This window comes from Hippoglossus hippoglossus, chromosome 9, assembly GCF_009819705.1.
Source record: "Hippoglossus hippoglossus isolate fHipHip1 chromosome 9, fHipHip1.pri, whole genome shotgun sequence".
In the NCBI taxonomy this organism is placed as follows: Eukaryota; Metazoa; Chordata; class Actinopteri; order Pleuronectiformes; family Pleuronectidae; genus Hippoglossus; species Hippoglossus hippoglossus.
Genome location: NC_047159.1, coordinates 4,647,904 through 4,708,851, shown reverse-complemented (window position 1 = coordinate 4,708,851; position 60,948 = coordinate 4,647,904). Strand labels below are relative to the sequence as shown.

The window sequence follows — 60,948 nt, the reverse complement described above, 5'->3', positions numbered from 1 at the left end:
CTCCAGGAAAGAATCCCCCCCGGAGCCTGTGTTTCTGAACTGAATGACTGATTGAAGTTCATCCATCAGATGCAGTGCATTGCAGCGTGAGGATGTGTAAAAACTTCATGGGCTACAAGCCAGGCTGTAAAAAGAGAACTGTGTGTTTAACAGCTCAACTTCTCATTATGCCATGTTGAAAGCACATGAAAAGCAGAAGTAGTATTTCTCCGTCTCGCTCGTGTGGGCTGCTGGGTCTTATTATTCTCTGGGCTCGCGGCGAGAATATCAGAACTTCTGTTTAAGATGACATTATTCACAACCCACCCCTTTTCCTCAGTCAACATTAAAATGTAGGTGAAATGTGATTTGATGTCAGTCATGAATAATAATAATACGCTTGTACTTTTAGAGACTGTACTTTAACTTTCAGCATGAGAAGTAGACGGCGGCTCGTGGCTTTTAAAGATGACTTTTTTTGGCAAATTGTGAATTTGCATAAATGTTTTTGTTTCACACAAGTTTTTTGCTCTTCTTTGCCGCTGCAAAGTGTCGTTTTGCACTGATTCTCTGACTTTCTGCCTTTTTTAACATTTGTATTACAGATGTGATTTATTTTTTAAATGGGTTAAAACGAAAGAAATATAGTTTAAAGGTTCAGTGTGTAAGATTTAGATAAAATTATCTTTTGGCAGAAATTCAATATAAAATAATCCTAGTGATGTTTTCACTGGTGTGTTTCATCTAGATTGTGAGAATTGTTGTTTTCTTTATCCTAGAATGACCTTTTATATTTAAATACTTTATATTTATATCAGAGTGGGTCCTCTCTACGGAGGCAGCCATGTTTTTTACAGTAGCCCAGACTGGACAATCTAAACACCTTTTGAGTTTTAATGACTGAAGGCTACCACAGGTTCTCTGTCATGTTTGGAAGGAGAGGTTGAGGTGAGGGGTATTCAGCTGCAATATGCAACTTCACCACTAGATGTCACTAAATTATATACACTGAACCTTTAAATCAGCACCAGCATTACTAATATTATTACAACCGTACAGTACATCGACCACACATCACATTTTCACCACAAAGCGATGGATCCTCTATCCAGCTTCCATTTAGAAACAATGCACTCAGTGCAGAAAGTGAGATCAAGGGGTGATCTGGCTGTAGAGCCCACACGGGACAAGCAGGAGACGGAGAACAATGGTTGAGAGGGAGGTCTGTGAAAGTGAAATAGTTTTTCCAGACAGATTTGCAAACGGCTGGAGCAGCTTGTAAGCAGCTTTCAATAAGACAGAATCAAAACCAGCAGTGGCGTTTACCATTTCCCGCGTTAGAGCGACACGCGGTTTCTATGGATGAACGGGTTCAACTCGCTGCTCATATGGCGCAGAATCGTGTGTTTTTCCCTGAAGGAAGCAAACCGTCCCTGTTGGCCAGCCTCATTTTATGTGCAGGGCTCCTGCTGCAGCCCACAGTGTGTCTCCGAGCAGTGTGGGTATTAGCAGTGAGTTAGTGGAGGGAGGTGGGGGAGCCGGGCAGGCGAGGCTATAACCATGATCTTCACCGTGAGTGGTAATGAGTGCGAAGGTAATCCTCGCCTGGGACCACGCGCCAACCAACAAATTCACATCCTCGCACGCGGCCATGCAGCGAAATGCCACCAAGACACCTGACGCACATCTCTAACCCCCCCCTCCGCACTCTGCCTCTGTCTTATCAGTCCAGGTACCAAGCATACAGGGAAATCAGAGGCACACCATCTTGTCCCCGGGAGCCCGATTTGTGGCCCCTCAAAGGCTGTTATGATGATTCCCCCCCATTCGTCTGCCTCCTCTTCCCTTTCCGATCAGCTTTATTCTTTTATCACACACACGATCAGATAGATAGTCATGCTCTGGAACCCCTGGAACCTCCGGCGCAGTGATGGGGGGGCCGCGGAACTAGGACCTCGCTAATTCAACCACCCCAATCAGCTGCGGGGTTGTTCGCCGAAGCCATCCTCTGAAAGAGAAGACGAGGGAGACAAGAGGAAGAGTGGGAGAGAGAGAGAGAGAGGAAAGATGAGTGCTGGAGGTGTGTGTGTTTGTGTGTGTGTAGAGCAGAGAGAGAGGAAGTTCGGGAGTAAGGGGGGAAGTTTTAAGAAGCATGTGTGTGTGTGTGTGTGTGTGTGTGTGTGTGTGTAGAGGAGACACAGTGGTTACTTCCGCAGATGAAAGGAAGGAAAAGCGAATCTCTCTCCCATGTGTCATAAGTCCGTCCCTTTGAATGAGAGTTAAATCCATCAAGTCAAAGTGGAAGAGCTCCCCCCCCCCCCCCCTCACGCCAACACCATCCTACCCCACCCCAGCCCAACCCATCCCACGCCGCCCGCCACCCACCCACCCCCCCTCTTGCTTATATTCCCTCTCTCTCACTTTCCTATCCCTTTCTGATCTGATTGATTCGGTCCAGCGAGAGAGAGAGAGAGAGTAGAAACAATCTGCCACCCACAGATCATGTCATCACGGAAAGACGACAAGGACACGTGTGTTGGAGCTGCACGGCCCGCATGACCCTTCATGGTTATTTGAGGCATGTGTGTGTGTGTGTGTGTGTGTGTGTGCATTCACGAGCACGACAGCAGTCCTCCTGCTATACGCTTATGAATAAAGATGATATTAATCCTTAAAACATGAAGGAGGGGATTACTGTGTTTACTACGGTGCACGTCTGTGGGAACGGAGAGCTCTCACCCAGTGACGGTGGCATGTTTGGTCTTCAAGAAGCTCTGTGAGACGGCAGAAGAGAGAGAACAGAGGACGAGAGTGTCTCTCTGTGTGTGTGCATGCTGGCAGCGTGTGGGTGTGAGCCCTGCCATATGTTCTTTAGGTAATTTATGGAAAATAAAGAGACATTTCGGGTATTACGGTTCTATTTTTAGCGCCCGACAGTCTCGACTCGTTGCCCGTGTGTGTCTCCGTGTGTTTAAATCTGCCCCAGCAACATGCCAATATTTCCTCTGTCTTATAGTGATGAGGATTTCTTTTTTGGAGAAGACAGAGTCTATAGGAAAGAAAAGAGGGAAAAAAAATAATTAAGAGAAGCCGAAGCGACCAATCTCCCAAAATAGGTCGGGTTGAAAGCGCGATGAATTTTCATACAGGCTTTTAAAAGGGGCTTTTTAGGGACTGAGGATTGTGGAGGAGAAGATGCTGCTGAGGATCTCACACACACACACACACACACACACACACACACACACACACACACATATATATATATATACACAACTGGGTTGAGGTTCATAGAAGGGCCATAAAGACTAACACTGCCCCCTGGTGTTTGCCACTGGGACAACATGTTTTTTTTTTCTGTCCTCCATCCATACACTCACCTCCAGAGCTTTTGGAGAGGCAGGAACATGTGGGTTCAGTTTCCTCATATAGGCATCGTGATCACGGCTTCAGAGAGGGTGTGGGTGTCCGAAACGAGACACGAGAACGGATGAGGTGTCCGTTCTCCCCCCCACCTAACTTTCTAAACGCCCTCTTTTCTGTAGCCCTTTAAAAAGTCAGAGCCTACACAAACACAAGGGAGAGGGGGGGGGGAGAAATAAGTGAAGACGTAAGCTCCCTTATCCAGAAAAAGAGCGGTGCTGCTGCACGTTCAGCCTGAGGTTGTGTAAGAACAGGGAGGCGTTCTCTGACTCATCATCCCCAAATAAAAACCAGCATTTATTCATATCCTGTTCGGAGGGGGGGGGGGGGATCAAATAAGTTACTATACCGCTGACACAGCTCACCTCCAGTTGCTCTTCTCTTCAACCTGTCAGTCTGTGATATATCAGTCCATGATTCCATGAACCCATTTGATTCATCTTCTCATTCGTTGTGTTCTGCAGCTCAATCCTTTGTATAATACTGAATTACTGTTTTTTTTAAAACTCTATCGAACACGAATCCAATTAAATATTTATGTTTGGAGGAAATGAGGAAAAATGTGGGAAGAAAGAGCTAATGACTAAAATATTTGCTTTATTATCTGTGATGTGCAATCAATGTGTTTTGTTAATGATTTTCAGCTAATTTAACAGCAGCGACAATCAATTTGTCTTAATTTACCGAAGCTTCTCTGTGTGAAACATTGAAGAAACTGTAACCTCACTCAAATTAACACATGAAACAAAGATGCCACGTTTCCATCTGTTTTTTAAACATTGTTTTTCACCGTTTGACTTGTTTCTCTTTCATCATCTCGTTGCCCCCTGTTCCTCTGTAACAGTTTAATGGCACCAAACTGGAGAATCACTATTATTTGAGACTTTGCTCTTTGCATTGATAACCACAGACGAGCTGTTCTGGTTTCCGGTTTCACGTCACACAACTTTAATGTTCTTGTTCACTCTCATTGCATAATCTTCTGCCGCAGCTGTTGTTTTCAGCAAAAGAAAAAGAACGGTTACAGCAGGTTTTTTAAAAAGGCCGGATGGCTTCTGGTTTCCTTTTTCCGTGTTTGTGTTTTGAGTGGAGCATCATTCGTCTGGTGTGATGAAAGAAACCAGTCAGACTTGTTCTTTGTCTGGATATCCGCTGTCTACACTGGAAGAACCAAACATGTTGGCTGTCCCCCCCCCCCAGAGGCTAATTACTCAGATTGGCCCTGAGATTGGTTATTTGAGTTTTGGATTTCTGCATGTGAAGAGTTTTGATATTGTTTTGTAGACATGGACAAATGCTGGTGCTTTATAAACCTAATTATCTTCTTTGCTCAGGTTTTGACCCTTTTCTTTGAAAAAATAGCAGAATGGAGGAAAGCATCTCTAATGGTCTGAAAAGCAGGAGGAATAAAACAAAAACAATGTGCACGATATCTGTGAGGTAGTCAGATATTTGATTTCGTTTCTCCGTGATATCAGTGAACCAACGCTTTGAAGACGCAGATACTGCAGGAAGCTCAAATACATCCCGACGAGTTAGAGAAAGGGATGAAAGGGTGTAGTACGGAAGTGAGGCAGACCAATTACGTTCAGTTTAACATGGTTCCCTGTGGCTTGGCTCCGTTTCCTTCCCAAAAGTACCTGAGTATCACCTGCAGCAAAACCCAAACACCAGTCTGGTCGATCAGTGTTCGCCCGCTCGCCGCAGAGCAGCAGCGGAGAGAAAGCTCCAGCGTGGCTGCTCTGCTTTCATCTCAGCATCACTGGTTGGGTAGATGTTCCTCCTACTGTTCCGGCATGACAATTAGATCCATAAACCGAGGAGCACCATGCTGCTAGCAGGCTACTTTTTATACACATTGCACAGACATATCCGATAACACATGCGAGGAGCTGGACAGACGCCACGGGAGCACATGCTGGCATTACTAAACAAACAAAAGCTCACACACTGCTTGTGTTTATGAGCAACTTATGTAATTCATGTAAAAATTTGTATTTGGTTTGACAAATTACAGTTGTTGTAACTAGTGTTTGCTTCAGGGGGAGGTCCTGACAAACATGTAATATCCTCAACTAACAGGACTATGACAAAACGTGTAAACTCTGTGCTCACATTCAATATCGGTGGCTGCACCAAGCAATCATCATGTTTAACTCCAAAGCTTTTACTCTTCTTCCTTTCTGAGATCAGAGAAATGCGTTGGTAATTACAAATGAGCTTCTGTTAAAGTACGGTTAATAAATTAAAACTAGAGGGGCCCAACAGTCCCTTTATGAAACCACATCTATATTCACAAGATCAGGTTTTTAATTTGGAATTGAACAAACACATCATTTTGTGTTCATTTTCTTTTGTGGTAATCCGTCCAGTACCTTTTTCCCCTAATCCTGCAAACAGACAAATAAACAAATGCAAATGAAAACCCAACTCAGCGCAGCTCACAACTTTCCGTTCTTCACTCTACTTCCTGCATTAGCTCTTTACATTGTTTAAATCGATGAAAGCATTTATATTGTATCATAATTGCTTTTCGTGCCCATTCTTCATCCTCAATCCTCGTTCTTTCAAATTTCTAGTCTAGTCTACTTCATCTAATCTAAAAAAAAACTTTTGCAAAACAAATAAATGTCTGACTTACTTGCAGATTAAAAAGTCTGATGAACTGTTATTACTATTATGATTATGTTGTGAGATCGTGCTCTAAACTTAATATGTAGCTATAAAAAACAAACCTCACAATGTGGCGACAGTGTCTTTTCATCTGAGACAAATCTGGAGGATGCATCACACAGAAGCAGAAGCCTGCCCTCCTCTACCTGATCTCTGTTCTCCAATAAGATTTATCTCTTACCCTTATCCCGGCTTCAATGTGTGTGTACAATATATCCACAGACATATGAAGGCAGAATTGAATTCAGTATATATACGCATGCAGGGGGGGGGGGGGGGGGGGGGAAATAAACACTCAGCCAAGTGTGCACACAATAACATGGTTTTCTTCCTCCGGCATCAAGTAGCCAATCCATCCTGTGATGGGGAATTGTTCTTTTTCTTATTAAAAGAACAGGTGGCCGTGAGATAGCAGTCTCATTTCTCACTGCTGCTGCTGCTGCTGCTGCTGCTGCACTCCATGAGTCCAAACTAATGATCAAAACATTGAGCCGCTTCAAATCATCTCTCACCCCAGACTGATAGATATGGGAAGTGATGGGAGGACGAGTGTGTGTCTGTGTGTGTGTGTGTGTGTGTCTGACAGGGTGTGTTTTTGTTATGAAATTTTGACTGTGCATACAGGTCTCCTCATCTAACGTCTGTTTATTTGCATTTGTGGTTATGCATGTGTGTCTCCATATGTTTGTTTAAGTGTGTGTGTGTGTGTGTGTGTGTGTGTGTGTGTGTGTGTGTGTGTGTGTGTGTGTGTGTGTGTGCAGGCGAAGGTGGGGAATATAAGCCGTCAGGGTGAGTATCAGAACAAGATTGTTTAGCCAGGAGATATCACGAATCGCTTGCTCTGCTACTTTCTTGTGGCCGTTCTCTAAGCAGTTTCTCTCTTCAACACACAAACACACACACACACACAGAGAGAAACCTCTCGTCTCTTCTTTTTTTTTTTCTTCCTATCCAGTCGTGGCACATTTGTGCTGCACCGCGCTTATCGCTTTCAAAGGGAAAAAAGAATGAATCTCAAAGAGACGAGATGAAAGCAGTTTCACGATCTATAATACATGGCTGCCATTCACTGGCACAGAACAAAAGGTTTGCGTGTTGGAGGGAACAGCAGACCGCGAGGAATCCAGTCGTCCACCTTAACTGGTGCCTGTGCAGGAGAGCACTGGGAGGCCGCTGGGCACTGTGCTGGTAATTCTTCCTGGACAGCTTCAAATGAGAGGGTTAAAAACAGGAACCAGTCAGTGACGACAGGATGACCGCAGGGAGGAAATCCTCATTTCAGCAACGTGTGACACGTGTGATATGTTGTTTGAATCTTTTTCAGCCAACCCTGTCACAAAACCTGTGATAAGTGACGTCGCTCATCCACTCGAGAGCGTTGGCAGCTGATTTCGGTGATTTGTGTTTGATAGCGTGGGGATGACACCCATAAAGGCGCCACCGTGTCACACTCTGCTGCGTTAAATAAAAGTGTTATTCGTCCTGCTCACTTGACAATTAGCAGAACGGAAAAAAAAAAAACACAAAGTTTCAAATCTCTTCCCTCCATCCTGCCCTCCCTCCGCTTTTCACTATTTGTGCCACTTTCAGCGACACTATTAGGACAGATGAGATTAGTCATCGCCCGTCCCATCTGTTGTGTTTACGACTCATTTGTTTACTCAGTGGTTCACATCGGAGCTCACAGCGGCCGGGGGGGGATTCCTTCAGTGCAGGGCTGCGTCCGGGCTCCGAGGTCATCTTAGCTAAACCGTTCATTTCCTTTTCTCACTAAGTGGACGATGATGAACAACACAGATTCCCTTCATTTGTCCCTGTAATGAATGGAAACAAGCCATATGACAGCGCCTGCAGGAGAATCGCAGACCGAATGCACGTTTCGACTAAGCTGCTGGGTCACGCGCGGTTGGCATGTTCTCCACATGCGACACGTTGAGCAGGACTAACAAGTTTGCTTCTGTTTGCCGAGTGCAGGGGAAGTAGCTGCGAACGTGGACACGGCTTGACAGGACAGGTGGGGATGTGAAGCACGGCTGCAACGCTTTCACATTATGTAGATGAGCAGGGCAGACACAGCTGGAGACATTCACAGTCAAATAAAACCGCTGAAATGCAAAGTTGTCCACTCTTTGGTTTTTAATGTATGCCAGAGAGGTAATTTGCAAAAATATTATTTATGATCTCTCCATCCATCCATGCATCTGTGGTTTTTGTACCAGCTTGTGCTAATTCTGGTTACTCCCACAATTTGTCATATTCTCGTATTTTGTCATGAGAGATAAACTTTCCAAACCAAAACAAGTTGTGGAACCTGAAAATAACCTGAACAATGCGATTCAGATTTCAGGTTCTTCATGTGCAAAAACATGCAGCGGAAACTTCTTCAGCCTCAGGCTACAGCTAAATTAGTCCTGATCCCGTCTCCACGCTCGAGTGTTTGAGCTCGTCTACATGAACAAAGAATATCAGAGACGTGATGTAAATGCTCCTGAATAGATTTTAATTATTTGACTCTCCTGCAGCAGACATACATTATTGGGCCTAAAAGAAAATCAATAATTAAATGAGGGTGGTTATTATATTATATTATATTTTTCGTAGACTAAGACGTTAACATTTGTCGACCTTGTATCAACCACAGACATTCGGGCATCAACCCATTAAAAACACACATTGACTAAGTGGTGTAAGTGATCAGGGAACGGAAAATATAATCCTGGACTCTTGTCAAGTGTTGCCAATTAGTTTACTGAGGAGATTTCAGTGTCTTGCACAAAGTTCACAACCCTTTCTCCTTATTAGACATCAGAGCCCAGTGAGCCTCAGATGTTATGAAATATTGACAGGTCTTTCTTTTTCAATGATGCTGATATGAGCTAAACTGTGCTTGTCACGTTGACTGGCCGTGTAGAGAAGATGTTGCAACATCAGGAAACGCAGTCGACTGTCTGTTGTTGTCCTTTCTGCATTTTCAGCCTTTCTACAATGTTTTCAAGTTGTTTTTACACATGAAACAAGTAATTTAAACCAACATCACTGCAGAAAACACCTTCTGATGATGGATACAAATAAAGTAGCTAACTGTATTTCCCTGTTGGGGTGAAGAGGCTTGTAGAAGTACTGATGGACGTGGGGTAACATGGAAAAACATGGAAAATCTTATGAATTGGTCCTCTACTGTACAGTGCAACATTATTTTTCTTACCTTTCCCAGCTCTCCCGGAGTGAGATATAGTTTTAGCATCATCTCATATTGTGGTTATGATTCCCGCCGTTCATTTAAAAGTACCCAGGCCTAGTTTTTCAGTTTTCTTTTTTACACCACGGGCCACTAATCTCTCAATTTGCTATCAAAAGATAAAAATACACAACCCTCCTGGCTGGCTCCAAGCCGCCGCACTCCTTATTGTCAGTTTGTCTATACTGGCACTCAAACGTTGGTACGAGATTAAATGGCTGCTGGAATGCAGCCGCGAGCCAATCCGCTCAATGTGCTACAGTGAAAACCAATCTTTTCAAAATTTGGAAAATCTGGAAAAAAACAAACAATGCTCAGTATGTTTGCAAACCAGGGCCTGTCGCACAGCACATGTCGCAGTGTTTGAAAAGCACTGGACCGCCGCTTGGCTGAAATCGCAAAAAGCCAAGGGCACGGGCGAACAAACAACCCGAGACGTCAGACTACGTGGAGCCGACGACAAAGCAGCCCAGAGAAATCCGTTATGTATGCCGTCCATCACATCTCTCCTAATAAAATGTCAACATTCATTCCATAAAGTAAATTTGCCTCGGCTGACTATTACATGCCTGTGTGCTTTAATGTCGGGAGGGGGGGGGGAGTGTTGATAAGTCCCAAAGAATATGCTGAGCCCCTGCTGCTTTTGACTGACTCGTGGAGCTTGTGTAGAATTCTCTTGCACCATAATGTGTCCTCTAAATCATATTTGCCGCTGCAGCTAACTCCAGCACCGTGTAAGAAGGGATTTGATGGCAAACGTATACTCAAAGGCACATCTTGCATCAAAAGTCGACTTCATTCTTAATTAAACTCGGCTCAGCTGTGGCTGCTTTGCCTCGGTAAAACTTAACAGCCACTAAAGTTTCTTCTGAGTAATGATTAATGCATCCAATTTCTGTGATCTGTACTGAGCGAAGCATCATGGGTAATTAAATGATGGTCTGCAGAGCACTGACTGCTCTCATAAAATGACAAGGCCATAATTATCATGGAGCTCGGTTACCCTCTGACTCAAATACTAATTGCGTATCAATAATCAAGCGGAATATGTCACAGAATTAAAACCCAAAACAACCTAAGCAGTAGAAATAGCTCCCAGCTACAGAACTGCAGTCAATAACCTCCGGTCCTTCTTTTTCTTTTATTTATGAGCAATTTCACAGGTCCATAAAGTGAGACATGCAAAACCAACAAATAGAATCGCCTGCTTTAAACATATTTACATTATAAAAGATAAAACTTGCACAGTGCTCATACATCAAAATGCAATAAGGCAGCCCCCTGACTTATACCCCCCCCTCCCCTCCCTTTGCATATTATCCATTTCATTAAAAATAAAACAACCTGCCAGACTCGCAGGCATCTGTATTAAAAACGGGAGCTTCACTCGCTGAATGCTCGGCACGCCGTGTTCCCTCGCAACACCTCAGTGGCCGAGAATATAGCTTCCTCCAGCAAACACAATAACAACAGCATGGCACTCTCAGAAGAAGAAGAAGAAGAAGAGGGATGTGCTGCGAGGAGGCATTTACACTTTCTCATTGATTCGTAGAGAGGCATCATTTTCAAACCGGCAATACAAAATCAGACGCACACAACACAGAGGAACCTCTTCAGAGTAGTGTGGCTGTCCACGAGTGGAGAAAAAAAAAAAACATAATATAGGAGTGGGGATATTGATGTTTCCTTTACTGCCATTTAAATCAAGCCCGTTATTCTTATTATTGTTGTCCCACTCCAAGATAAATAGGGTGATAAAAAGGGTCCTGTTGACATTTTAGAGAGTCCTTTTGGAGCCGTAAAGAAGCAGCTTGATGGAGACCACAGCTCTTTAGACAAAGGGGGGTGAGGAATGCTTGTGGACGCAGAGGCAGATAGTAAAGGGAACATGGACAGTACATATAAGTAGGGAGCAAGGGGTGAAGGTGGGCAACATCAGCGAGGAAAAGACAGGGGGTTGGGGGGGGGGGGTGAGAGAAAAAGGGAGTGACGTGCAGAAACAGTCCATCAACGAGGAAACTCCAGAATTTGGTTTGAACGGGAGCTACACGTCCGGGGAGAGCTGCAGCGAGGGAGAGACAGAACCGACAGCCACAGCAGCAGCTGTCAACCAGAGAAGAGGAAAAATCCAACACGTTAGCACTCTCTCTCCTCTCTGTCTCTTCTCCTGCGTTTTTCAGTACGTCGGTCTGTAGAGAAGCTCCCCAGAGGAAAGTCTGCGCTTCAGCTCCTTCCACAGCAGCCCCCTCTCCTTCTGGACGCCCTTCATGAAGCCTCTGTTCTCCTGGGCTCTCCGAGACAGGTAGGGCATCACCTCACTCACCGGGCCATAGGGGACGTACTTATAGACGGGGAAGCCTGCCTGGCCTGGGAATGAAGTGCATGGGATGGAAGACGAGAGAAAAGAAAAAACAATGGCATAGATGAAGAGGATGAACAGAACTAACGAAACTAAATACTTTTCTGTCCTTCTGCAGAGACTTTTCTTCAACATGTTATATTTGATTAACTTATGTTTAATTTCAGGAAAAACATTATTTCTATGTTGCAGTTGTCTGGGACGAACTTCTAAGGCATCACATCACAGACGTCAGACCAAACACTTTCCGTTTGTAAGGAACCATTTCACAGTGGCGCTACGAGAGACTTGAAATCTCTCAGGGGCTCGCAAGATTCTTCTTGAATTTTTTATGCCGGTTGGAAAACAACCTTTAGTCGCATTGCCACCATCTTCTGTAACTGGAGTGTGGAACACGTCCGGAGAATTTACAGGGAGTAAGTGGGCGTGTTGATTAATATTCTTGCTTATGTGTGGATCTCTCTTCTTGTTATGCTCCTGAATGAAAATGGCTCTATTATATTGTTATTGTTTTGTGTATAGTTTCTCTTTAGATGAGGAAGCTATTGGATTTCTAGAGGTAATTCAGGCCTAGTTTTTGTTTTACTGATTTCATGTTATTAGACACATCCACATTGTTCTACGCTCCTCCACATTTTGATAAGTTAAAGAATAAATCCCCTTAATTTCCACTATTTCTCTGACTGTCAAGACTTTTGCTTGTTTGTGTTATTGTCTCCAGTCCCCCCCCCCAGTCTTCCCGTGGGGGATGTAACAGAATAAATGAAGATAATACAAATCTGCAAATACCAAAGACATTTCCATTGAAGATGTTAAAATGTGATATTTAATTGACTAATTTCACAAACCAGTTTCAGGAAAAAATTTGCATATTGTCTTTGGACAAACTCCTGAGAGCAAATCACAACTGGACGTCGCTTTGATTGGCTTCCCTCACCGAGTGTTTGCTCCAATCCCTCTAATCAGGCCGGTTTACAGACCCCCCCGCTCGCTGCATTTGAATTAGAGGAGCTGCGGTCGTCTGCCAGTCAGGCTCACACACTGCACTTTGTCAAGGTCTACACTCCTTTACTCTGTCTCTTTTTTAGCTTATCCTCAATTACTAGCAAAACTATCAATAAAGTGATAAAATAGAGTGAAAACGCCAAATATGGAAAACTGAATTACACCTTTTAATATAATGGAGATGGACACATAATATACGTGTTCTGTATGATTCCAGTAATTGTTAAGACACAGCACCGTCTGCTCTAACCCTCGAGACAACCACAAAGAAAACACGTGTCTGTTTCCATCAATACTGGTCAAGGTGGTTTTAACACGAGCCTCAGATTGACAGATAACCGACTGCCGCTGCCGTGTCGGCCTTTGACTGACAAACAAAGTGTCGAGAGCCGGCAGCAGCGCCTCGTTACGACAGCTTGTCAATACCGAGGTGTCTCGGCTCACATGTCACGTTGTGGGCAGCGGACTGACTTCTACACGTGCACATCACGCGCTCCTCGTGGCCTCCGGGGGGCGACCTGTGCAACGCGGAGTTTTTACGTCTAATCTGTCAAAGCAACAGAGATCGGCGCGTGTTGTCGTGTGTCGGTCTGGAGGTTTCTCACCCAATGGGAAGCTGATCTGGTCACACATTCCCAGGAGCTGCCCGAAGTACACCTTGTTCTCCGTGGGGACGAGACCCAGCTCGTTCATTCTGAGTGCGGCAGAGAGAGAGAGAGAGAGAGAGATACAAATACACTTTGCTTTATACGGATCCAAAGCTGCGTGAAAGAAGTCAATAGTGTTTTTCGACAGTGTCCTTGGTAAGAATTGAAACTGTACCTGTGAATGGTGTGTTTCACTGTGTCTTCATTATGGGAAGCGACCATTACGTTGGCATTGCGGTTGATTGCAATCTCGTCCAGCACATAATCCAGACACCTCACACAATCACAGACACACAGAGAAGACACGAATAAAAACTGTTGTCTGTGAAGTGAGTTATTTCCTACTACAGGGTGTAAAATCTAAATATATCATAGGACATTGTGTGCATATTATGACTTAGACTATTTTCATGACTCTTCCACACGTATCTTTCTCATTAGCAAGTATGATTTACCTTTCACGCAACTAAACAGCAAAAGTATCTCTAAACAGTGAATATATTTCTCAGGAATTGGAACCAATCCTTTCTGGAAGGACCTCTGCCTTCGTTAATATTCATGCACTTCACCACCATCTGCAAAAATTGGAGTCGCACCTCATGCTGTGCCATATCAGCCCAAAAACCCTGTGTCTGTCCTATGCTGGTGTTTACTAAAAAAAATCTAATGGAACGCTCGGGGAGGTTGGCCGCTCCTCTATTTTGTGAGGAAACATGTTGATCTCCACAGGGTGACGGCTTTGATCTCACATTAATGTGGGAGCGTCAGGAAATGGTTACAACACAGCACCCCCTACAGCTGGATGGTTTCTGCAATTTGCACAAGGACGACTCCATGGGGGGGCTTGCTGACACAGGATGATAGGCCCACAAACTCCAATTGAAGGACCACTTCCTTGAAATGAAATCCCACGTGCTGAGCATTTCAGCAGATTTGTGCCTGTGAGGTGGCCACTGAGAGTCTGTGAACCACATGGGAAACTCGGAGTGGCACAAGTGGGAGGAAGATGTTTTCAGGTTCTGTAAGTAGCCGCAGATTTGGACAGTCGTCAGCACTTAATGGACAGAGAACGAGTCCTGGCTCTTACCTGTGGTACGTTATATTGGTGGACTCATAGTCAGGGTGGATGGGGTCCTCGTAGCCAAACTCCTCGGCCCTCTCTCGCTCCTGGTACATGTAGGCCCCTCGCACAAGCTTGGCAGCAAAATGCCAGCCCTCACGTCGTGACAGTTCCACGTCCATGCTCACGTTGTCATAGGCCTCCTGCGGAACAAACAAGACTCGGTAAAATGGTCCATGTGTTAAATTGTGGACGACGTCATTGTAGTCGCACATTGGCTCAATTGGAGGTTACACAGATTTTCTACTGGGGGAGCTGGCAGGGTAAAGTCAATTTAAAGTGCTGTTTAACTGTTTCAGCGGTTTGCGTTCACACAAACACCTCCACCAAATAACATCTGCAGAAGTTCAGGGATGTGGTGCATGTGTGAGATCTGCTTCTGTCTCCATCTGGGTGACAAACGGCTACTCCACCTCTCTGTCGCTCTCTTAACAGAATCGATGCAGATTGAGTTGTTTCTCTCACTCACGGGCAACACAGGTGACTGTCTTCTACCGAGAGGAGATTAGATTTGTCCTAAAACTCACTAGAGTTTGCCGCTTGGAGTTATTTTGAAAAAAGTCCCTAAAAGAGTCTGAATAAATTGGTAAATCTAGCAACAAATGTGCAACAGCCAATGGAGAAACTCCCAAAAGACCAATGGCCGACCATCACAAACACAATGCAGTTACATCATTTTTTCATCATGTCTCAGGCTACGTATTCAACCTGACTTTGATTAAGAATTACCAACCGAGGAAAAATGAAGGAGCGACAATGTCAGAGGGATTATTGAAAAAAAAACTACTTTCATTATGACTTCAACAGTCAAATATGCTAGAAGAATATTTGTGGTTGTGTTTCTACATAATTGATTCTCATGGGGAAATGAACAATAGATTGTTGTAAAGCAAAGCAGCAGTGTTGTCAAAGTGGGAGCCCCATCGGTGTTATCTCATCATTATAATATGTTGTATTTACTTCACAACAGGTATGTTTGCAGTCATTTTAAATAGAATATGATCAAGTTGTGAAAGGTGTTAATTAAGCACATGAATGAAACTCTACTGTTACTTAAACAGCTTTTCATTTGCAATGTAAATTAACCCAATTTCCACCCAACACGATCCTTGTCCTTTTGCAGTTTCCTCCCCAACTCAGATGTCTCATGCTAATCTGATTATGAACGACTTGTCACAGCATCACAACACTTACAGTTGTTGTGTCTGCGTGTTAAACACTGACAGATCGGAACATCTGCCGCCAGCTGCTGGGTTCTTACCTTCAGGTAGCACTGGTACGTGTTGAAGATGACAGGCTTGTCTCTGTTGTAGATCCTCTGCATCTCTAATGTCACTCTGCTGATGGCTGGCTGGAGATACGTTTGCTCTGCGTCCACCATCAGGCGGACGCCATTCTCCAGGGCGTGCTGGGACATGACAGATCTCAATGATTTGGTGTTAAATCACCTGGCAGTGCTTAAACGTTTTTCCTCTGCCATGAAGGTTATGTTTTCATGCAGGTTGTTTCATTGTACAGAGCTCTAAAAGGCTCAGGTGATATTTTTATATCTGGTGCGCACAAGATAAATAACTTGTTTGAATATGACAAATATCTTGTGGGATCAATCAGGTGTCTTGTTTGTTAAATTTATAAAACTTAAACACAATGGGTGGTTCTGTCTACACACATTGGAACTTTTAAACATTTTCTTGTACAATACAAATAATACAATGCAGCACTGTAGTAGCTGTGGTCCTATTAAAAATACCTCTCTTATATATTACAGGTTTTTATATATTACATATTTGTTCTGACTAAAACATATTTATACATATTAACATGTCCCTGTTATTTTTACTCTACCTGCTTGATTCTTGCTAATTAACAAGAGATGCATTAGTGATAACTTGTGTGTATCTTTATCTGTGATGATCAGGCGTTATCTTATTGTTTACCTCTGCTAAAATGTCCATACGCTGCAGCATCCTCTTCATTTGCTCCTCCTCCTCTGTGGTGAACTTCTCCAGCAGGGGCTCCAGCTCTCCTCGCTGAGGGAACAAACCAGCACGTTGTTCACAGTCAGATGCAAATGAACCAAATATGACACCTATTAGTGCGTCTCACTAAATCCACCCTTCAGCTTCCTGCATTAGAAAGTCAGCAGATAGCTTGAGGGTGACCTGTCCAGATGTTATTGACATGGCAATTAACACGAGGCTTCTTAGCATCACTGCTCCCTGTCATTCTGGTGCTGCTCAAACTTCACATCTGCTCTAAACTGTATTAAATTATAACCACTTCATTTCAGGATTTGAATCTACTGACCTGAACATTCGGGACAACTAGCAGGTCCGATGTCTTTGTCCTGTCATCTATTAGGCTGTTCCAGTCCAGCACGTCAATGGTTCTGTCAGAGCAGAACGATATTAAGGCACCAGTGAGAGATTAAAACATTAGCAGTATCTTGTTGAAAGAAATTCCCCAGTTACTCTACAGCAGCACGTGTCCTTGAATATGGACAAAAAAAATACCTGTATTCAAATTCTAGTTTTCTTACTTTTTCAAGGTCTGAGAACAAACGGAGACGCTGAGTGAAAATCCATCTTTACTGATCTTTACTAAATTTGAATTCAGCTAAAACATCCAGTGGTAATATGATATATTATGAGTGGGGTTTTTTTTGTCTTCAAAAACCAGTATGAAACATGCACTGTAGAAACTAACCATGACAATGAATCAACACGATAATACATGTATTTTCATAGCATGGACATGAATGAATGGTGATTCTTATGTAATATGTATAATTTAAACCACATCCTAACATTATATAATATTAACCAGTATTTATACTTTAAATATGTATTATTTTACAGATATTTGTTCCTGTGATCTTGCTCACCCTGAGGTTTCTTCTTTCCCGTCAGTAAACCAGCCACAGAAATCACCTTTTGCACCTAGTTTGGTCAAAGATTCCTAAAGATATAAAGTACAGCATTTTTACAAAGTGTAAAACTCATCCTGTGTCTCCAGGTGCAAAGAAGGTTTATAACATTGCATGTAATTATTCATTCATCACCAGGTTAAGAGGAAAAGAAAACTGCACCTGAAGTTGGTTGAGCTCCAGCCTTTGATTTAAAGCGTCCACGCCATCTTTCCCCTGCTGCGACGCCAGGAAGCTAAAGAACCGCTGCCATTTCACCAGGACCTCTGAGAGTTGGAGCTTTAAGATTAAAAAATAAAAGTCTTTATTAAAAAGGAAATGGAAGTCAGTCCATCCCACCCCTACAACAAGAGGTGCTGCATTGACCCTTGAATCGCCCCTCAATGCCTACCAGAAACTGAGGTCGTCCCAGAGCAGTCATTTTGATGGCAGAAAAGCCGTCCATCGAATTCCCACCTGCAGTCATTCAAATAGAAATATCACCATGACGGTAAACACAAGATTAAGTACTGCGCTGCATGTAATAAAACGCGGTGGCTTACAGAAGCAGAGCACGTGTGCGTTGGTGGAGGGTGGCAATCTTTCCAAGTTAACGGTGGAAAGTATATGAGCCAGTATAGAGTTACAACTTAACACAATGTGCATAAACAGACGCACACTGTAAAGCTGTGTGTGGTTTCACTCCCCATTTACATACCAGATGCTTTGATGCATTTGATGAAGGTTTCCATATGCCGGTCACATTTGGCCTCAGAGCTGTCGGAATGTGTGCCGGCTGCCGTCACTCCCCCGCGACGCCGCTCCTCCAACTGCTGGTGCTCTTTCTGTTTTTCCTCTCCGTGGTGCTCGCCTGAAGGTGAAAACAAATTTGCATGCCTATTTCTTCTAATTACATCATATACTGTGTCCGCCAATGAGAACAAAAAACGAGGCAGCTTACCTATGCTCTCTTTCTCTGCAGCGGATTCACATGAGCTAAATTAGACGAAGAAATAGAACAGGATTAAATTGGTTAGCGTGCGTTTGTGCGATATTAGAAAGTTGCATCATTATTGCAGCCGAGCATTTTGGGGGTCAGTGTGGGAGCTGGGATTCTTTCTGTGGACACGTTGGACCTTGTGGCAGCGGCGTGCCACAGGCGGACGTTGTGTTTAGTGAACCTAAATAAACACATCAGCCACAACATGAGAAACAAACTGATGGGTGTGTGCTGAACTGGGGGACCGTACAGCGAGGGACGGCTGTGGCGTCACTCCACACTTGACCTATTCACCCCCTCCCCCCCCCCCCCCCCCCGTCATAAGCCACCGGGGAGCTCGTGTAACTAAGCAGATACGGACATCAGAGACGTCAGCGGGCTTCAAAGACGGAAAAACTAAAGGGAGTTATTTTATTTTTATGTATATCATGTCGCTTCTACTGCAGGAAAGTGGATGAAACTGGAGTATATTTTTTACACCGACTGACATTGTACTGTCTAAACACATTTCACACACACTTGTCCTGCACTTTGGATGATTTAATGTTTTAATCTAAAACCGTAGAATGGGAATTAGGCAAAGGACAGAGAATTGATCAATGAAAGATTCGGATGATCAGACCATTCAAATGCAGAATAAGTAACTACAGCCACAAGGGGGGGGGTCTCCATCAAAACAATAGTAAAAGACCTAACTGATGGATTTTCTCTGCTTGATAAAACTGTAAACTAAACATCATTTGCTTTTTGTTCTGTTTGGTCAGAAAAAACAGAAGAGAAGTAAAAGTTGGGCTGTGGGAATTCGTGATGGCCATTTTTCACTGTTTTCTGGCCTAGTTTAGACTAAAAGAATAAATTAAAGGTAAAATCGTGAATATAAAAATAAAACAGAAACCAATCCCAGAGTTTTAAGTACCATTGAACAAATAGGGTTAATAAACTTGTTAGTTCTGGTTGAAGCGTTTGTGTCCAGTGACAAATATGGATTTCATTAAAGCAATTTTTTGCAACACTGCCAATAATTCAATCAACCGAAAGCCTGGCACAAAATATTGGTTATTGGCAGCTTTGTTACAAAAAAACGTCAGAACCAGTCTTCACACGCCTGCATTTATCAAATCCAAAATGTAAAAATTATATATTTTAAGTCTATATATAAGGCCTCTGAATCCGAGGGCTGGCATTGTGAGTGTGTTTATTCTCAACATCAAACCCGGGACCTGCCTCACTTCCTTACATCTTCATTCTGTTACCAGGAACTGACTCGTGTTGTTGTTGCTGTCCTGACAGATCATTGCAGCGCCTGTCAAACCTCGCTGCTGCCTGAGATCAAGCTGTCTTAATGTCCTCCGTCCTCCAGGTTCCGAGGTGTATATATTCGCCAAACAAAATCCTTTCTAGCCTGAGGTCTGATGCCTCTTCTGATGTTTTTTCCGAGCAGGCATGCCCGAGACGACGTAAAGCTGAGGGGTGATATCTTGTTGCTCATAAGAGAAAGTACAAGAAGGGCCGAGAAAGTCACAGCAAAGGGCTTTTCCTGGAAGCTCTGCTGCCTTACAGGACGTGGTTACACCATGAAATGATGATAGAGGATGTTCTGTCTGGTGCAGAGCGACATTACAGTCAAGCCTTTACTCAAGGCAACAGTAGGTAACTTTTACTGAGCAACAGCGCCACCTGCAGCCACGTGTGGTGACTCATTCTGTTGGCCAACACGTCTGAGCGATGAGGTGGTTTTCAAGTTGAAGCAAATCCACCAAACTCTGTGTAGAATTCTTCCTATTTTAAAAGTTTCCCGCTGAAAATTGGAGATAAACTCTGGGTTTTAAGTCTTTTTAACAGATCTACAGTTCAACTTTTCTCTTCAACTTTCTGGACCTGATTCAGAAGCTGCAGTTCCACACTTCTCACAGGAGATCGTACCCACTCCCCAGTTATATGGAGCAAGAACAGACGTTCAGGGTGAGGAGAGGGAACAAAGGAGGAACAATTCTCCCTCCTCCCTAAGTTAGAAACTGATATTTCATGGTGAAAAGGTTGCACAGGGTTGCTTTAACTAACGCCTCACAGCTCTTAGTCTCTTTTAGCCTTTACATAAATGGAGCCGTTGTGTAAGATACAAAAGGTCAAACTTTTCCGGCTGACTCTTACATTCGCGCAAAGTAAATCTGACAAGTGCACTCGTCTTTTTCACATTAATGAAATGAACATCAGATAGATTCACTTGGGAACTTTTACTCCCTTATTTGACTGTGGGGCATCTCCTAAATGGGCCAGAACGTCCAACTTTTATTTTGGACGATGTGATGTCCCAATTACTCAGAGTGCATGAATGCCCACGGCCAAACTGAAGCAACATTACTGCTGCTGCTGCCCAGAGAGGCCGCTCGCTTTAGGTCTGTACTGTTATCCAAGTTTACATCAGCTCACAGGACAGAGCCGCTCTGCCTTTTGCTCCCCCCCATGTGACAGGATTCCTGTCATGTGAGAAATTCTCTCCAGTCCAGTAAAGGGGGTGGGGGGGGTGGGGGCCACGGCTGGGCCAACAAATCGTGATGTAACGACTGTTTACTTTCTGGTAAATCTATTTTTGGCATCACACAGGCGTATTTATACCCTTGATATTTGTAATTTGATCTTAGTTTTGTTATAAGTAAAGAGAAGGTTTCACTTTCTCTCCTGGTGCTGTTAGATTCACTTGAGACACCGACAGCACAGGCTCACAAGCATCTTTAAGCGTTTACTGTAATGTGTGACAATAGCGAAAAACTTCCGTACTCCGCCTCCTCCTGGCTGATGTCCTCCTCGACGCTGTAGTCCAGGACAGAGCCGACGCCGAAGGCCTGGTTCTTCTGGATCAGAGGCCTGATCGACCTGTGGTCCTCGCCGGCCACAAACTGGCCGTAAAACGTCATCTTCATGAACTGGTTGAAGGCTCTCTGGCCCAGAATCTTCTTACCCAGGTCCATTATCTGAACAGAGAGGAGGACATTACAGACAAGCTTATTACTACTTAAAAACACATATAGTTTATCTATGTGAATCATAATGTCCCAGATAAAAAAAGTATGTTTTGAAGCAACAAGTTAATCTGACAATTCTATGGGGACACGAGGAAAAAGGAGCAAGTTGTTCTTTCCCAACCGGAGGAATTCGAAGCATGTTCTTCGCCCCAGGCTGTGAACCACATGTGTGCATGTAAGACTGTACACAGGGACAAAGAATCACAGACTGTAGCTGCAACGAAAAGCAGATTAATACCAGATCAGATTAGTGCTTCGAGCTGGATGTGTCACCATTAGCTGTTGATGTGATCTGTGCAGAAAGAATCCAGTAACAACCTTCAGTGGAAGCGTGTCTGTTTGCACATATGTAATTTGAGAGGTGGGAGCTGTGCTGAGGCACCAACAGTTAGATGTGTAGGTTTCAAAGTGTTGACAGTGTGTGTTTGTGTGTGTGTGTGGGGGGGTTTGTTCACCTTGAACACAACTTTAACTATATCTTAAAAACAAGCTTATCTCTGTATAAACACTGGGTTACCACTGTTAGTGATATATAAGTGAGTCTAATGGAGTATTTCACCTTCAGTGCTAACACCTGCTTGAGTGTTGAGCCCTTCCTCTCTGTGGAAATGTCACTGAGTTCCTTTAACCTTTTTCTATATAATGTTCTGATCAAGTGAACAAGCCTCAGACAAACCGGCTCGGAACCAGCTCATTACCTCTGTGTTCTTATCAACCAGGATGTCATAGGAGCAGAGCTTGAACACCACCAAACTTCTGAGCAGCTCTAATGAGTCTTTGCTCCTATAAGCCTCCCGGGTCAGGTCGAAGTCTACGGAGATCCCATTAGCGGCCCTGGTCCTGGAGCTGCTGGAGGTGGAGCTGCTCGCCTCGTCCCGCCGCTGCTCCGTCCGCTGGGCGCTGGAGCGGCGGAGGCGGATCCGGCTGGAGAGCAGCCACCTGCCGGGGGTGTCCGCCCCGGGGGTCCGCGACAGGAGGACCGGAGCTTTGACACAGAACATCGGCCCAGAGGAGGAGGCAGAGGAGGAGGATGTGAGGTGAAGTCACACAGAGAGTGAAGTGGTGCAGGTTCACAACATGTCAACACACAGACACACACACTGAGGTAGCACTGTGGTTGGTGGAGAGTCCGTGACATAAGAGTTACATCAGCCAATCACAGGCCAACACCCTGCAAAGGGACACGCCCACTTTCTCACGACTCAGGTAGACAGCTGCAGCAGAGGAAACTAACTTACTAACCAGCTAACTAGCTAGCTAACCAATTCAATAACTAACCCATTGTATCATGGCTCAGGTAGACTGAGCTACTAACTAACGTACTAACTAGTTAACTAACTAACTAACTATGGGACCCACTTTCTTATGACTCAGTTAGACTGAGCTGCAGCAGTCATAAATAACTAACTAACTAGTTTGCTAACTCACTAACTAACACACTATAGAGCTAACCAACGACAGTGATGCCATTGACTGGCCCTTATGTCCCCCTGACCTAAATCCAATGGAGCACCTATGGGACGTTATGTCTCGTGTATCTGACGGCACCAGGTTCCTCCACAGACTGTCCAGGAGCTCCCTGGTCCCTGATCCAGATCTGGGACGAGATCCCCCAGGACACCATCCGCTGACTCATCAGGAGCATGTCCAGACACTCACAGGAGAACATACCGGCACACAGGGCAATAACACTGAGTCACAGTATGAGTGGCTGTGAGGAAATATACAAGATTTGGATCAGCCTATTATTTCTACTAGTTTTGACTCATATGCGTGTGTGTGTGTGTGTGTGTGTGTGTGTGTGTGTGTGTGTGTGTGTGTGTAAGTTCCTGCATGTTCTTTACTCTTGTTTAAGACAAACAAGTCCCCTCCTCTGAATAGGAGACAAACTGGTTCATACACTTTGAACACAAACCAGTTCAGTGCTTGGCCTCACATGGAGGCTGCCTGAGCAACAAACCACTCTGAGTACTTTACCCTTCAGCAGAATTCTTAATGCAAATCATCTCATGCTTGAGTAACATCCGTGTTGTCTGAGGACTCTCACTTCACCACTGGGACATTTTAATCCTGAGCAGCAAAAAAACAAGACGTCTCGAACATTTAGAAAATATTATTCATTGCTTGTTTATTAAGTTATTAATAAAGAAACTGTCAAAAACGGGTCTGAGCATTCGCCTGTATTGGATTTTGGCACCGCGTTTGTTGACATATGGATCACAAATGATGTTAAGTTGAATTAAATTACAAACATGTCATAACATTTTGAGTAACTTGACTTTGGGCCTGTCTCCTCGCACAGGCCCCTGGAGAGCCACAAAGCACAGCTGTGGACAGATGTGAAATGCAACACAAGTATTGGACTGACTCGTCATTAATCTAATACAATCAATAAAAACATGACGTTTCTCTCGCTCTCAGAGGCAAAAGGGACCTCGAGGAGGCTTTCTGCAGGAGAGAATCCAGGAGGAGTCATGTGGCAGCACCACTTTGTTCCTCTTAACAGATGGGGGAGCCATTGTTTCACATGTTCGAACACTCCTGCCCCCTCCAACACCCACACTCCAGAGCACACGCACTTTTCTACTTTATTCATTTAACCTACTTTAAATCCATGTAGTTTTTAATTGACTAGTATCCTGGAATACATTTTTAATAGCTTTAATTTAAAGTTCTGAATGATGAAACTCAAAAACTTTAAAAAGTCAATATAAAAGTTAGAATTAGGATCATTTTCTTAATCTAAAACCGTTTATTCCATCTTAATTGCCTCTATTCAGTGTTAAACAGTGATTTTTTGAATGTATATCCAAGGCCATTGAAGACAGACCCTGTTGCACACATGCGTATGTAAATTTGGTGGCGCACACATGGCGCACAAAGCCAAAGATAGAGTAACAAATCAGGAATTTCCCTCCTGCCACTCCTGAGAGCGCACCAGAGGACAAAAGTTACGCGTAAGGCGCTTCTCATCGGGAGAGGAGACGAACGACAGGCAGCTAATTCACTGATTTTTACTTTCTTTTGGTCAAGATTATCATCACCAGTTCACACGTTTCCGGATATTTCTTCCTTTCAGGACATTACATTGTCTGGAAAAGTGTGATTTCTCTGCCTTTATGCGTCTGGATCCATCCGCTTTGCGCGCTGGCTGCTTTTAGAAACTTTGGTGGAATACTTTGCGCGCTGCAGGATGAAGAATGAAGATTTTCCACTTTTGCTTTTGTGACTTTTTTAAATTTTTTTCCCGTGTTTCCAGACACTGAGCTGCTGCTGCTGAGTTTCTCGATGGCGTAGGGGTCGCGGTCGATACTTTTCTTGAAACACCTCGAGGAAAAAGAAAACGGATTTCGCGTTCCCAACATCTGGATCATGTGCGTGGACGTGTTTGAAATACAGTGAAACAAACTCCACCACCATCTCGAGTTTATTCGGAGGAGTAAAGACGGCGTCTAGAAGGATGCTGCTGCTGCGTGTACAATGGAAGTGAAGAACTGTTCTGCTGCTGTTGTTGCGCTGGTTTGTCTCTTCTTTTGCTCCAGTTTCAGCCAAGAGCTCAACCCCAAAGGCAGGAATGTTTGCAAAGCACCGGGGTAAGCATCACTTCACTGCGGGAGAAGAAGTATTCTTTTATTTCCCTGTTGTTGTAAATGTGTTTAAAAGTTTTCCCTCTGACATTTCAGCCTTATTGTCCCTTATTTCAGGATAAAACTTTATTAAAGATATCCACTCAGAGTTGGAGTCACATTTAAAATAAACAGAATCATTTCATTCCTTCCACTTTTCTCATTTAGTTGAAGATAAAGTGTTTTCATACTGCAGTGGTGGCCACATGCCCGAATAACGGTTCTCACTGTAGAGTCAGTAACTTGTTGTGAAATCAATCTCTGACTTTATTCTATAACCACACGTTATATTCTCACAATATAAGTAAGTGTTAGTTACACAGATTTTTTTACTTTGACCTAATTGTTCCTCTATAACATGTTCATTGTGTAGCATGCAGGAGGAGGAGTCCACTGCAGAAAGCAGCTATACAGATGTGTGCATCTGGAACGAGGGGGGGGGGTTTATTGCTCTGTAGGGGGCGCTCTTCTCGAGCTTCACAGTATTCGTGGCACCATTAGATGACACGATGAGGTTTTAGGGAAGTTTTAAAGAAATGTTTTGAGGAACATAATTCTGCAGTTTGGACAAGAAAAGAACCAAAATTTGACATATTTTCATATTCTTAGAAAATTAAGGGCATCATAGAGAATGTGGTGAAGAGATGTGTTTATCTTTTGCAGATTGTATATGTTGTATTTTAATATGTTGTGCGTTTGTACTCCTGCTGTCTTAGCCAGGACTCTGCTGTAAAAGAGATTGGACTTTAAGGGAATTAAGGGAAGATGGATTTTGTTTAACAGCTGATATTTCAGCATAAAGATCAAATATGTGAAAAGTAATTAAATACACTAGGAATCTACATATCTGGACAGGCTCCCCTCAAAGGGTGATGCATCCAAAACGCATTTCTTGATGACCTCTAGGAATAAAACTGAGCCTCTGGTTACTCGTGTAAAAGAAGAAAACATCCAAGTCCACAATTACCGACTGCAGGATCCAAGTTTGTTGCACAGACGGCTATAAATTGTGAAAAGTGTGCTCAGCAAGAAGCAACAAATACTGTCCAGACCTTATTCTCCAATATGCTATAACAGATGTGTGATAAGAAACCATGTGCACATTGAAGTAGCCCTTGTTTCCTGGATCTTAACCTCTTTCACAGACTTTGGGGCAGTTGGGAGTGAAAACCGAAATAAAAAAAGATAATAATATTTCCTGTGCAGCCTCAGTTGTTGGAGGGAAACGGAAAAATAGCTTATCTGGAAAGCAACACGCTAAATTTATGGTCACAATCAAATGCAAAGTCATCCAGAGTTTTTTTTGTACTCTGCTTGGTCACAAATAGTAATTTACCAGAAAAGATACTTCCTATATTTGTTCTTAATGAAGTTTTCAGTGTGGTATTTATAGTACTTTCCTTTCCTCTGCTCTACAAGTTTGACATTTTGCCCTCCTTCTAGTATTTAACATCCATCGCGGTGAACTCTCCACTCTCCCCTCACTTGTTTTTCACATTACGCCCATTATGTCTTATTTTCTCACTTGAATCGAATGAATAGAAGGAAGTAGTTCAGCATTTATCATCACTCCTCAGCGTTTCCAGTGTGTCTTCACATTGCAAAATCAGCTGCTGAATCCAGCTGGAACGGCAATAAAACTACTCGATGATTCCTTCAACACTGATTGTTTTCCAGCTCCTTAAAAAAAATGACTGTGAACAAACAAAGCTGTTCGCCATGTGATGTTTTGAGTAGCGATGCAGAAAAATCTGTTTTTGAATCAGTAGAATCCTTGGAAAACGTGGTACATTCAATGATAAATGGCAAACAGGGGCGCAGCTTTTAAAATAGCTCCGCCAAACAGTGAATGTAATCTTTGTCCTTGGGTGCCGCTGTCATGGATTGGCTGCGTGTCAAAGGGTCAACAAGGGTCAACTCCTTACATTTCACCTGGAGTTTGTCAAAATGCGGAGCAGCTGAGACATTTACAGTTAAATCCAGTGTCATGTTATATAGATAAAGTGGTGAAAGTCAAATGTATTCCCTCATAGGAAGGGAAAGCATGCAGAGGTTAGGCCTGTGATCTCCACCACGCGCCTCTTTTAGAGAACAGCATCGCTCCCCTGCTCGTTGACCGAAAGCAAGCAGCCGTCCTCAAACACTCCAGGGGAGGCTGACGTGTTGCAGGGCCCCCGCAGAGGTCACGGGCGTGGGAGGAAGGGAAGAAGCATCCTTCTTTTCCTGACAGGTCGAAAACGTGGCTGCAAAATACTTTCTATGAATATTCATGTGCCTCTCTTGCCCCCTACGGCTGCGGCTCAGCATCGGGAAAATGATGCAAGCATGTGTTGAGCATATGCGTCATGTGCAAAACACACAGCTTTGCAGAATTTAGCCTGAGCCACATCAACAGAGATCAAGGAAACATGAGTTGGGTGTGGATGGAGCCACGCTCATGTGTTTGTTTTGCTGTTTCTCAGTTTGGTGCTTTATCTTTCCCCTCTCATTTTGAATCTCTTCTCCCCAGGCCGTCTGGAGTGGCGTGCTGCAGTGGATGGGCGCAGCTCGCGGATGAATGCCTGACACGTACGTGCCACACAGGGAGCAAACATTTATCATGACAGCTCAATGTGCAGATCAGTCGACTAACATGGCCTCTTCTTGTTCACCCCAGCACTCTGTGAAGGCAACTTCACCTGCAAGGAAAACGAGGTGTGTGTCAGGCCGAATGAATGCCGCTGTCGTCATGGATACTTTGGAGCTAGCTGTGACACGAGTAAGGGATTGTTTTGTTTTCATGTTTTTTTTAAATCCACATTTCTACCCTTTGCCTCTTGAATATGGTGTTAAAAGTTCAAGTTATTAAAGAGTATCTACTAAACACCAATTTCTAGCTCTTGAACTACAGGATAAGTAGCATTTAGGGTATATATATATATAACCATGGACGATATGACTGCTCTGCAAAAGTGAAAACAAATCATCTCAATCACCACCTGGTCGCTGGCTCATGAACTCATAAATCCTGTCTCCTCCATGTTAGCAGACGGGATGTGGACCAAGTAGTTATTTTCTAGTAAGTTTGGGTTAAGTTAGTTATTTGATGCTATAAAACGCTGAAACATCATGATTGACAGCTGAAACTGACTTGTGATTAGTAGAGTGTGTGTCGGCGAGACAACACAACCGCTGCTCCACCACTACTCTGCAGATTTTGGCTCAAAATGCAACAGGTGGCAGCAATGGCGTGCCGGATATTTTGGCTTCATATCCCGGATAGTGGGAGGAAGTGGAGACATGTTGTTCATCCTCATACACAATCTCATGCCTGTAAACTGGGCTCCAGTGCCACCAGTAGATAATGTTAGTGATCCCTTTTTATCTCATGCCAGCATCAGGCCAAAGTCTTTATTCGTATAATTATTTAGTTAATGACAGAACACATACAAATGTTAAACTGTATCCTGATTACACCACTGTCTTCTTCACAGAGTGCCCTGCCCAGTTCTGGGGCCCTGACTGCAAGGGGAAATGCAACTGCTACCCCAATGGCCAGTGCGATGACTTGACCGGCGCTTGTACCTGCAACCACAACCGTTGGGGACCAAACTGCGAGAATGCGTGCATGTGCCAAAAGGGCAAATGTGATCAAGACACGGGCAAATGCACCTGCCACCCCGGCGTCTGGGGTCCGCAGTGCAACAACAACTGCTACTGCAGCATCAACTCCATCTGTGACGCCATGACAGGCCGCTGCCAGTGCAGCCCGGGCTGGACGGGGAGGAACTGTGCGATCCAGTGTAACTGTAACAATTCACCGTGTGACCAGTTCACGGGACGCTGCCAGTGCCGAGAGAGGCTGTGGGGCCCACGGTGTGAACGATACTGCCAGTGCATCCACGGCAAATGCAATCAGGCCGACGGCTCGTGTACCTGCACGCCAGGATACCGTGGGAAGTTCTGCAGGGAGCCGTGTCCCGCTGGATTCTACGGTCAAAACTGCAGGAACAGGTGGGGGGGAAGAAAACTTGGCCGAGAGCAAATGTACCATTTCAGAAAACACAGGAAACATGCAGTTTTACAGATGCCTAATGTTCAGGTCCCTTGTCTGATGCATGTTACGGTGCGGTTTTGTGGTCTTGATAGGAAATAAGATTTGATATATGTTGCGGCTGATAACCTCTGAAATATCTGGACACGCTACTTAATGGAGCAACTCTAAAGTGAGATTTGGGAGTTGGTATTCACATTATCCCATAATCACCAGCCAACATATAAAAGCAATTCAGGTTAAGTGCTTTACCTTCCATGGTCTCCACACTACACAGCTGCTGTGAACCAAAGAGAACACAGTGAGAGTTCAGTGTTGTTACTCTCTCTCTAGTGCAACCGTTTAAACCAGGCAAATACACATGTCTCTCATCACAGTTTCATTACAGTCGGACGAGATAGGGGGATTTCTTATCTCAAGATAAACGAGAATTGTTTTCGCTGTTTCCTTTGGCCGACCACAGGTGCGGGCACTGCAAGGGCATGCAGCCGTGCAAGGTGACGGAGGGACGCTGCGTCACCTGCGACAGAGGCTGGAATGGGACGCGGTGCGACCAGCTCTGCTCCAAGGGCTTCTTCGGTGAAAGCTGCCAGGAGGTGTGTCCCACCTGCAGAGACGGACACCACTGCGACCCCCATTCTTGGCAAGTGCTCGCACTGTAACCCCGGCTGGATTGGGGACAGGTAAGAAAACACACAGGAGCTTTATCATTTTAAATGTTAAAAGCACAATGGCAGTGCCTTTAACTAGTAGCCACTGTTCCACCCTTTTTGTCACTGTAATAATCTCCATGACTCATACTTGCAATTTTTTGAAATGACTATTTACGACATTCCTTGTTATTTGTCATAGGTGCGAGGTGCGCTGCCCCAACGGCACATATGGCGAGAACTGCGAGACAACTGCAGCACTGTTTTAACGGCATCTGTCATGTTGTCACCGGAGAGTGCCTGTGTGACCCGGGGTTTTATGGCACCTAGTAAGTCATGAGACACCTCATATCCAAAAAAACTCTATTTCTTTGCCCCTGGCAGCACCCGGTGCTCAGTGAAAAGGATTGATGCCTTTCATAATACATTTGTCACACCACGTTTACGTCCTGGGAATGGAGGGAGTGAGCCTGGGTCCTGAGGCATGTTTTTACAGTTACTGATAAAGTGCACTCTTGGAATAGAAAAGTTAAATTCCCTGCAAACTTCCATCATAGAATAAAAAGAACAAAGCACCGGATCCTATCGATCACCTTTTCCTCTCTCTTTCTGTCTGTGTCGTATTTTGCACATCTGTCACTTGGACTGGACATTAAACAGATGTTGTTTTTTCCTGTCTCTTCTCTGTATTCAAGCTGCAATATGACCTGTCAACCTGGCCAGTACGGAGTGAACTGCAAACCAAACCTGCTCTTGCCACAACAAGGACTGTGATCCTGTGTCTGGAGCCTGCTATCTACGTAAGGAAACCCTCATTTGTTTTGCTCTGTGGTTAAGATGTTTTTTACGAACAGCAGAAACTAGTGTTTTTCTAGGTAAATCCCCCTTTTTCCAGACAAAACAATATTTCTCGCTGCACGTACAAAAAAACAGGACAAACCCTTTTTAAAAGTGTTTGTCCAAAAAGCCAGATGCCTCCAGTGGCCGCCTGTGTATTAAATGTCCAATAGTTGGCAGCAACAAACAAGTCTATTCAGGTCAGTGTGTGTAGCAGGAGACTTTACGTAGCGCGGGGCCTTGATAGTGTTTTCCAGACCCAGACCGGTGTCCTTTTTATGGCTGTGTTTGTTGGCCCAGTTCCTGTGCAGCTAGAGAGAGAGGGGAAGAGAGAGAGAGAGGGAGAGAGGGAGAGGAAGGAAGAAGAAAAAAGGGAGAGGGAGTTGGAAGGGAGACAGAGAGTAGAGGTAAAAACAGTGGATGGTTTGGAGATGATGAGTATGAGAGTATGATTGTGCAAAGGTAGCAGCGATTGTGGTCCATGGACCCCCCCCCCCCACAACCAGCAATAACAACACACACGAACCCACACGCCCAACAATCCATCTCCGCCCTATGTGACAGTGCAAAGATCCACGGTCTGCTGCTGCTTATTCGTTAACTGATGGTTCGTGTCTTCTGTCCTTGCGAGCGCCAAATGTTGTCCGCACATGCACCGCAGCACTTATCTTTGGGGTGCATCTCACTCGGGGTAAAAGGAGGGGAGCTAATAAATCATCCGAGCGATGGCGAGGGGTGTGCGGTAATGAGGGGGGGCGAGGGGAGGAGGACGTTGATCGCAGGAAATCGGCATTGAGAGGGTAAGTGCTCTCGTGTCTTGGGGGAGATAAGATTAATCGTGAATTATCCGTGTAGTGAGTTTCAGCCTGTTGAAACCTCATTTCCTCAGAGATGCTTCATGTCAAAAGCAGCCACCGTGAATCAATTACTAACGCAACGCCGTGCTCCGTCTTTATTATCCACGCAAACCAGCGCATTAATAACAATTACATACAGTGAGCTGAGCCCCATATACTCAAGTCATCTGAGTGGAGTTTTTGAGTAAATCATTATAATCTACTACACGCCAAGGTTTTTGTAGCGATGACAGAGAAGGAGATTTGTTGAAACTGGCATGCAGAGCTTCCCTACGCCAGTGTGGCACACCCAGAATTCTCCACATCTCGTCTTTCAGAGCCCAACCAGCGGTATGGGTTGTGATTGCGGCTGGAAACCCTGGTCTCCTTCTTGCTGATTGTCCTGCTCTCCGCTGCTGTGTGCTGCTGCTGCCTGTGTCGACACAAAGACGACCACAAGTGAGTGACAGATATCCTCGCCGCACGAGGTCCACAATGCCGGCTTCCAAGTTCCAAGAGATTTGAATAATGTGTAAAAACTAGACGCTACCTTTTTTTTGCTTTTTCTCACAGCTATGAAGTTGTTAATGAATAAATACATAAAAGTTTGTATTTTAAGTCCTTTTTTATATATTCACGTTTGCAGTGTTAGTAGCAATGTGAGCAGCCTGCGAGCCTCAAAAGAGGCACCGGGCCAGGTCTAATATGGCTCTCTTGAATGATTCATTTGGATTTCCATGGCATCATCCCTTTTTTTCAGTCCTAACCAAGACAACTCTACCAACAGCAAAAAGCCAAGCGGATCCTGTGTGGACGATTCAGCCGAATCAGCACTAAACTCCCCCGTTATTCCACTGAGGCTGACAGAAACTGCCCAAAGTATTCGGTAAGCCCCTGAAGTCTTTTTTTTAACATCCCACCACACTGCTGCCGGAAGCTGCTTCACTCGTGTAATCTTTCTCTTCTCTTGAGCGACACGGTCGGCTGAAGGCAGATCACTGAGTGAGGTTCAGACAGTTTGCATGATGCTTAGCTGTGTTAACACCCGATGCATAATTAACACAGTTGTGACATAACGATGGAGAAGATCGGAGGATATTTAAAACCACGATTTCAGAGGCTTTTAAATGTCTTCAGGCAAACGCAGTAGAGACAATGACAGGGATGAATGGCAAATCAGGGTGAGCTCTTTACTTTGGTGCTACCTTCGTCTGGCTCGTGGATGATGAATAGGGTTGAAAAGTGTATGGTGGCTGCCAGGCGAGTGTGGGGTTTCATTTGAAAGGAATGCACTGGTTTTAGAGCCCCTTATTATTCTTGGCACCCTCAAATGCCATGTGTTCATATTATTACAACCCTAAAACTGGGGCTTTTTTTTTCTTCCCATTTTCTTTGCTCGTTTCCATCATCTTTTTCTCGGGCTGAGGAGGAGGAGGAGGCCGTGTTATTAAAAGAAGGCCAGTGGTTGTCAGAGGGGCCCGGGTGGTGGTGAGTGACGCGCTATCAAAGGCAGCACTGTTTGGGTGGACGCTGCAGCACTGCTGCGCCGTGTGGACGGCTCGTGGTGTGTGACAGATCTGTCTGTGACCCCAGTCGTTTATACAGCAGACGGAGGAGATATGCTGATCTTTTAAACCCCATCACACACAGTTTAACTTATGGCTGGTTTTTCTTCAGGGTTCATCTGTGGCCTTGCTCTTAGCAGACGCTTCATCTCTTTTAATGCTGTACAGTATAAATGATTATTCTTTGTTGTGACACTGCGGTCGCAGGGTAAATGTACAGCAACTATTATATTCTTCTGTAAAATATTTGAACACAGGGAAACATTATTCTCACTGTAAACATAAATGAACCATTTTATACCATTATATCTTTTTCAAAGATATGTTCTGGTCAGTCAGTTGTTATTGGATAGGACAGAAAGGGTCAGAGAGCAAGGGAGACACGGCTGCTGCAGAACTCCAGGTTCTCCGTACATGCAAGTTTTTCAAAGTATATTTAACCTTGGCAGATGTTTGGGATGATATTTAAAACAATAAGGCAATCACAACAGTTGACCAAAACTCAATCTGGAATATTTTCTTAAAATCACTTTGTTGTAAAACACATTCTGTGGTTTTGAATTCACAAATCTGATGATTTACTGCTTTCTGTCTGATTTGTATGATTGTAAACAGAATATCTTTTGGACTGTTGTTCGGACGAAACGTACATTTTGAAGACATCAACTTGGGACTCTTGTACTTCCCAGAGCTTCCTGTAGATTAGAACATCAACACATTGGTCATTTTGTGTGAGCAGCACGTGCCTCCTCAGTATAGTTGATTACTTAAGCTGGAGTCTGCCACCGTTATATATCTTAGCTCTAAATACAACACTCAGACAGAGTTGCCTTTGTCACGATGACAGAGTGGGACATTAATGTATTTGACAAGAGCCGGACCATGTGAAGACCATGTGCCAGATGCATGACGTCATCCAGTTAAAGGCTTTTGCAAAAAGAAAATCAATTTTACGTTTTTGCAGAAATTGATTTTTCAGCTTTTAGTCAGGATTGACAAAAGACTACGTACATGTACCAATCAGATTCAAGATCAATTCCCGGTCACTTATAACAACTGATGCCTGTCTCTCTTCCCTCCCCTGGTTTGTCCTGTGTAAACCTCTGCTCCTCTGCTTTCTGTCGGCCTGCCCACAGAAGCGTGGTCTGCCAACGTTAAGAGAGTCTAAATCTGACTGGAAGCTGCACAGTCCTGCACACACACACATTCCAGAGGGGGCCCAATGGGGCTGGAAACAGGAAGTGGTCAAATTTACCCCAGCCCGTGTCAGAACTGTGATTTATCCACACCAGGGTCACTGGCAACAGATGTGGCAAGAGAATATGAAAATAAAATGAAAAAAAAGGGGGAAGCAAGAAGGACGTCAACTTTCAAATCTTTGTTGGCATAGCTACAGCCTCAGAGAAAGAACTACACGAACACACTGTCACCTATCGTCCCCTTTTGGCCAAAGCAAAAGTGTTTGCGTGTAAGTTCTGCTTTCTGTTGCCTCCACGCCCTACACATTCACGTCTGTTCGGCATTCCTTGCATCCTCTTAGCTTCCCCATGGGCAAGAGCCGAGAGCAGCACCACCTGCTTTATTCATCTTTATTTATCCTGCAAAAAGTTGGCCGGGTTTTGCAAAAGTGTTTGCAGCAAGTCCGATTCACTTTCATCCAGTTCTGCCCAATAAAAGTGGGTGAAAAAATAAGCTTTCTCACACTATAAAGTCCTTTGGATGAACCAAATTAAAAATTGGCCGTAGTTTTAATAGGGTGAACTAATGCTACAGCTATGTATATGTGTAAATAATGATCAGTGAAACTGTTTAGACTTGTTTAGACAATGCAGTCCAGTATTTCTGTCACGGGCTATTTCAGTCTCAAACATGTTGAAAAAGCCCCAGGTCTGCAGACGCGTCCCCCCACTGAGCAACTGTGGTGGTGGAGCTCTGCAGCTGGGACACGTCAATAAGGCCCTGTTGTGTGTCGGGCCTCCCAGTATAGGGGAGGGATCACAGTGGCATCCAGTCTGCAGAGCAATCTGCTCCGCTAGACCCTCAGTCTGGAGGGAGTCGCTTTCAAGGGCAGCAGTTGTTCACCACCGTGTACAAGTAATGTTGCAAAATGCCCATGTGTTAGCCTGTTGACTAACTTAACAGGAGTATTAACATAGGTCAGATGCTCCACATTCCTCAGTCCCTAAGAGCAGCCTACAGCAGCAGGCAGAAAGGTAGAGACTAAGTGAAAGTCAGTGTCCATAGGCTGGTTGGAAAGGGCTCTTTGTTTGGCCTGTGCTGGTTGCTGCTCTTCTTTCTGAAACTTTTAGCTGCAGCGAGTGAAGACCGTCTGCAGGGCTCAGTCCACAGAACCCTGAAGCTTCACCCCCTCTTCTGCACAAAGAGCTGTTCACCTGTTTTACTCAAAGTCCGGTGAAGCTCGACTCAGTACGCAGAACCTGAACTGGAGAATGTCGTTATCAGCGTCTGGGTTGAAGCAGATAAGATGAAGAGTTCTCAAGATATGCGTTCCACATACAGACAGACAGACGGATATCTGGAATTATTAGATAGATTGTTATTGCTCTTCTACACCCACAGAAAGCTGGTTTGTTACGTACAGTTAATCCTATGATTAGTAGCTATATGGAAAATGCATGTTGTGGCTATGTGTTTACTTATGTAAAGAGAGCAGGAAGAGGATATCTTTAAATAAGCACGCAGACGTGTGCCCTTGGATAGAAATACCCTTGACACGTATCCAAAGCCCTTGTTACTTTGGTCATTGTTTTCTCTTCTACACATCTGCACATGCTTTCCATAGACATGTTGCACCTGTGTTGACATTATCCACCCGACAAGTAACACAAAGACATGAGACTCTCAAACGTAAACATGTAGTTCAGAGGTTTAGATGACTTGTAAGAAAAATAGTTCTGTGGAACAACTGTTTTATCAGTGTAGCAATAAAGATTAACCTAATGTCTCAGTTCTCAGCAAATCAACTAGATAACAGATATTCTATCTGAGGTTGTAATAGCTCAAATCTGTAAAACTAGATAAAACTCAGCTGTATCAAGGGAAAACTACAAAGCAAGGTCTTTGAAAACACACACATGCACACATACACGCGCACACACAGAAACACATGCGCACCCTTTATAACCCACTTCTGATTTGACCATGACTAAATCTGTTTGCTGTCATATGGTGTGAGGCAGAAAACTGGACACAGGAATTTGAGAGAGAAAAACATCAGACAGATTTACGATGAAAAATAAACCAGATGTGCTCAGTTTACGCTTAATGGTGAGAAGAGCCTCTAAACCGATCATGTGCTCGTGTTGTATGTTTCTGAATGGTGTTGAGATCAAGACTTTCTTGTGTTGTAGCACTTCGGAAATCATCCATAACAAGCTTAGTGAAATCTCAGTGACACAGGCTTCACTTATCCTCATATCACAGAGTATTATCGGCGGTTCTACAAGTCACCAGGTCTGTGAAAAACCCCTGCAGACATTTTCTTAAAGTAGGTCGTCTTTTCAGTTACAGTCAAACAACAACAGCTGAGGAGTTTGAGCTTGTTCCTGGCCGTGGTGCAGGTACAGTCAGGGGATTCCTCACATGGAGGGTTTATCTGAGGTCCAAACAAACGGATGGACCCACGTGACCTCGGGCATATAGCAGCGTCTGATGTGGTCGGTCAATTGCAAGTTGACGCCCAATGCAGTTCAGGCCAAAAGTGTGCGTGCCAGATGGGAAGATAAAAACCGCGAGTATCCGTCACAGACCGCAGCTGTCCCGAGACTGAAGGGTCAGCAGAATCCTGCTGTGTCTGAAGGGGAGGTAGGAGGATGGAAAAGAGCAAGAGGGAGACGGTGAGAGAGAGAAACATGACTTGACCTACATATCGGAGCAGGAGAGGATTATGTGGAAGATGATGAAAGAATCCAGTTACGGCCCATTGTGCTCGTTATTTAAATACTGGAGAAGAACACAATGAGAGATGAGATGAGCGTGTCCTCATTAGCTTCATTATTATCTCACTCTCACAAAGAAATACTGAACCATCACATGTAGAAATCATATATTTTTAAGCCCTCTTTGCTTCCACTTTAATGTCATTTAACTGGATTTGAATCTTGATTTCGTGGAATTTCCATTCAGTAGTTTTTGCGTCATCCTTCCGACAAACAAAACTGACAGGAGTCAAAACACAACCCTCTACGTGGAGGTAAATAATGATTTAGCAAACTAATATTTATACCTTAGCAGCTTTATGTGGCATTTTTCAAAAGGACAAACAGTCGGATCTCTTTGTTCCCTTGTTGTCTGGGTCACAAGACCTCCCAAATCAATGCTCTTTGTCTTGGGTTAGTTGAGAATTTCTGTCTCGTATAATGGTCAGGATGCTGTTAAAAAAAAAAAAACTCAGAATCACTTTAGCTCTTTGGCATCAGAATATGAAAAGACTCCACAGCTTCTGCGAAGGCGTTTGCTTCTCTCGCTCTCAAAAACCCAATAACGTTGCTGTGTCTGTTAACTCACATGCAAAACCAATAAAAACCCAATTTTTCCGCAGACTCACTTAAACCAACATTTCTACAACTCTGCTGCAGTTGTGAGAGTGAGTGAGAACAGACTGTTGTTCTTGTAACTCGGTACAATACCCTCTGGCTGACCTTTTGGCTTCTTGCGTTTGTTTTCTGTTCTCAGTAGCCCACCATGACCAAGAGAACACCTTCAACTGCAAGCTTTCATCGAGCCCCCCTCAGTGGCCGAGCAGCCCTCCCCCTCGTCCTGGTCATCCCAGGAGTCCTTCTCTTCCTTTGAGAGCGGAGACGAGGGCCCGGTTTACTGTGTGCCCCACGAAGGTGAGTCACCGTTAGAGTAAATAAACAGTTTAATTATCTGGAATGATGCACATAAAAGGATAATTGGCCTTTGGCATGAAGGGGCATTCACACAGTGCCGGGCTGTGACGTCCCCATTGCTCCTAATGTCATTACAGAGATAGCCTGGCTCTTTATCGTGTGCCATCAAGGTCTAGGTTTTGCTTAGAGAACAGAGGGAGTATAAACAGGAAATGGAATAGTCAAGTCAGCATATGGCGCAAATCCAAACAGTGACAAACCTCTGGAAGTTTGGTGGGAAACACCCATTCCACCAGTTTCTATTCTGTAAGTCAGGTTTTGTCTGCGGGTATTTTTTAATGTGTGTTTGATGGATGTTTGTTTCGTGCTTTGATTGAGTTCTCATTTTCCTCATGAATGGTTCAAGGGCTTTGAAAACAATTGATTGTGAGCAGAACGCAGCCGGCACAGAATCATTACTGTAAACATCATGAAAGGGCTTTGAATTAGATTTGCAAAGATAGGATCTTTAGCACTGGAACCGCTCCAGCTCTCAAGTATGTGTGTACACAAATTAACAAATGAACAGATATCACTCTTTAATAACAGGGAGGAGGGCTTTTCTGGTGGGGAGGAAATTATGTTGCATGAAAAATAATAATACACAAATTTGAGCATTATATTGATAAACAATAGTCATTGTCCAGTAGTAATTATGGTGTAACATTGAACATGAGGTAATGGTACCACACTGAGGGAAACCATTGAGTCATATAACAGCATTAGTCACCATAAACTAATGGTTATACCAAACCACAGTGTCTTGATTAAAGCCACAGTTTGTATTTATTGCTCATGAACTGAATCTCAGATTTATTTGAAGATGAATGCGTCACTTCTTCCATTAAGATAATTTCACACAATTTAATACATAATTTGTGATCTGCCATTGATCCACAGAGTCGGTGAATGAAAGCAAAGAGAAGTGCAGCCCCAGCCCAGAAGCTGTCCCTAATGAGGAGGATGCCGGGGAGTACACCTCCCTGAAGACACAGCTTCACAAAACCAGAAGGCAGCGAGCATCCCCTGATCAAGTCTTCGGACAGTGAGGGGTCCACCAGCGGTTCTGAGTCCACAACTGCTGCTCTCTACGCCCGCATCGCCCGCCTCTCCAAGTCCAAAGAGGATGATGGTAGCGGCAGGGATGGGGAAGGCGCTCCTACACCAGACACCAAGCGCAACGGAAAACCACCACCTTCACCTGGCAAGCCCAAACCGCGCCCTCCAGATCCGTCGACTAAGCCCAAGATATCGTGGATACACGGTAATGCCACAGGGACTCCCCAGCCAGAGCAGCAGGGCCAGGGGGGGATGAAGGTGCTGGCAGTGCCAAAGGAGAAAAAGAGGAGCTCGAGTGATGGCTCAGCCAAGAGTGAGGAGCGTCAGAAGATGAAGGAGAGAAACCGTGAGCAGCAGAAGAAACAGGAGGGGATGGAGGCAGATGCCAATGGTTCGCCCAGTAAACACAAACCTCTGCGAGGTAAGAAGTCTGGGGACGAGCACAGCAGTCCCAGTCACATGGAGCACATTAATGGTGTCGTTCAGAATGCCCTGAAGAAGATCAGTAGCTTCCATAGCTCCTCATCTGAGAAGAAGAGCCCTGACAGTCCAAAGGAGACCCCCAAGGAACCACCCAAGAGCCCCAAGGTAATCCATCCTCATATGAACTCGGAGGCTGCCACACTGCTGGCTGCTCAGCTCAAGGAGAAAACCCAAAGCATCAACAGGAATGAGGGGACAGGCCTGACGAAAACCAACGGCCTCTCCACGCCCCAAGGGAACCCGAGAGAAGCCCACACCTCCACAGAAAGCCAAGAGGAACCCCTCCAGTACATTGTGCCCGCAGGGCTCCAACAAGCCCCTGCTGCCCACCTCAAACAGCCTCCAGAAGATGGTGGCGCCCGTCACCACCGACCTCGGGACCCCTGAAGCCAAGAGCCCGGAGAAGCAGGACTTTGAACGGCTCAGGTCAGGGGACCCAGCGCTGGATCCTACACCAAAGAAAACTCCAATAAAAAAGCCACCCAGGAAGAAAGGCAAGGAAGGTACTTTGGATACACCTGAAAGTAAAACACCCCAGCAAAAGACCGCCATCATGCCACCACAGGTAGTGAAATAAGTGTTTTTTTTTAAAGACAAATGGCACAAAGTTTGTGCTGGATTTTTCGAAGGAGAACTTAAATGGATTTGTCGGGAGGAGAACCGCCTCGTTTTTCAATCGAGGAATAAACATTTCCCTGTGTGAGTGTGCTGGACTTCAGGACCAGTCAAGAGTGAGAAATGCTTTTAAATCAAGGGCATATTGGTGAGTTGTATTATAATGACCTCTATACACCCTTTGTATTACATTTCAAGACTTTTATTTTTTTTTTTTTTGTGTAACAACTGTGTATCTCACAAATCAGCCTGTGGCTTGGCCGGAAAGTGACGTAAATCCATAGGTCATTCATCTCTGCAGTATGTCCACCACTATATTTATACATGGATTGCTTCTGAGGTTGCATAATTGTAATATGTCATGGAGGTGTCAGAAAAACTAGCTATTTTTACGTACGTTCTCCACAGGTACTAAAGGTACTAAAATAACGAGAAAATTTGGATCCTCTAAGGATTGCAAGCTAATGTTTTTCTTTTTGATTTTGTCATTTGAATGGACCAACATGCGCAAAACACAGTTAGATGTTAGTCTTCATTTTTACGTCAAGGCTATTCTTTGCAGATGACACTCTACTTAGCTTTGTGGTTTAGCGGATAGATTTTCCTCGTTGCTATCTGTTTTCCAGATGTCCACCTTGTGCTATGAGAATTTCTCTCTTAAATGAACTAAATTTGAACCCCAAAAACTAGTTACATGTTATTGCTATATTCAATATTGCTTTCAAGGCTCTTCTATTCAGAAATGTAGTATCTTGGGATGATTTTAAAGGAGTGGCTCTCTTTTGTTCAACTCTGTCACGACTGGTATTTTGAAGCCCAAACAAGCTTTTTGATCTTTCTGCAAAGAAGGGGCTTTTTTGAAACCTCGTTCATACTTGTGCTAACACCAAATCACCAGAATGTGCTCTTACTGTAAGTTTTACTCAGTCAGCTAAACCACTAAACCAAAAATGAAACCCGAAGCTGCCCTATGCCCTTGCTTTATGTCATGCTTATAAATCACTCCGTTTATAAAATCTGCAGTTTCCCTTCGCTGTATTTTAGAAAACACACACACAATAGATTGTTTTGTTAAAGTTGGAAGTGTCCTCTACAGGTCAGGAGGCTCCTGCCATCTTTATTTGCCCTTTTCAGTAAAGAAACTCGGTCAGTATCACAGTTTGAGCTACTTCTTTTCTCACATGAATCTGTTTATGCCATCGGGGCATTGTGTATAAACAATAAAACTTGATGTTTGTCCCTTAAGGATCGTAAAATCTTAAGCTAGAAGATCCATGCTGAAAATAACATGGTGCTTTCATTCGATTGTTCATGGGGTAAGACTATAAGACCAAATGGTACTGTGCCTTGAGTGTTAAAATGTGCCTCAACTGTGGATCAGTCTAAGCGATGTCAGCCAAACGTGTGCCAACTTTTATTTCGAGTGTTTATCCCAGAATAAGTCGAGCAAACAAGGTGGTTGGGCGGAACATTTAAACTGGACTCATTCAAGAGGACAATGCTTCTTTTTTTCAGTTACTGGTGGATAGCTTTTTTTAAAGTAGCACTTAAAACACGAGCTATGAGTGGTGGGTGAAAACAGTGTGTGTTGGTATGTGTTGGGCTGAGGAATATTTTACATTCGCAGCGTATTTGAAAAATGTCTTGGTTTTATGTGTTTTTATCAAGGTACAACACATTCCTTTGGTTATTTTTTCAACGTTTTCTACTTGTATACATTGTGTACTTTTTATTATCCTTGTAAGCTGTGCTTATATGACTTTTTTTTTTTTTTTTAGTTCTTCTGTTTTCCTTGGTGTCGATGAACTGGCTTTCATGCTTCATTTGCTTTTCATTCGTATGTCACTTATTTTTGGCTCTGAATCAAACCTACAGTATCAGTACTTCCCTCCTGTAAAGTTTACATTGGCTTTGTAATTGTTCTCTGTTGATGTTATTGTTTGTTTAACACTTAACTGCATGACGCAGAGTGTAATTATATGGCATTAATAGCTGCACAGGAAATCTGTAATCTTCTTGTCCTGTTTCTTGTTTCAGTCGTTATTATTGCCTCACATAAAAAAAAAAACATACAGAAAGGATTGTACAATACTACTATGATACCACTGTTGAAACAATTGCATATAGTTAAAAACCTTAACATTGTGTAATAATGAAGTAAGTGGCAATTTGTTAATCTGACTGGCCCGTGCCTGTTTTTATAGGCTTACAGTGCATTTTTTTGTAAAGATGGGCCTGAAAAGCTGCAAACTCGTTACCAACTGTAAGATATATTTTATCTTTTGTGGATTTGTTTTTTTAGCATCTTTGATTTCCATTTGTGTATGGTCATTAAATTCATGGTGTTTCCTCATTTACTTCTTTGGAATAAAAAAAAAGCAATACATGTAGCTCTAGTCAAAGCAGAACTTAAAAATCACATCTCATTTTATTGATTCACAACGACAGCCGTGATAAGTTAGACCCGGTTCGTACTCTAGGGGTCACAGCCTCTTGTTGGCTTCTTCTCCTGGTGTCGGATTCAGCGTAGAACAACAATAAGGTGAAACGGGACATATGAAGTAATACACCACACAAATCGCCTGTTGTATTCTCTGAAGAGATTCATTCAGTTGCTGATTGATATTTGACCCCCTTTCCTCTGATGACTCCGGGCTACTGGGCTGCTGCCGCGTCCCGGGACGCTCAGGACGGGTTGTTCAGTCACAGCGGCTCTTCAAAGGGCCCGAGGAAAGCCAGGGGACTGTTGATTTGGCTCCTTCAGGATAGAGGAGGGACAAGAGCTCCTTTCATTGGGGGGAAAAACATTGGAAACTCTGTGCTAAGGAGCTAATCACGCGCCGCGTATGTGTCCTCTTTTGGCGGGGAGAAGAGGGATCCAGCCAGGACTGGGCCCACAAGGCAGTGGAGGAGGATGAATGGGTTGATGTAAGGATGGCTGGATGGGTCATGTGATGGCTAATTGGAAACAGAAGAGAGAGGCTTTGTTTTGGATTCTACTCTTTTCTGCACGGTGTCCTACATGTGTTTAATGAATGCATGCATGTTTTATAAGTGTTGAGTCTGGATTGGGATTCACTTTGATCAGCGTAGTCTCATACCCTACTTTGATGTTGCCCTTTTATTAGTGTTGACCACAACGTTATAACTAACACAAAAGACTAAGGCCTTGTCTACACTACTGCGGATATTTTGTTGAACATATCCCTTCAACATGTTTCACTAAGTATCTCCATCCAGACAAAAACAACTACAAATGCTAAAACGAGCATAACAGGCCAGTAGGTGGCGATAAAGTCTACATCAACAATCCTGTGAATATTGGTAATATGGTGCAGTGATGCTAAATTGAGCTAAAAACATGTGATCTTAGCAGTGCTAACCAAACAATGAGAAACCGGTGTGTAGCTGCCATTGTTGTCGTTGTTTCGAGACAACACTCAAAGCACACAAAGCAGCTGTTGGCATTGATGACTTAAGCTGTGATGTTATCGTTTCACAGATGCTCTGCTTTACATACGGATACCAGAGTTTTTGCATTAATAATAAAATTGAGTTACTTAAAACGCCATTTGCTTGTGGACAAGAGGCCCAAATGCAGAGGAAAAGTTTGCAGGGCGTAAGATGGCGCCCTTAGATCGCAGCATTGTAATACTGAGGGAGTGTGTTGATGTTGGAATTTACTTCAGGGATCTGTGTAGAACATCATCATCAGCTGCTAGACTTCTTAGTTGGACTTTAATCGTTCAAATCAATCTTCCTCTTAATTGCCATCCAGATATTCAACCAAACCAACACCAGAGTCTGAACACTCCCCCTCCAGTCATCGCACATCCAATGTGACAACGTCCTGAAGTCTGATTCACTGCCAGGATGCAGAGGAACGTTGACACAACTGCCGCCATCTGCTCGTCCTCTCCGCTCGCAGATGGAGGGGATTCTCAGCTGAGTCATACCAACACATGCTCTCTGGCTTTTCATCCCTGACATGTTGTGGGAAAGTCACAGCACGGAAAGGAGCATTGCGTGTCACCAGCGCGCAGCATGTTCAGGATAAACTGAGGTGATTGATCATGTGCATCATCTCCTGTGAGGGATTTCTGTGCCGGCAGCTTTTGAATGGATTTAAACGTGCAAAGCCTGTGTATGATTATGGAACTTGGCCTCGTCATATCCCCTCTGCAGTTAGCTGAGAATATTTTTTCTGCTCGTTTCATTGACTTGGTATTGAAGGTGGACGTGTGAAACACAAAGGAGCGACTATACCGAATAACGCGAGGCATGGTCAAAGAGTCAGGGTGAGGAGTTTGGGAAGGGGGTTCAGTGACATCTCGGCTGCCAGTGTAAACATGACTTGGAGCCGGGGCGCCCTCGTCGTGCCAAATCTATAGCAACAGTGAGGCTTTTAAAAACTGAGGCCCTATGAGTCAGCCAAAAAGCCCTGGACTCTGCAAACCTATTCCAGTCCCCGCGTTTCCATGGCAACGGGAACAGATTGGAACCACATCTGGTAGCCATTTCAGTCCCTGCGAGGAGAGGAAGAAAGAAATTTATGAGTGAGGGGGGAAAAAAGACAAATATTTTCTGCAATGCAAAGCAGAAAGAAAGTGGAGTCACGTTACACTTAAAAGAGGTCGAGAATATTAATTCTGCCGCGGACCGACTCGAGAGCAGTTTTCCGATGCCCATGTAAGTTCAGGATCTGGGATTAATGCAACTGCTTCTCAGCTGTAGAGCAACTTCTCATGCAGACAAAGATATTCTGCAGGAATAAAGGCGAGATTTCACGTCTCTTGATTTGTTTTGACAGCCTGCTATTAGTGTAAGTTTATTCTTGAAAAATCTCCCTGTAACATAACGGTTCTGGGTTTTTTGTTGTAGTTTTCCACTCCTCGTCTGTGTCGCTGTCTGACAAACATGTGCGTCGGCTATGTCCCCTGATTTCCTAAAAACGCTGTCATTTCCCCGGCCGATTCGTTGCATCAGACGCAGCCAGGGGACATTTGAAAAGTGCTGTTTTCATCTGTTCATCCCTGTCGAGAAAAAAATGGCTAATTGCGCTCCTCCTTCCGCGTTCGATGTTGCTCTTCGGCCCCGTGGAAATTCAGGAAACTTATGAAATGACATTTACTGGAAATGGATTGCTGGTGCTTTTGTGGAGCCAAAACCGCGGAGAACTGAGGTCAGCGCGCAACCAGAAGAGGAGGAGAAATGCCAGCATCAGACGTGTGTTTATAGATTTCCAGTGACATCTACTCGCTGTGCGATTTAAGACTGTCATTATAACAGAAACGAAACTCCCATGCAGTGGCAGTGACCTAAAATAGTTTGCTCTCGATGCACAAGTTATAAGAGCGACAACACACGGATCTGAAGTTTGTGTTTGGGATCGATGAACTTCATTGTATGAGATTTGAAAAGTACAATTTACTTTGGTTTGCTGCATCTGACGTATTATTATTATTCCGGCAGCATCGGGACATAACGCTTCTGCAAAGACACACACACACACACACACACAGTTGTTATTTGCACTCGCTCTGTAAATGTGGAGATAAATAAGCACAAATAGTGAGAAATGAAGCCTCATCTCTCTCTCTCTCTCTCTCTCTCTCCAGATGGAGAGTTTATTTTTCCTCCGTGTCTTTCAGGGTGTGCAAACCGTTGTCTGGGACTTCAAATTGCCCTGAAATTTTCCCCCTTTGTCAGCATAATTCTGCAGAACGAGCGTATTAGGGGGAGAAGATTTGGACGGCTAATAGGAAGCAGATCAGTCAGATGCTCTTTTTCTTCCCCTTTTCTCTCTCTCTCTTTTTCTGTTTCTGTTCGTTCTTTTAAAGCCTTTCTCCTTCTTTTGTGTTTTTCCTCCACAGCCTATTTTCCTCCTTCCTCTCCCCCCTCTTGTCCTTTTATCCCTCACACACCCATCCATCCGCTATCTTGTGCAGTAAAGTGGGACTTCAGGCTTCATAATGTGGCCTGAGGTTTCAGCTTTCACATAATTCCACAAGCTGACCCAACCGAAGTTTAGTTTTTTTTTTTCTTCCTTTCTGCTTCTCACTCACTCCATTCTGGAGCAGAGGGAAAGAGAAAGGGGGGAGAGAGGGAGAGCGAAAGAGAGGCAGAGCTGCTGCATTGCTCCAGATATTGGGACGGAAAATGATCACAAGACTCGAGTGTGTCCGTGCAAACCCGGGGAAAAAGAAGCAGAGGGGTTATGTTTCTGTGCACTGAACCCGGCGATCAGTCCTGTCTGTGAGCGACAGACTGAATCTCACAGCAGCTCGTGTTGTTGGAGATGTAAACTTCTCACTTCTCTTTTCTGTTTTTTCAGTTACAGAAACACATGTCGATGCAGAGTTACTCACCTTCCGCCTGCGTTTCACCATCAGCCGGCATCAGATCCGCTTCCATCACATCTCTGTGACTCAGAGGCCGGGGTCAGGATTCTTCGCACCCTTTCTTATCTGGGGTTTATTTATTTAGACACACTGATAACAGCTGGACGAAAAAAGGGCAGAGAAGTGTTTTACTCGTGCTCGGATGCCAGGACTTATTTAGTGTCCGTGGGTGCGGTGCAGCGGCGTGTGAAGGGAAGTGTCGGCCGTGTATTCACCGTCACTGAGGCTGTGTGCTGGTGTGTACATGACCCTCGCAGCCCTGCTCTACTTCGCAGGACAACACTGGAGTCATTATGGGGAGCCATGTGTTTCTGATTACCCAGACTCAGATTAGAGGGGAGGGGAGCAGCGGTTACTGTCTGCTTGCCCCCCCGGCTCCTCTGATGTGGCCAGCAACTGGACAACCGTCGGTCCAAATCCCCCCTCCCACACTCCCCGCCACTCTTCTCACCTCCAAGCCAAAACCTCTCGCCATGACGTCACTACCAGGCCCATCACCTTATGCTTTTCCTCATATAAACATGTAAACAGTGAAATCTTCGTCATTGAAATGAGTTGCACTGGACGTATTGCACTGCATTGTTGCCGAGCTGTAAACACAGTTGTGTTTCTGGGGTTGTGTGGTTTCTGTTGTTGCATCAGTCACACGATACTGACCAAGTGACCGCCACGGGAAATCACTCTTCTGGTTCCTTCCTCCTCGAGGCAGGTCAGAGGTCAGCTGCCGAGCAGAAAGTGTGAGGACGCATTGATTGGTGGTAAATTTCAGATTTAGTGATAAAAGTTATTGACGTGATGACGCCTGTGTGATTGTCTGTGTGAGGTCATATGAGAGTCAGCTGACCGTCGACTGAGAGGTCGCATTAAAGGGCCACAGCACTGAAGAAAGTACAATTAAAACCAAGTCAGCAACTGATGCTCTGTAGTTTATCTGATGGTAAATGAGGCAACGCAAAATGAAAGTCCCTCCAGAGAACAGCCATGTTTTTTTTGACACAGTATCTACATATTCCTCTCATAATGATCTTCTCATTAAACTCTCAAAAAATATGTCAAACTGTTGCTTCAGGTAAGAGAAGTACAACAGAATGAAAACTATCTATCCTGCATTACATTCTTACTATAAGTACTCATGAGTATTGTAGCAGGTTATATTATAAAATTGAAATATACAAGGTGCAGGTAAATCAAAGTCATGCGTCAGTGATGTACATTAGAAATTGAAGTTACTTTACATAACTTATACAAATACTGTCCCATAGATCTGACTGGATAAACCTTCACCATCAACACAACAAAGCAAGAAAAACCTCGTCATCGACGTCTGTACAACACGCATCGTCTGCAGAGGACAGCAGCGTTTCACAGCTTTCTGTGCCCCCCCCCCACCCCCGTGTTGGGATGATTTGAGCTAATTGTGGGTCAAAGGTTCACGTTAACCACGAGCTAAATCAAAATCAGTGACGCTGTAGTTTACTGCATGAGCTGTAAATCTGTTTAGAGTCACTGTCACGTAGCATCATTTCACTACACACCCTTAATTAACAGATTCTGGAGATATTTTAATTTCAGATGTTGCATCAAGACAAATAAATCCACGTATAAGGATTCATCGTGAGAATAATACAAAAAAAACCTTGTTCTTTCGTTTTTCTCTAACAATGTGAAGCTTCTCTGTGTTTTGTGCCGTTTTAACACGTTTTCCAAGTCGAGGAAATATATATTTGCACCTTAAACCTAAACCTCACGAGGTTATGTCTGCACACTGCACATTATACAGTGGAGCCCCCTCATTAGCATTGTGTTGTTAATGAATGAAGCACGAAGCCTTCAGTGCTGCTTCTCTTTATGAGCAGACTGCAGCGCAGCAGGCAGACAGGCAGCCGGCTTCCCCCCAGGTTCCCCGAGGCTCCAGACAGATAAACACACACACTCTCTCTCTCTCACACACACACACACACACACACACACAAGATAACTGTTTAAACTAAAGCTTTACATTTTATATTCGTCGCCGCTGCTGCTCCTTTAATGCACAAGCAAATGTTCAGTGTACGTGACAGCTGACGTCGACATTACAGCCAAGTTTTCTCTCCCACAAATGTGCACATCATAAGAGAGCACACACACACACACACACACACTAATGTCCTGCTGGCTGGTGGGCAGCATCCGGTGTTTAGCTGCGACAGGAAGTGTGTGTGTCTTTATAGTGAGCCCTCTGAAGGAGGCAGGATCACAGCGAGGTGTTTCAGCGTTTGATCTTCTGCCAAACGCAAGTGTTACAATTTGATAAAATAATAAATAAAAAGAGAGTCTCCTAATAGAAGAAAAGTTGCTGGGTACAAATTTTTTTTTTTTGTAAATGTTTTCATCGTCTGCTTCTCTCCTCTGGTTATAAATGAAAGCGTTTTCCCCTTTGTCAGCAGAATAATAACAACATCCCCCCTTTTTTTTTGGCCGGCACCATGTGATGTAAGCTGAAACATGCTGATGGTGAACACATATGGTTTACATCCACACGTACAGGCCGAGGCACAGCCGCCCCACCCCCACCGCTCATTACGATTCCTCCTCAGCTCATCAACTCTCCCTTTCCTCATCTCGGCGATTTAACTTCTTTTTCTTTTTTTCCGAGTCCAACACAGACCGCGAGGAGCTGGAGTGGAACTTTAAAAACTTGAAGACGCAAAGCGTGAAACTCCAGCAGGACGAGCGTAAAGGCCCTCGGGTTTTATTTTACGACGGCTGCCAAGGGGAGGAAACCCTGTTAAAGCAGGGGGACTGTTTTACAGCCGTTTGACACATAATCTCAAACAGTAGAGCGAAAGCAGTGCGTGCACACGTTTTACCCGCCAAACTGCCAGGAAGTGTGCGTGTGGGTGTCGCCGCCCTCGTGTGGCGACCTGATGCGTCGGCCTTTTCACAGGATAGAGGGAGTCGGGTAAACTCGGACAGATGGAGAGATGTTTTCCTCCTCAAGTGTGTTAACGCGGTGCAAATGTGCAGCGTTCTCTCATAAGGTCTGATTTCATACCAGAGCACACGAGGGAATTCAAGTGTTCGACTTGTGCAACAACAGCAATGAGAGAGAGAGAGAGAGAGAAGAGAGAGAGAGAGGGAGGGAGAGAGAGAGGGAGAGAGAGAGAGAGACTAGTTTGACTGTATCTGAACAAAGCAGATTTTACTGAACAAAAAAGGAGTAGAGGTATTTTCAAGATTTACCAACAGAATTCATTCTCTACGTCTTGTCTTTCCAAGTTGACATCTGACGTGTTTGACGCCTCTTTGTCATCCTGACATTGTTGTATTCTTTTTGCTTTTTAAATTTTTGCTTCTGTCGCTCGCTAGAAACTTTGCCAACTCTCACGCCGTGAATCCTCCGGAGGATGTTTTTACCAGAGGGCTGGCAGGAGAAACTCCGGAGAAAGTCCAAAGCCTCAGACTTCATTATTTGCATTCTCACATTCAAAAATGACATCCCTGATATGAATAGAAAAATAGAAAATATCTCTGCAACTACAGGGTCTATATGAAAATTTTTGGTATCTATATAAAGGCAACACTTGTGAGATTTATGCAGAGGTGTCAGCCTCAGTATGGAAGTTATTGGACGGAGTAAAGATGGAACACAACAGACATGAAAGATTTTATTTCTGCCTTACAAGAATGTACAAACTTAGAGTAAATATTCTTTATGAAATCAGCAAGAAGGTTTTCATGTTTTCCTCATATCTGTGTGGGTTTTCTCCAGGTACTCCAGGTACTCCGGCTTCTTCCCTCAGTCCAAACACATGCAGCTTAGGTTGATTGGCTCTACAGCCCCCCCACCATCAAAGAACAGATAATGGATGGATGCTCATTTACTTTCTTCATAAGACTTGTGAAGATCATTAACTCATATCTGTGCTTAGCTTGGTATAATAACAGGGAGCAGGCCATCACCAGGTCTCCTCCATTTCACATTAATTAGCAGCTGTAATCAATATGTCTGTATGAGTTTGTGGAGACCAAAACAAAAAGGGATAAATTGAGAGTCTATTGGTGTCGTTGTTCCACATTTGTCAATATGACATTTTCCTGCAAGAGTCCTAAAATATCTGTGATATTAAATGTTGATTTGATTCGTTTGAAATGAAGAAAGTAGAAATGCATGCGTTTACATACATTACACAGATTCTCTCCAATCAGAAACTCTCCTGGGAATCAAACTTGTTTTTAGTTCACACGCAGGTTAGATATGTTTCTTAGAGAAATTGGACAGATCAGGTTCAGCTGAATTCCGTCTGTCAGCAGCTGCGAGGCTCTGACTCGCTCTCATTGGCCATTAACTACCTGTGAGTTCATTCTATGGGAATAAGTGATAAGAGTCCAGATGTTTGCTGATGACATCTGATGTGGAAGAAACCATAAACCGTAACAGATGGGGGTCTCTGTGTGACTTTGGAAAACTCAACAAACAGCCTAAATAACAACAGAAGAAGAATCAAGCGTGTGTGGGACAGTTGTTCTCCAGTGCTGAGTTTAAAAAGCATTTTAACAGAGAAACAGGGAGAAACAGTGAGAAGAACCAAACCCAGGTGGACGCTGCTCCCCTGTGGGGACATGTCATGGTCCCGTCCAGCCTGAGAAAGTGTCCAAGTGTGTGAAAGGGTTTGATATTGTTGGTAAAAACTTCGGCAACAGCACTAGAAGAAACCAGTGAGTGGTAAAATGTGGGTTTTATTGGTGCTCGCCCTTACCCTCGGTGTGAGGGCGTCAGAAAACGGCACAGAGGAGCTGGTGGTAGCCAGAGGTAAACTGCTGGTGAGTACACACACCTGATGATGAACAACTCAGAGAGGAAGTTTAAAGTCAATAAATTGCTTTAGCTTAAAAGTTTGAAATCAAATATCTTCTTATCTTACATCTGACATCCGGGTTGAGCCACGTGCTGTCACGTCGGTGTCCAGAGTTTTGATAGCTGGCAGCTTTGAGCAGAACAAAGCGAGCACAAGGCCGTTTGTCACGCTGCTTTAACAACCGTCTGCTGTCGTCCTTGCAGGCTCCCAGCGTGGTTGGATGAAGCATAAAGAAAATGCCCGAGCTCCATCACTTCCTCCTGGAGCGCTGGGCTCTGTAGTATCCTTGTTGCTCTTTTTCATTCTCCTGCGGCCTCTTGTCGAGACGTGACCTTTTCCCCAACACACACACACACACACACAGCAGCCGGTCCTCTCGTGACCTCTCCCTCGCAGACAAAACAATGGTCCCAGCAAATAGCCCGGTCCCGTGCCAGCCAGCTCTGGGAGCTTTCCAAAAACTCTTGCAAGTCGAAATCACGCAGGGTCTAAAAATAGCAGAAAGCCGATGGATGTGCTTTACACATCACAAAACCCTATTGTGTACCTGTTGTTTCCCTTGATCCCTTCTTTTCCCCCCGCGTAGCCACAACTTGGAGTATGACTCATCGGAGGAGAAGAATCCCCGTCTGATATTCTACGACGAGGATGACGAGGTTGTGAAGGTGAGTCGCGAGTTCAGGGATCTTTTCGAATCCGGCCTTGTGATGCAGTTTTCCTCGGGAGCAGCAGAGTGTCGAGGCGGATTCATGTGGGGAAGTTTTAAAGCCGCTGCATCTGATATGAGATCCTCTGTCAGATACCGAGTCACAGAGACAGAGTGTGTTTGAAAGAGTGAGACACGGAAAAAAATAAAAGTAGGAGGTTGAGAAAGTATATAAATCTGAGTTTCTGACAGCTGAGCAATATTTTTATACGGAGACATGATACTTGGCATGAATGTTGATATAAATGTGAGCCCTTAAATTTCAAATTGTCAATGTTTCCCACAGACTTTTTATCAGTGTGGAAAAGCCCCTGAATCTGCGATCAGGCCGACAAGGGACGATAAAACTCTCCCAGTGAAACCAACGTTAATGAGTTTCTTCTAAATGCACAAAGAGCCCCCGCTGTGACTGGAGAGTGAACTGTTCTCCCACTTTGTTTCACTTTGAGTCGACTTTTTACCTTTTTCGTTTCCCTTATTAAGTCAATGTGGGAGTTTTCTTTTTTCTGTTTTTCTTGCGTCTGTTTCAAGGTCTCGTGTTTGTTGTGTTCATTTATTGCTTCATAATGTGGGCGGTCGCCCTTTGGGACTGTAATTTGAATTCAAATGAAGAATCGTTTCAGAGACTAAATTACTGAGCAGATAAATGAAAAAATAAATGTGCAGCCGGAAGTTTTAATAAAAAAAATCCAGTTTCGGTGAAATTAACGGTTTTAAAGACGAAACACAACGAAACCATTAGTCTGCAAAATACCATCTTCTCTGCATCCATCTACTTCACACAACATGACAGCCTTATTAGCCTTATGTCCATATGCATGTGTGTATGTGCTCGTGCCTGTGTGTGTGATCCCGTGTGTGTTTCCCCGACACGTCAGACTGTTCCCGTGAAGAAAATGAAGGCAGATGAGATCAGCAGCCTGTTGGACTCACTGGGTTTCTACAAGAGGGCCCAGAAAGGGGAAGAGGTGCCAGAGGAGTTCCAGCATTTCCCCCTGCGTGCCCCGAGGGACGAGCTGTGACGACATCTTGTGGACAAACCCTGCCGCTGCAGCCCGGCCGCTTTAATGACGTGTGGGGCCCAAAGGCCAGAAAACGAGGAGCCAGGCTCCACACTGAGGACTTGCTGGCCGGGTGCTGGGAGCAGGGTGTTAGACATGGATGTGTCCTTCTGTTAGGGAGCTCAATCTAAATAATAAAAATAAATATGTCTGGAAAACAACACAAACATGTTTGAACGTGTCAGTGTATTCATGTGGGTCGGTTTTCTTCACTACAGTCACTAAATAGAGCTGTTGCATGAATAAAAGAAAACTAGAAGCTTACATATTGTTAACAGAATCAAAATTTGAGTTTTTATTTGCAAGGGAGGGTCAAATTAAACTCTATTTTATGAAGATGCATCTTATTTTGCTGCATATTTTATTTCTGTAGATCTTAAATAACTCTTGGATTCTCAAATTAGACAAACAAATCATATTGAGCCTCATAAATAGCCACTAAGTGACTAACAAACTGTCAGGATGCTGTTTCAGCCTAATCCTCAACCCGCCTCCCTCACTTTAATCTGATTAGCACCAGTGTCTGCCAGCCTGCGTCTCTCTGTGTGTGTGTGTGTGTGTGTCCATTTGTGTCTCTGTGCAACTTAACACAACAGGGATTAGCAGTAGTGACTGAAAACACAAACACAGTTTCCAGAACGGGAGATTTCCTGACTCCTCTGGCTCGGTTATGGTGAACAACTCTACCCACAATGCCTGTGTTTTACTCACCTGTCCCCGAGAACCTGCAGCTGGGTCTGGCCTACATGGGCGGCTCGGTGTTCACCAACAACCGGACGGCAGACAGCGACCTCACCAGGGAGCAGGAGGACGCATTGGGTCGGTTGTTGTGGTGTAGTATAGTATGATCTATGGTTGTCCAAAGTAAAATATCATTTTAGAATATACTATGATGAATTGTTTGAAAATATGTGATTATGAGTAACTGAAACTAATTCTGATCTCATAACTGAGGTAAATACGTTGTCATCTTTGTGGATACTACATGGAAACTTATCATAACTTAACTCTATCTTCATCCACACTTTAGGTCTCAACTGTGCAATATCAACGGTTCATGTGTAATCCATTCACTGTACACATTCCCATATATTTCCTGTCTTTACACTTTATATATTAGTTTTATTACATTCATATATTTATACATTTCTATATATCGTTTTATATTCCTTACACTTAAGTATTGCATGTTACTTATTACTCTTACTGGTGTAATACTGCTAATTTCTCCATCGTCGGACTAATAAAGGATTATTGTATCTTATTGATATTTCTGTATATGCACTTTTAAAGCTCTTTCTATTGACATATAGAATACGTTTATTGAAGCATGCTCCTCCTGGTATTACGTGTTGGTTTTTGGCACTTATATTCTATTCTGTATCCCTGAAATCTAAATTGTGTATGATTGTTGTCCACGCAGCTTTTTATAAATGTTATTTTTGATGATTTTCATAGATCATGGATGTGATGTACATTGTGTTTGTTGTGTTGCAGTGGTGAACGAGCTGGTCTCTCACCTCCCCCTGCAGATGCTGCTCTACTTCAACATGTTTTATTTTCCTTGCTGGTGGTTCTCGGCTGTGTTCATGCTGGAAGTGAAGGTTGGTTGAAGATTGTTCATGACACAAACTTAAATTAGATTAAACTTAGACTCTTTACAAAAGTCTTGAAATCAAATCAACTGAGGAAAAAGTTTAAACTATAAGGGAAAGAGGAGTTGAATACGTGGACTCATTCATTAGAAGTTAAATCCACTTAAATTCAATAGATGTCAAATTGGAAAACTTGTGACTTTGGCGTCATCTGCTGGTCGCATCAAACAACACTGAGATTAATAAATAATAAATGTATTACAACAAATAATATATTAACAATAATAATATTAAAATCTGTGTTTGTATTGCACTTTTCTTAACAAGGTCACAAAGTGCTTCACAGAAGGATAAAAAATTTAAAAAAAAATGAAAAGAAAGAAAGAAAAATTACTTTAAATAACAAATTAATTAAATTCAAACGGAGATGAAAAGCTTTAAAAACACGTTTGATGAAGGGATTTAAAAGCAGTAACAGACGTAGCAGGTCTGGTCTGAGCTGGTGAAGTCATTCCACAGGTTTTGGGGCCGGTACCGCAAAAGCCAATCGTGCTCTGGGAACGAGAGACCATAAAAATAGAAAATAAGAAATAGAAAAAGGAAAAGGACAAAAAGAACAGGACGGAAAATATGTATGCAAGTGGAAATGTGTATATTTAAATTGATAAACAGAACAAAATACCAAACCCATCCTGTAAAGCCCCATGAATAAGATTAGACTTTTTACCTCTGTTTGTCTTTATATTATGTGTTTTCTGTTTATTTTATTATTACTATCATGATTTATTTGTTTTGTATCTTTCTTTTTCCACACACTTTGTCCTACTACCTATCTTTATCCCTATCTATGTATATGTATAAGCACTAATTGTTGAATAAAGGTTAAAAATAAAGGTCATGTAAAACTTTTTATTTTAAATTCAATATATTGACGTGCTCCATTTGCAGTTCTACCATCTGCCGGGATACTACCAGGCTCTGCTCATCACCGGCATGATCCTCCTCACAGTCATCGAAGTGGTGCGACTTTATCTGGGCTACATCGGCAACCTTAAAGAAAAGGTAATTCAAACAGCCGACATCCTCCCTGACACACAACACGGACACACAACGCAGACACACAACACGGAGCTCTTCTGTGAAATCGACACAGCGGAGGAAGTGGCTGCTTGAGTTTTCCTCCTGTTTGAGCAAACAATCAGCTCGAGGCTACAACCACCTTATTCTATTGAGTTTCTCTGTGTGTGTGTGTGTGTGTGTGTGTGCTTTCATGTGTGTACAACTAAAGCCCTCGACTGCTTTATCTCTGCATCGCCTCCGTCCACCAACCCGAATTCTCTCCCTCCTCCCCCGCCTGTCATCAGGTGCCAGAGTTGGCCGCCTTCTGGCTCCTGTCTTTCATGTTCCAGCTGCCAGTGCTGCTGTTCTTCCTGACCGATGAAGGGATTCTCATCCTGCCCCTGGAGAGAGCCGTCCACTCCCTGTACCTCCTCTTCCTCCTCGCCCAGATCCTGGCCTCCTTCCTGGCGCTCAGGACCATGACCCGAAAGCTCACCCTCCTCTTCCATCTGCGGCAGTTTGGCAAAGTGGAAAGCCTCCGCCACGCGGGGATGAGCCCCGTCCACGGGTTGTCGTACCATCGAAGCGTGCTGCCGGTGTCACCACTCCGTGACATGTATGACTGAAATATGAGTTCACCTGACTCAATACTTGTTTACTTACTGTTCCAAACAGTGGACTTTGTGCCTAAGTGCATCGTCGTCCCTAAATGTTTGGGTGTCTCTCACTGGAAATACAAGAAAATGTCTTTAGAACACAGAGCTGGGACGCAGGACCTTCCCCCTGTCAGCTCGCCAGCGTTTGTCCGGCTACGAAAGACGACTCCAGCAGCAGCAAACACACTTTTGCAAAAGAAATGTCATAAAAAAAGTAGAGAGCTACTCGCCTCCAGAGTTTCATTGAACCGTTTGGGGCAGCCAAGGTTAAAGCAATGGCCAAGGACTAGGTTGTGGTCTTGGTTGTGGTCTTGGGGGACGTCTCTGACTGGAAGACAATGTTGGTTTAGGCCTTTAGTTTCAGCTCAGATTTAATTTAATTTGAAAATGAGACGCGTCTTTCCAGACTCGATCGGACGCTGGTGGCGAGGGACTTCCATCTTTGAAATATAAATGTAGAGACGTCCCAAACTGTTGCTTTCTCTGTGTAAGCATCAGGCCTGCAAGGTCTGAGATGGTTTGTAAACACTAGGGGGCGTTATGAGCCATCTATGTATGACATGGTTTTGTAAATGTGGGAATAAATGTGAAATTAAAAACAGCATTAATGTGTTTCATCTAAAAACTGTCATATAATTTAGTTTGCAGCTCAAAAAACACATTTAAGTGTTCACTTACTTTTAATCCACTGCTGCATTGTGACCATTTAAATACAGATACTGAACTTTTTGTACAATCGGCTCTCTGTTGTTCACATCTGTGTTGTGACTGCCTTGCATTCTGGTTCTCTGAGGACACTACTGGTGCAGATTGCATGTGACAAATCTAACAGAAATCTTCATCCTCGATTTATTTTCTTGTGCAAGAAAAAAGAAAGCGCTGACGCCAACATCCAGACATTCTCCGTTGTTGTTTTTAGAAAAGATTAAACACGTCACTTTAGCCCCACTCTAAATGTCACAGCCTGATGTCGTGTCAGCCGAGCCGTCATGAAGTGACCTGACTTGAATAGAAGAAGGTGCATCATCACAAAAACAGAATGGGCTCAGAAACACAGGCAGTTCGATGCCAGGAGCTGCTTTCTTCCCCTCGTCTCTCCTCTTTAATGATGATGGATGACGGAGTGTTGGTAGAACACAATTGTTTTTGCAAGAGTAGATTACATTTTTTTTTTTTTACCCACGAGACGAGATTAGTTTTTCAGAGGTAGAAAGCAACCTGTTCTTTCAGGAAAGAGCAATGAGAAACACGTTTTGTTTTTCACTTTATCTTTAAGTCGCTCCTATCGTTTATAATATGAGCTTTAAAAGTGAGAATCACAATTTCTTAATGCTTATAAAGTCCGAGAGTTTAAACCTGTGACTGCAGCAGAGTTGTGTTAAATATTTATGACCACACAGTGGCAGTCAGTGACCAGGGGAAGGAGGGGAAGTGTTGAAAGTGCTGCACAGTCCAATGAGAACAGATCATCATGCAGCACATGTCCTGGTCAGGAAACCCTCTGGCAGAGGAAGAAAGGTTAGGCATGTCCGCACTAGTATTATTTGATCATCTGTAACTCCGGGTGGTGTCTTTATGGAAATCGATTGCCTATCGTGTTGTCTACACTTTCCCTCTTACCTCTTGATGCAGGCGTAAAAAAATGATTCCTCACTTGTTTTTTACGACGAGCCTAAAGCCAGAGTCTCAGATGCTTTACTAGTCACACAAGAAGCTGCTAATGAGAGAGACACACTTTCTGTGATACGACGTGTTCATCCTGCTCCACTTTACATCCAGGAAACAAGCTCAATGCACCCGAGAAGAACCAGGTCCCATGTTGCTGCAAAGGGGAAAAAGTCTATTTATTGGTCGACAGGAAGGATAACACGAGTTTATCTTGACTAAATAAGGAAAATGGCAACAAACACAGGCCTTTAAATAAAAGCCGCTGCTCTTTCACTTCAGTTAAAGCTGCTCCACGTGTCCTGAATTCTTCCCTACAGTGAATTAACCTCGCGGAGTGGAAGAGGAACCTGCTGCCACCGGTGCTGGCGATAAGGCAGCTTGGTTTTGGTTCGGTGCTTCTGGCTCAACGATAAAATGGAAGAGGAAACGTGTGCAGACAACAGGAGAGAAGGAGCCGTTTACTCTGTTGTATTTATTTCAGATCGTGAATCCGGTTCGTCAGCAGCAACATGTTTTTTAATTACCAGTTCGATTTTTATTGTCCCAGGAGGAAATGTATTTCCACAGGTTGTGTCTTCTATGGAAAAAATGCATCTATACACCATAGGCCCACTTAATATAGGGTCATAATATTTACACATGCACCAATATATTAACTATGTAGACACATTTATACAGAATATGCTCATACATGGTGCTGCACTAATCATTTTAGAGCAGAAGCAGTTGCCCAAACGATCTCTGTGCCTTTTTAAAGTCATTTAAAAGTAGTATTTATGAATATATATTTTGGATTTAACAAGTTTAATGTCTGATCATTTCCAACTCAGTTAATCTCCTGATCCTGTTCACCTGTCCGTCCTGCTGCTCCTGTCACTCATTAGCTCCTCACAGGTTTTATATAGAGGCCGGAGCAGTTGCTGCTTCTTGTTCGTTGTGTCTCTCTGTGTGTGCGTGTGTGTGTGTGTGTGTGCGTGTGTGTGTGTGTGTGAGTGTGAGTGTGCGTGTGATGCCTCATTATTACTGATTTTACCTGGCCTGACCTGAAGTCACTGGCTCAGACCGACCTGCATGTTAAAACTATAGACGTCCCCTCATGAAACCACATTTGAATTTAGTAAATCTGGATTTTTTGGGGGGGGGATCTGCACCACCTTGTCCCCTAAATGTGCCGGAAAGTGAAAAGAAAAAGATCACAAAGACACAAGTTCAATGTCGGATCTTTTCCAACTTGTGCAGTAACTTCTTCCTCCTCAGTAAATCCCCTGATTCTGTCCTGATGCACCTTGTCACTCATTCGCTCCTCACAGGTTTTAGATAGAGGGCAGATTCCAGTGTTTTCTGACACCAGCTAAGACCACTAGTTCTAAAGTAGATGCAAAGCAAACAGCGCCTGGTCGTCAGTTTTGCCCTCTACAACATTTAGAAAAACATTAGAAATCATTTTAATCATTGCCACCTTAAAACCCTAAAATCAAACCATCACTGATCCTGATCCATTCGGGAACAGGAAGAACACACAGTTTGTCCTTTTCACTCGTCTTTGAGTGCAAACAGAGGATAAAGTCGTCTCTTAAAGTTTAGACACTGCGCTCGTGGAAAAAGTCACTTTCAACACGTTTGTCCTCTTCAGTAAAAGCCGAAGAGAAAACAAACGGATGCAGAGTAAAGAGGGTAAAAGGCAGGCGGTTATTTTAAAGCTGCAGGAGTCGGGTATAAAGCTGTGATCCTCTCAACCGTGTTCTCATTTGTTTGATCGTAATTATACCGATGAATCACAATTAATTCTGTTGTCATGTCTTGATTTGTTGTAAATGCTTCACAGAATCACGTTCAAGACCCAAACTAATGTTCTTTATGCTGTTTTCATGTTTTTCTAATGCCAACACAAGTCCAATGTGTTCTTGTGTTCACGTTGCTCTCACCACGATGCTCTGACCCCCTCAGCTCCTCCTCTATCTGTTTTTAATAACTCTATTAGGATCTAAAGAGGAAGGAGATTAATCAGACAGGAGAAGAAATTCTCTCTGGAGACACCGTGGTCACATCCGCACCCGTCACCTTTTATCCAATTGGCTTCCTGTTTTTTGAAGTGTGGTAAATAATATCCTGGGACAATCTGGAGACATAATGTTCTCCGGCTCCTGTAAACAGCTTTCTTAGCGTCCTTTCCATTCAAAGTCATCACTCCTGCAACTTCTCCAAGTTTTCAACAAGGCTTGTATTTTCACATTATCGTCTGCTGAGCTCCGGCGAGCACGTCATCGCCCTTAATTATAATTGGGCGCAGCTCGGAGGTGCTCGCGAAATGTGACTGACGAGGCTATAAGCGCTCGCAGGAGGCAATATCTGACACGTCAGAGAAACATCCTTGTTCCTTATTTCAGTAATCCCTCACGGTGGAGAGCTCACCAGACCTGCCAAGACGCCTGGAAACGTTCCCATCCCCTTAATTCCAGGCGGTTATACAATTAACCCTCAAACTACCGTTCGGCTCCAGTCGCAAAGTGTTATTACAAGTCGCTAATGGACGGTGTGATGATACAATTAAACACTTACCTCAGTTCAATCAGGAGAGACTTGATTCCCAATTTAACAATGTTTATTTTGGCAAACGCACAGAAGTATTGTGAATGTTTACAGTCTTTGGCATTTTAGACCGCTGTGAGATGTCATCAGGATTAGAAGGGGGTGGAGCAGAGCATCGAACAGGAATACCCCCCCCCCCCCCGGGGTCTGGACACTGGTGGTGGTTCATCAGTCAATCGTTTGTTTGGATGGCCCATATTATGAGCATTGTCCTATTGGACTTCCCTAAGTGTGACATCCTCTGCCCTCAACCCTCACAAGAGTAAGGAAAAACTACAAAAACCTTTTGACAAGGAAAAACCTCAGGAAGAGCCGCATGCGAGGGATCCCTCTTCCAGGACGGACAGAAGTGCAATGGATGCCACGAGTAATAAGTATATTGTCAGGCAGTCTTGTAGATTTTT

General features: G+C 43.9%; 3 protein-coding genes and 1 long non-coding RNA gene across 5 annotated transcripts; 3 read left to right on the top strand and 1 right to left on the bottom strand.

The window, feature by feature from the left end:
• The first annotated feature begins 11,012 nt into the window (after positions 1-11,012).
• LOC117767947 lies at positions 11,013-11,440 on the top strand. The gene is made up of 2 exons (XR_004614979.1): positions 11,013-11,238; positions 11,289-11,440. It is a non-coding gene; the product is annotated as an uncharacterized LOC117767947 (long non-coding RNA).
• On the bottom strand, positions 11,261-22,441 carry prodhb (proline dehydrogenase (oxidase) 1b). Of its 2 annotated transcripts, none has more exons than XM_034595909.1 (14): positions 22,071-22,441; positions 21,128-21,321; positions 18,311-18,345; positions 18,068-18,220; positions 17,762-17,826; positions 17,533-17,649; positions 17,329-17,402; positions 16,752-16,833; positions 16,382-16,474; positions 15,706-15,852; positions 14,412-14,587; positions 13,500-13,598; positions 13,283-13,371; positions 11,261-11,680 (listed from the first exon to the last, which is right to left on the bottom strand). In XM_034595909.1, the coding sequence occupies exons 1-14, from the start codon at positions 22,371-22,373 to the stop codon at positions 11,490-11,492; spliced, it is 1,818 nt and encodes a 605-aa protein (XP_034451800.1). In that variant the 5' UTR covers positions 22,374-22,441; the 3' UTR covers positions 11,261-11,489. The 2 variants fall into 2 exon arrangements, with proteins under 2 accessions (XP_034451800.1, XP_034451801.1); XM_034595910.1 differs by lacking the exon at positions 11,261-11,680 and adding an exon at positions 12,869-13,224.
• Positions 22,442-51,020: 28,579 nt separating this feature from the next.
• On the top strand, positions 51,021-53,144 carry selenoe (selenoprotein e). Its single transcript, XM_034596721.1, has 4 exons — positions 51,021-51,175; positions 51,414-51,490; positions 51,797-51,875; positions 52,795-53,144. The coding sequence occupies exons 1-4, from the start codon at positions 51,083-51,085 to the stop codon at positions 52,936-52,938; spliced, it is 393 nt and encodes a 130-aa protein (XP_034452612.1). The 5' UTR covers positions 51,021-51,082; the 3' UTR covers positions 52,939-53,144.
• Positions 53,145-53,574: 430 nt separating this feature from the next.
• Positions 53,575-56,257, top strand: zgc:112294 (transmembrane protein 17A). The gene is made up of 4 exons (XM_034595447.1): positions 53,575-53,796; positions 54,475-54,581; positions 55,521-55,634; positions 55,937-56,257. Exons 1-4 carry the CDS (start codon positions 53,670-53,672, stop codon positions 56,255-56,257), a joined length of 669 nt encoding a protein of 222 aa, XP_034451338.1. The 5' UTR covers positions 53,575-53,669.
• Positions 56,258-60,948: the final 4,691 nt, after the last annotated feature.

Excerpts from the sequence above, each read along its gene's own strand:
- prodhb (XM_034595909.1), bottom strand. The coding sequence starts at position 22,373 with ATGTTCTGTGTCAAAGCTCCGGTCCTCCTGTCGCGGACCCCCGGGGCG. Across the intron at positions 16,834-17,328 it reads GGGAAAGAAGAAACCTCAGG|AACCATTGACGTGCTGGACT; the intron begins GTGAGCAAGATC and ends CTGCTCTGACAG. Across the intron at positions 13,599-14,411 it reads ACCAATATAACGTACCACAG|GTGTCTGGATTATGTGCTGG; the intron begins GTAAGAGCCAGG and ends TGATTGTGTGAG.
- zgc:112294 (XM_034595447.1), top strand. The coding sequence starts at position 53,670 with ATGCCTGTGTTTTACTCACCTGTCCCCGAGAACCTGCAGCTGGGTCTG. Across the intron at positions 53,797-54,474 it reads GGAGCAGGAGGACGCATTGG|TGGTGAACGAGCTGGTCTCT; the intron begins GTCGGTTGTTGT and ends GTTGTGTTGCAG. Across the intron at positions 55,635-55,936 it reads TCGGCAACCTTAAAGAAAAG|GTGCCAGAGTTGGCCGCCTT; the intron begins GTAATTCAAACA and ends GCCTGTCATCAG.